The sequence below is a fragment of the Argiope bruennichi genome, chromosome X2, assembly GCF_947563725.1.
Source record: "Argiope bruennichi chromosome X2, qqArgBrue1.1, whole genome shotgun sequence".
NCBI lineage: Eukaryota > Metazoa > Arthropoda > Arachnida > Araneae > Araneidae > Argiope > Argiope bruennichi.
The window spans coordinates 7,191,690-7,263,778 of NC_079163.1; the positions used below are offsets into that span (position 1 = coordinate 7,191,690).

At 29.0% G+C, this 72,089-nt stretch overlaps 2 protein-coding genes across 2 annotated transcripts; one reads left to right on the forward strand and one right to left on the reverse strand.

The window, feature by feature from the left end:
- Positions 1–12,794: 12,794 nt before the first annotated feature.
- Positions 12,795–22,048, reverse strand: LOC129960538 (ras-related protein rab7). The gene is made up of 5 exons (XM_056074028.1): positions 21,814–22,048; positions 20,577–20,639; positions 20,363–20,489; positions 15,110–15,328; positions 12,795–14,631 (listed from the first exon to the last, which is right to left on the reverse strand). The coding sequence occupies exons 2-5, from the start codon at positions 20,627–20,629 to the stop codon at positions 14,413–14,415; spliced, it is 618 nt and encodes a 205-aa protein (XP_055930003.1). The 5' UTR covers positions 20,630–20,639; positions 21,814–22,048; the 3' UTR covers positions 12,795–14,412.
- A 4,019-nt stretch (positions 22,049–26,067) lies between these two features.
- LOC129960539 (AP-3 complex subunit sigma-2-like) lies at positions 26,068–58,945 on the forward strand. The gene is made up of 6 exons (XM_056074029.1): positions 26,068–26,336; positions 37,716–37,807; positions 42,832–42,946; positions 43,811–43,882; positions 47,308–47,415; positions 52,169–58,945. The coding sequence occupies exons 1-6, from the start codon at positions 26,268–26,270 to the stop codon at positions 52,196–52,198; spliced, it is 486 nt and encodes a 161-aa protein (XP_055930004.1). The 5' UTR covers positions 26,068–26,267; the 3' UTR covers positions 52,199–58,945.
- The last annotated feature ends 13,144 nt before the right edge of the window (positions 58,946–72,089 follow it).

The following is a 72,089-nucleotide window of genomic DNA, read 5'->3' on the forward strand; positions in this document are numbered from 1 at the left end:
AAAGAGATATCGAAAAAAGGCATTTCCTGAGAATGATACTGTGAACAGATGAGATGGTATTTACTCGAGATCTCATTTTCAATTAGCACAATTGACGTCATTACGCGCAACAAAATCCACGCATAACGCGAAACTCTTCGTTCCAGACACAATTCAACTTATATGTTTGGCATGGAGTGGTCGGAGATTTCTTAATTGGTCCATATGTTTTCCAAGATCACTTAACAAGCAATGCGTGTTTGGAATTCTCAGAAAACCATTTACCAGAATTACTTGTCATTCCTGCAGCAAATGATAAGAAATCATTCTCCAACAAGATGGGGTCCCTGCACATTCTTCAACGGCAGTTCAGACTTCCTAAATGAATATTATCCATGACGAATTTGTCTTAGGAGGCTAATTCATTGCCCATTTAGATTTCCAGTTCTGATTCCAATGGACTTCTGTGTGTGGGGTTTTCTCAAGCAAGGAATATACCGCACAGATTTAGCCAGTTTAGAAGACTTAAGAAGTCGACTCGATGAGGCGATATTAAAACTTAAGGGTGAGTTATAATTAAAATTGTTAAACCCATTCGGAAAAAGGATGAAGTATGTATTAGGTATGACGGCAAACAATTTCAGCAGCAGCAGTAGCTCTAAATTCATTGCATTATCTTAAGTTAAACATCGTTTTTTTACTTTTGCACATTTCTTTGTGAAAATTCATATTACTTTTTCCCCATTGTATTTTTTTACCCATTCTCAATAAAAGTGTTGTTTTTCTTATTTAACTTTAAGCCTTTCTTTCTTGTTCCTAACTTAAACGGCAGGATGAAGATAAACAGGAAATTAAAATCAGGAGGGACAAGGTCTCGTTTTAAGTTTTCCTTTTTAATCAACGTCGATTTCAGGGATGTGTTGCCAACAAAGGAATTTTTCTTGAAATAAAACACTTACATGATTTATGATAGGTTCATTCGAAAGCCGATGGTATCAGAAGTTTTCAGAAATTTTGACAAATTGTATCTTATACGGTGTTTTCGGGATTCAGAATTAAAAATTTTGACACTTCAATTTTAAATTACGCCAACATTTCGGTGCTTATTACTCGGCTTTAAATCCAGGTATTTTCATGGAAGTGGTGTCATTTTAAAAGATTTTAACTATTCATTCAGAAAATGTGCTTATTTTTCGTGAAGATGTGCACAAAATTTTTTAATTTGGATTTTCTCACGATTTTGAGCAAAATCATTATATCCGCCATAACTTGCATAACTTTGTTGATTTTAATTCTAATTAACGAGATCACTTCTCCAGCTGTAATAAAACATGTAATAAATGTCCAAAATCACTGCAAATCAGTTAGTTTACACCACAGAGAAACAGATTCAATGACGATTTCCAAAAATGGTGATAATAAAATCATAGTTATAAAGAGAGTATTGAAATGATGAATTTAATCCTACTTGGCAAATATTTACGCAATCACAGACAGAGACACTTGCATAATCCGGTAATACCGGTACAAGTGTAGTTGAATTATGCACATCTTCATATATTTAAAAAAATATTGCTCATGAGGTAACTATAATGATATTGCATTGACTTTAAAACAAAGCATATACGAACATACAGTGAAGAAGCATTCGATAATGATAAAAAGAATCAGCCAGAATGGCTTTATTTTGCATATAGCTCGTTAAAATGGGAAGAGAGACATTGAAGCATTTTTCATTTTTGAAAATAGACATTTCCATATTTGAAAATAGTAGTTTGAAAAAGCTTAGTAATAATGCTCGTATAGTCAACTGTTCAGAAATTACTTAGAATGAAAGGAACAGAGATACACATGCATAGACTAAAACATTCCAGCAGCTGCTATTCACTTATTTATTCTAATGAAAACAAAAATAATCATGGACTACTATAATGATTGTCATGAATGCACATTTTATTTCAGCATATAAAAAGTAGAATTTGATAGGTATAATTCCTTACCAATCGAATTCCAACTAATTTTTACCAAATGTCACCAATCGAGAAGAATAAAATTTGAAATCCATGTGACAACATCAACGAAAATCACTTATAGATACAATGATTTCTTATATGTAGAGAAGAACAGAAAATTGTTAAGGTCAGAGGTTTTATGGAAAAAAATACGATGAAAACAATTATTTGCATGCTTGAAGACAAAGTTATTTCAAATGCAGAAAACTCAGATGTGTTTGAATTTAACTTACATAAGAAGCAAGTGGTCTCTTGGTTGCAAGCGCACAGCATACAACTAAATTTTTCATGACCATATCGATATACAGATAATGGATTCGGATGTCATTATTTTGGGAATAACTTTCTTACTAAAATACGAAATGTTATGTAATTTTATATTGCCCTTCGATAAGAAAAATTACAAAAATGATTTTAATTCATGATATGTTTTCTATGTTCCCTGAAATATGTAATAATTGCCAATATATCATTCCATTACAAGGTAGATATAGTTTGAGTATTTTGGGTTTCGTATGCTTTCATTAAAAAAAAAAGTATTGAGTTTTGATTAATTTCTTTGACATAATCAACTTTTGCTAAATTTCTGACAAGTCCAGAGATTTTTCGCTAATGCATATTATACAGTGAGTTGTTGTTCATCTATATGATGCAATATCATAAATACTTTCCCTGACTTTCTACAATTTTTGTTTGTAAAGAAAAATAGAGTCATTGAGCGTATTTCCTAACTAATAAAATGCAAGTCAAGTATTTAGTACATGAAGCTTATTGATTGCAAGCATTAATCAGGAAGCACGGCCTAGAAAAGTATTTTGAACTTTTATCACCAGAGAATTGGGGACAGAAAAAAAAAAAAAATCAATGATGTTTACCTTCCTGTATGAACGACTATTCCGAATGTATTAACACTAAAGAAAGGAGAGCATTGACCGCAGATGAATTTCAAACTTTCATATTTTATTTTTCATATTCTTCTTCTTTTACTAATTATTCATAAAGAATGCACAGAACAAAAATTTGTTTGTTCTGCGTATTATTATAAACGCTATATATGTGTATACATAGAAATATGATCTGCAGTCGCGGCTGAAAAAAATATTGCAGACTCTGATGTGTTTTCTATTCTATTTTAAATTTATCTAAGCACTATTTGTCTTTCATTATACGGGAATTCGAATAAAATTTGATTGGAAGGAGTATAAATAAATGCAGATGGTTGTAAAAAGTATCTGCTGGTCATGTACAATTCTTTTTGCGAATGAAAGCATCTGCTTTATAAGAATGACTGCTATTCATTTCTCTCGATGATTTTCATTTTTATTCAGTAATTTCTTCCTGTATTTAATATATTTTTTCTCTCCTGATGTCACAAAAAACATTTGTTAAAAGAAATCAATTGGATTTTTCTTAATGTTTTGAAATTTATGTCAAACTGATTCTGGTTTAAAATCTTATTTATCTAAAGATAAATCCATTCTTGTCGATAAGCTTCAACGGTCGAATGCTGATTTTTTACAGAAATTGCATAAACTGATCTCTTCTCTGAATCGGAAAATTAAATGATAAACATGGATATCCTATGTGCAAATACTTCAAAAGAATCAAATCGAAAATAAGGGATTCAAAAATGAAGTCGAATACTGAAAAAGGTCAAAAACATCTCTCTCTTTCAAAATGAGGGAAATTAAAAAGCAATAACAGAATCCTCATTGTTGTATATATTACGACGAATTAGAGGTTTTTATTTCTTAAAACATTCTGTGATTTGTGACTTGAGGTCTAAACTTTATTCTTGAAATGATGGCTCATAAATGAATCCAAGAAACCATGTTAAATTTACAGTATGATCTCAAATCTATAGAATTCAAACGACTTTAAACATCAGTTTATTCTAATAGCAGGCATCTGGAACATATTTAATGAAAGTTGTCTGGTTAGTTACGAAACAGTTCAAAACATTACAGTAGATGAGAAATTATTCCAGGAAAAGATACTTTGTTCATTTATATACTACAGACCGCAAAAAGTGGATAATTTTGGGGTTAAGTTTAGCATAGTGGTTCCTATTCGGTTAAAATATTTGTTGAATGTTATTTCATATCTAGGAAAAATGCAAATAGATTCATTCCTGAAAAACTGTTCGAGAACATAATACGAAATTCAACAGAGTATTTCATAATATACGAAGGAATACCAAAACTTACAGTTTTTTATATCTTTAAAATTAAATAAAACTGTGAAATGTACGTTTTAGTCAAATAATTGAAAGTCTAACAAGAGAAAACTGCAATCAAGCAAAATTCCCCAGCATAATACGGTATACGAAAGAAGTAAATAGAATAAAAATGACAGATCTAATAATTAAAACTATTGATGACAAGAAAATGAAGGCGAACTACATTTATTTCTACTTTTAATTTTATGTTTGCAGTTATTTTATAGTATTTGTTATTTAATCAGAAGGCCGTATTTATAATATTTATTTTCCTCTTTGTACAGTACTTCTCTTTATCATTGTGAAAGCATATATACCGTGTCATTTTTTTTAAAGATCTCTACACCACTGAACCTACTTTGTATTTTATATGTGTGTGTGTATACATATGTTTTCTTTTTAATTTGAACACAATTTTTGCAATTCCACACAAGTATGTGTTACTTATAAATCAATATTTAACAAAAATTTCTGACTGCGTTATTTTCCAAGAAAAGACAAGTCGGAAAATATCTACAATTATTTTCTATCTCTCCGAGGAAAATCCAATTCTAAAAATGTTCTACGATTTCAAATCATTTCTATAGTTGTTGTTGTTTTTTATTTGGGGGGGGGGGGTAAATTCTTGAAAAACACAAAAAGAGGTGTGTGGTTTGGGATATCGGAAAATATGCTTTCATTATTTTTTGTTTCGTTCCGTGAATTCAAATAAAAAATACTAGTAGTCATTTTTACGGAAACCGATTTTTTGCCCTCCGCCCGTTATAGTTTATTTTTTTCGGAAAACAATGCGAATATCGAAAGGGAATTTTTACCAGATATGCCTTTTTTTCTAACTCATATTTCAGGTAAATGTCAAAAACTTTGTTCTAATAAAATCTGATAGCTATAAAATCGTGTAACAAATTTCAAACATTTGTTAGTTTGAGCTTACAAACTCATGAAAGATAGAAACTCTATCTGTCAGCCCAAGATGGATTTCGTTCAAAATTTGATAACCTACGATTTTGATACAAAGACCACATGCTAAGTTTAATATTTATCATTTAGGTGTGCTCACAGAGATGCGCTTTCCAAATATGGGGTAATGTAATAGGAGGTGAAAATCTCAAATAATTTTTTGGCGATTACAGCTCATATCTTTCGCACACGAGGAAATAAAAGTCCTCAGTGTATGTTTCTAATAAGTTTGAAATGACCAGTTGATTCATGGGCTGCATTAGAAACTTCGTGTTAAGAAATGTTGATTTTGCTTAACTTTCTGTGTTCGAAATTCTAGACATACGACTGAACATGTTTTGTGGCTAAACGCTGTTTGATTCTTCTTTGAAGGGAAATTCTGAGGAATATTGAGAGGTAAATTGAAGTAACATATTTTTATGGAATTATTCCTGTTATTTTTGAATCAGTGGCGGATTTAAGACTTAAACAATGCACATATGTGGTTTCTCTTATACTAAATAGGCCAATTTAATTAGGCATTACAACATATTTTTAACTTAATCAACATATTAAGATTTATTTTAGGTTAATTTTTTAGCAAACAATGGAAATGCATGTTTTAAATAATTATAGCTTATGGTTGTATCCAGATCGGAATTTTATAGCAGACGCTCGACATTTTAGAAATACCTTCATGACAAAATGAAACAGATTATACCTGCACAATTGTACTTTACGAAGTGTTAATATTTTAACATTCACAGAACTGTATTTTTTTTAGATTTATTTATTTGGAAATTAGGCTAGTGAAATTAGGCCATCTCACTCAGAACAACGGAATTACGTAACTACCTAGTTAGAACCTGACGCTATTTTAGTTTACAGTAGTTTTTCGCGAAATCTTTAATACCAAAATAAGTTATGATCCGAACTTGAGATTTCGATTAGCCGTAATCTTAAATATCCTTTTAAAATGAGCATTTAGACAAGAGCCAGCCCCTCCCATCTTTTCTAAGCCTCTCTAATTATCTTCCTAATTATCTATCTAAGCTCCTCCCATTATAAAAACCAAGGGTTTTTTAAAAAAATCTTTTTCTAGTATTCGTAAGACGACTTTTCTTTTATCAATAAAGCAATATAAGCTAATTAAGTCAAATTAATTGCAAAACAAAACAGTAAATTCTTATATAATGCATTTAGATCAACATATCCCTGCAAATATAGTGATATCCTTTAATTCAGTCAATTACCATATTTTCTGATAAAGAAAGTAAAATTAAATAAACGTTGTTGAACAATAATGATAGAAATTATTCGTTCGAAAGGGCATTTAGAGGACCGACTAGAAATTAATGAAGAAAATTATTTGTTCTCGCTTAGTTTTAGAAAAAGCTGATAATGATTTACATCTTTCATCAATAAGTTTAATTGCTGTACACAATATTTACTTGCATTTTTATAAATGTGGTACATATATTAAGAAAAATAAAAAAGTTTTTAAAAAATTTCAATTTTCTGTAAAACATACAAGGTTTCAACTAAATTATATGACACTTACAGAAAAGTAACAATATGCCAGCTTAGAAATAAATTTCAAAGTAAATATTTTGAATAATAGAGGAAATATGAGTGTTTGTAGTAAATTATTAAATACATATGTTCGAAACAACAAATTTTCTTTCATAATATGCTTTTTTTTTTCCTGTCCACTTTTGCAATTTTCAATACTTTACTTAAATATGAAAATCCATGATTTAGTTTCTGTGTGGGAGAGAAAGCAAAGGAACAGAAGTACAGTGCTTCAGAAACGAGACAGATTTCCAACTTTCAGAGATCCAATGCATTATTTATTAAGGGGTATTTTATTCAAATATTTGCTTGTTAATATGATTTCATCTAGCTTACAAAATATCAAATTTAAAAACTAGATAATTTATTGATATTCTTTCAAAAATACAGAATAGAAATTTTCCTATTTGTAAGTCATGTTTAAAATAATAATAATAATAGTTATACGGTATAAGAAAGAAAGATGAAAGAAGTTGTACAGGCTAATATATGTGAGAAAATAATTTTCTTCCTTTTTTCGTTTACCTAAATCAGTCGCATCATGTAATATATAATTTCTAAAATATTTAACAGCAAACTACTCTTTGCATATCATTTTGTATTTCACAGTCTAAATTAAAGAATATATCTCAATTTTTCTATTTTTTTTTTTAAATATACATTACTATGCCTAAAACTAAAGTATGCCTATCACTTTACAGATACTATGCCGAAGTGCATAGTTGTTTTCATTGCCTTCAACTTGAAGGCAATGAAAACAACTAATTACAGCTTTTACCATCTTATTGAGATTAATATATATTTTTATAATGAATAATTTAGACAATCAAATAGCAATGGGAATTAGTTTACCTGAATCATAACAGGAGATGGCAGTTTTAAATCAACTTGATGCAAGTGAATTTCCAGTGCATACACCCCATTATCCTCAATGTTTATCAAAACGTGTTATAAACGCACTTCAGTAAAAGGTTTGCCACAGGTAACTGTTTTGCAAATAATCAACACAGTTTTCATAGACTTTTTTTCCCCACTTTATAAAGAAATTCTTTCATGTAATCATTACCATTTAACTGTTTCGACCTTTTCGGAAAGTGCATATCTAAATTCTGTCGAAAAATTTAACGATGACGTTTATACTCGTCAAACACAGAGTATGTGTAATATGAAATTATGCTGTAATGAAATTACTTATTTTTTTTATTTTAGTAATCATTTATTTATTTAAACTAACATGCATTTTCTGCATATGAACGAAACGAAGCATAAAAAATTAATTTATTATTTTCATTTGCTGGTAGAGAATGGTTTTGAGGAAAGCATATTATATGCGGGTTTTCTTTTATAATTATTAATAATCTTTGATTTCGATTTGGCCTCGAAAATATTTTAAACATCTTGAAACTTATGAATATGCTTGAGTTTTTACCAAAATTATAATTAAAATTTCAAATTATCACTACTTATTACTCCTGACGAATAAACTCGTCAAAACGCAAAATGTTGTATTATTTATATGACGAGTTCCAGCGCCAATTTACAATACGCATTTTACTGTACTCTATGATTGCCATCACTTATCACAACAAAGCTCTTTTGAACTTTTACTTTGTAAGAATTCCTGCTTTATTAAGATAAAAAAACAACAACAAATAATTGTCTTTGTTCTTCAATCAGCTTCTGAATAAACGGCTGTTTAGATTGAAACAAGTGTACATATTTCTTTAATAGAGGTAAAGATGCTACACAAAAATTGAGGTTTACGAGTGCATTCCTCCTAAAGTAAAACAACTTCTGAATAATTCTATCTTTTATTCCCTTTCCATCTTCTGTCATATTTTTTTGATAACGTCTTCAGTATTTCCATCACCTGTGCTCTATCTCCAGAATTAACATTTCTATGCTTTTAAATACACAGAACATAATGTACAAAAATTGTCACTGCTACTGAGGAATGCATAGTTAAAGAGTTAGAACAAATAAGTTTAAAATTCTCATTACAGCATCATAACACAATAACCAACGATGGGAAACAACATTTATTAGAGAAACAAACATCAAATTAACTAACCGAATTGAGTGATCAGCTTGTTTATTTTTTTAGACTGTTCATCCATTAATATGGAATGCATTTTTTTTAAAATTATTTTTATAAGAAAAGACTGCATTTGATTAAATTAGTTTACCGGAAAATAGAAGTTCTATTTGAGTTAATGGCCGAAGAAAACGATTATTAATTTTAATACTGACAAAACCCCACGATTCTATGTTTTGATGGATGTTTGAATTTCATTTTAACATTGTTACTGATTATATATTAAAATAAATTAAGAATTTATTTGAAACAATAAAATTCTATGAACAATAACTGATATAATTAAAAAAGTAGCTTTTTTGAGTCTTACGGTAATGCAAAAATCATTTCTGCGGGATAATGATTTTGGAAAATATGAACATCAATTTCCATATATTTATAGCGATTACCTATCTGGTTCACTGATCATCTATCAAACCAGGTGCTCCTTCTTTGCTATCTCAGTGCAATTATATAGAAGGAATGAATTATAGGTGAATAACATACGAATCAACGTGCTAAGCATTTTATCGCACTCGATTGTATCTTCTGTTGAAGTTTATTTCTTTCCTCTTACCGAAGAAAGGATTCGGCGATTCTCGCCCGAACATTTCTTATAAAATATTGTAGCTCCATTAATTAGCTAAACGTTAAATTTAGTGCAACTGTAATGAAGTTCACTAAAACAGTCTGCAACATTCGTATGACGTTTGTTTACAGCTGGCAATTGCCATTCAACATTAAGCAATAAGAACGATTTTTGTGACATGTACATTACCGTTTCATCCGAGTCTGCTGTCACAACAACCAAATATTTCACCACAACCCAACAGAAGGGGAAAAACAGCTTGCCAATACACACACTAATGTAATTATCTTTTATAGCTTTATCCAAATTCAAAGAAAATAGTAGTTTATAAAATTTTCGAAGGGCCTAGCAAAAATGATTTTGCAATATTACATTTCATTTTGTAAGATGCATAATTTCAATTTAATGGAAAATGATTTAAAGCATTTTTTTTTAAAAAAAAAATCTTCAATTAAGACCTTGCCAACATTCACCAAAACGGCAGCCATTGCAAATAGAAAAATTCAGCAGTAACACCATATTAGGGCATTTGAAATTCTATTGCGAAGAGTGATGATACTAAATGAAATAGAAGATTTGTTGCTGATGATGGACTCTGAAAAGAATTATATGATAAAGAATATTTCGCATTCATTGCAAACACCTTCTTCAAGCACTTTTTTGTTTTTATATGGTCAGCTAACTACACCCAAACCCCTTTTACCATAAATAAAATCACTACATAGAATGCACAACTTTTTTCCATACTTTCACGAATAGATAACTTGGGGGGGGGGTGATTTAATCATGTTTCTAAGCAATCGCACTAATTTTTTTTTTTTTTTTTTTAAATTGACATCCCACAATTTCGAACTATCGGAAATGATAGTCGCCATCTTAAAATAAGGGAACAAAGGAGTGTTAAAAACATCTCGGATATAAAATGGCTATCTTCATAAAGAGCTAACAATCTTTTACACTCACTCAAAACTGCGAGTAGTTGCTTCCCTTTCTTCCATATTGGATGAAACAAAAGGCGAAAAAGAAAATACAGCCTTCAGGCAATCCTTCCAATGCTAAAATTTGATCCCAAAACACTTCCTTTTTCCTCAATGTATCATTCGAATTCTAAACAGTTTTCTGAAGAACTACCAAACGCTCTATGAATTCGAAACTCTTTCAAATAAGTTTTAGAAGAAACCTTTCTGAATGAAATGTAAAAAATAAAAACCATATTTTTAATTTGAGAAAATAAATTTTTTAAAATTTCCAGATCAATATTGAGCTGCAAAAATTCTAGATTACCAATTTATGTCATTTTCACTATAAAAAGATTGAACAATAATAAAATAAAAAAACCAATTGAAAAATATTCCAAAAATAAATGATTAGAAACCTATTTCGACTAAGAAATTTTAACTCGAGGTCCTCGAGTACGATCCATTATTTTAAATCAATATTTTTGTATTCATGCAGTTTCTCAAAGTACAAAGGCGGCAATACATTAAATTCGATGCATAGTACCACGGGCAGCTCATGAATAGGTCCATATAACTGCAGTATCCCTTTTATCAATGTATAAATTTAATCTTGCAAGTAATATTCAAATGTATCCACAACAATCTAACTTTACTTGAAACTCCCAATCGGAGATATACATTTTAACAGAACCATTTTTTTTTTTTTCTCGAGCTCTGCATAATGTACACTAGTATAAGAGCTCCCACATACCCAATTACAGCCTTAAACTCATTAGTGATACTCTATTTTCAATAGATCCTTTCCAAGTTTCACAGTTCTTAGAAAAGGGGTTTGAAAACTTCCACTTGTAATACCTTTTTGACTGAAAAATTCTCTTTATAAAACAGAACAAATTAAGGAATTGAAGAAAAAAATTAAATTTTGAAGTCTTTCTTCATAAATTTATCTGCTCAATTTTTTTTAACAAATATTGAAAAATATGAAAATGGCTTTGAAAATTTAAATACCCAAAATATTATTCTTTTCTATTTGGAAACATGATTCACATTTTGCTTAAACGATAATTCATAGCAAATTTTTAACTATATTTTTATATTATACTAGCAACTATTCACACAAATACACTAAAAGATTTGTTTTAATTTTTATCCAACAGAGAGAAGTGTCTTTTCACTTAGAACAATTTTAGTCAAAAGAAAAACTACATTTTTGCATTAAGTGTCAGTATGTTTGAAGACACTAAAAAGCCTCAAATGAAATAAGGACTGTTACATAGAATACTTTTTAAGGAATATTTACATTTAAAAGAGTCACAGAACATGTATAGATGAGATATAATAGTTTTCTTTCTTTTAATCTTAACAATTCCTATTACTACATCAAAGGCCAAAGCTTGCTTTCTTAGATTTAAAAGAACAAAATATTTCAAGATGCAATGTTAATCAGGATAAGATACAATAATTTAAAATGGATGTACATTTTTTTTTTTTTAAGATTATCACATGAGCAAACAAATTTACAGTCTTTATACATGAAACTGGATTTTAATTTGATAATTTTTAATACTAAGAGAATTTAACTGTGTGAATTTAATTATAATTATACTTTTCTTTGAAAACAGTGTTTTTAAGATTTAAATTCTAGATTGGAAACCCTTATTTTATTGAATAGTCATAATTCTATGAATCTGTATAAATGTGGACAAGGAAGAGAAGAAAAATACAATTTTGAAATTAAAATTTTCAATAAAATCAATTAAAAATACTTGCATATTATTAACCCATAATAAGTAATAATAAAATTATTAAATAATCCAAAAATTAAAAAATGCTGGTGCAAATACATATCGCTAAACATAACAAGGTTTAAAAGCTACAGCAACCCCCACCCCCATTGTTATAATATACTAGCTAACAATGGAGAGTATGATTAAGACATTATATAAATAGATCTAATCTTACTTGAGGGAGAGGGGAGTAACATTATTGCTACAGATATGAAAAGCACAAAAACAGTTATGCATTTAAACTTTGTTTTTGTAGAATTTATATTTAATAAGTAAAATAACATTTTAAAATAAAAAGGAATCCAAAGAGAATTATTTCTTTCTTGAAAAAAAAATAAATGAAATGAATGAGGACTTGGAAACTATTACGGTAATGATGACTTAATGATAAATATATGATTCAATGTTTTCCAAATTATGACATTACAATTTTAATCCATATTTCAGTTCTGACGAATAACCAATCCATGAAAATTGAAGAAAGTTTCAAGGGCTAGAATATTTACATACCAACATAAAATCAAACAAATCAATTTGCAGAGAGCTTTCATATCATTTAACAGAATTTTTACTCATAAAATACAAGATACAATAGTGCATTAAACTATCCATTTTGAATGTAACACAAGAGAATAATAAAAACAATTAAACTAGAAAACTGCACAATATATTTCTGTAATTTTAATATTTTTTTTACCATTTTTTTAATTATGTTAATACAAGATCAAACAAACTTGAAAAGAGTTGGGTATTAAGAATACTTTATAAGGCACGGTTCTGGCTGTGCTCACAAGCTACAACTGACAATAGCTGATAAATTGTCAACTTTGAAACTGTCCCGAAGTTGCTTGGGATAGTGCGACTTTACTTTAAATACAAGAGTTCCCATCCTTTAAATGATATTTGGATTTGTTGTACTGACACAGATAAATTATATTACAATACTTTTAGCATAAATATATGTTTAGAAACTAGTTCATATACAATAATAATCAAACACTATCACAGAGAAGTCATTAACAATTAGAAGATAGTAATAAATCAGTAACATATGAAGCACAATAAGTATCTATAATCAATGATTGATACATCCAGATTATTTTAAACACTAGAGACCAATGCAATGATTAACAATGAATAAAAAATGGATTAATACATGCTTTAAAGTGTTCTGGTTAGAGGAAATATTTTAAATGAAAAAATGGTTTGATAGAAATCAAGAAGTATCTTCTAAAATATTCATAACTGTAGATAGCACAACATTAATATTTGTTAGTTTCACTTTCTAAACAAAACAGTCAAGATTTACAATGGAAATTTGTGTTAAATTTTATATTGCTTATATGAATTCATTTGGTCAAATTTCAACCTGTGGTCTACAAAATTTTTTTTATCTTTTATCAAAATTAAAAGAATATCAACAATGTAATGTTAAATATTTGAATTCTGCATCTAAATATTTTATAAACATATTAAAAATAAAAAGGTAAATAAATAAATCACAAAAATCAAACTAAATTTACAAAACCCATAGAAGAATGAAGTGAGTATCTGTATCTTAAATAAGATTTTTACCTCTTAAACAAGATAAGAAAATCAATAGAAGTAACATTTAAGTTCTTGAGAAATAAATGAGTTAAAATACATCATGACAACATATATTTCCAAAGCTTTATTTTATAAAATATACATTCGAGTATTTGAAAATATGGTTTCAAGATTTTATATGATCACACTTAGAAGCAGAAAAATCACTAGAATTCATTTATATATTAACTAGTAAAAAATAAAACGTGAGCACTAAATGTAATAACAGAAGTGCTATACCACTGCTATTTGAAAACAATCACACTTAAACATTAGCATCCTTCTAAAAATGAGACATAACTTAATTCATTGGAACATCCTACTTATACTTTACATTTATACTTTTTATATGTATATAGAGCATATATAATTGCTTACAATAAACCCTTCTATACATAATTTACATTGCAGCTTGTGTTTATCCAAGCTGCCAGTAGTGGGTGATAACTTTTTTCTTTTGCACTAAAATACATTTATACTTTTTAAAACAGATGTTTACGCAATAGTACTGAATAGTGCATTTTGAATTTGAAGAACATGTATTACACATCTGAAGGTTTCTTTTTTTTTTTCAGTTTTTTTTTTCCTCTGCCAAGAACAAGTTAAAATCATTATATCTATACTAAATTTTAATTTTGAAGACTCAAACTTATCAAATTCCCACTTTACCCTTTTAATTCAATGAGACACTTAGCATTAGCAGGCACAGCTATCTGATCCAGGTTTCTGTTCATTTGTGAGCTTGATTTGATCAGGGAAATCATTATATAGTTCAACTTCTGTTTCTTGTGCTAAAGCATTCTTTGCAACACATTGGAAAGCTTGCTCTACATTTATTGCTTCCTTTGCTGATGTTTCAAAGTATGGAATGTTATTCTTGCTTTGGCACCAGCCTTGAGCTCGCTTTGTTGGGATCTATGAGATAAAAGTGAAATGAATAAAATAGATCATGTGCCAATACTTGGTAGAAAAAAGTTTAAAAAATAATAAGCATATGCATATTCTTTCTCGCAAGTTAAAATTTTTCATAGTTAATCAGTATTTGTTTGTTTAATTATATAGAATTGTTTACTAATTCATTTTTTAAAACATGTTTATTACTTCAAAAAATCTCTTAATTAAGATTAATCTTTTACTGAAGACAAATTTTAAAAATTCATTTTCCACAATTTCCATAAAAAAGAATTACAGTTAACCCATAATATTTTATTTAAGAAATATGAATGCATTCCATACAAGTATTCTTCATATGTGAAGGAAAATGACTTTAAATTCAAAATATGCATTTTTAATACAGTAATTTATATTATATGGTAGCATTGTTTAAGTGCTCAATTTATTCTAACTGAACCCACCCCTCAGTATACAAAAATTGTTATGGGAAAATACTTACAGCTCGATTTTCCAGATCAATCTTGTTACCAATTACAACAAAGGGAAAACTCTCAGGATCTCGAGGACAAGCCTGAATTAAGAATTCATCACGCCATCCATCCAATGATTTAAAAGTGTTGGGAGAGGTAACATCATACACAAGGACAGCACAATCAGCTCCACGGTAAAAAGACACACCAAGAGACTGGAATCTTTCTTGACCTGCTGTATCCCAAATCTAAAAGGCAACAAAATACTATAAATATTGAATAAAATGTTTTCATATGCAACTAAAATCAACTTAAATTTTAAATAGTTATTGGAGGGAATAAAGTTCTTAAATGTAAACTGGAAATTAAAAAACAAACCATTTGTAACAAGTTTCTGAGAAGAATGTTGCGATACCAACTAACTAGTGAACTTAAGCTTTCTTAAAAACATCTTGTAATAGGCAAATATTCTAAAACTGCCTTAAAATACAAGTTTATAGAGAAAAACAAATTCTTGAATATTTCAATGTTATTTTCTTCTTGTATGTTCAATTATATGCTGAAACTATCATCAATGTTCAGTACAAAAAAAAAATAAAAATAAAAATAATACACTTTCTTATCAACTGGCATTTAATTAATAATCCTAACTAACCAATGCATAAAAACAAGTTGCACATAGTCAAACAAATATTCTAGTTACATTTAACTAACACTAAAGTTATAACTTCAAGACTATAAGGAATGAAAGCAGAAAAAAAAAAAAAGCTTTATGTTTAGATTACTAGATTTCAATTTTAAATCTCCTGAAAAGTACCGAATTGTGTTTTTGCAAATAACTCTTAAAAGTTGCGATTCAAGAATATTAATTTCAAAATAAAAGTTAAGCCTTCGCCTTTTATAGAACACATTACTCTAGAACACGATTAAAATTTTAATAAAATTGTGGAAGTATATGTAATTTTATAACTCATTCTGAAATTAAAATTTTTTTTATAAGAGAGATATTCCCACAATTTTAAATATCACATCTCAAAAATATAAATAAAATTTCTCACACAAGCAATTTTATTTATATTTTCTCTCCAGATCAGCAATATAATTCTGACATGCTATAAATTTTATTTATCAATTTTTTTAATGAAAGAAAAGTATTTTAATGAAAGAAAGTATTTAAAAAAATGAAGGACCATAAAATTACATATTACAGACAAACATGCATATAATAAATTAAAATCAAATATTTATGCCATTATTGTTCCAATGCATTGTTACTTTTGCTTACAACACCTATATACTTAAGTGAAGAGGAATGAAGATATTGGTGATGTTCACCTTGCAATTAATAAGCTTAGCATGCATTCAAAATGAGTTTCAAGACCACAATGCAAGCACTTTTATCATTAGCCACTATGACATAATTTTATAAAAATTACAATTGACCACTCGCTTTATAAACATTCACATTTTAGGTGAAACAAAATTACAATAATATTCCTAACACAGGAATTCCTAAATTTTTAGATCCCAATACTGCAATTAGAATTTTAAACTTCTAAATATTTTGATAAAATTATCAAATTCTCAGGTACTTCAAACTCCTCTTATTCTACAGAGTTGCAAGCTACATCATTTGAAAAGTTAAATTCTACTAAAGCAGAGTTGCATTGTTATTGACGTTGCTGGAAATTCCAAAGAATAGAAAAACATCTTTCAACTTACTATAATAGGAATGGAATTGTTTGGTATTTCTTGGATATAAATAACTCACACACTTGGCAAATACATAATTGAGGGGAAAATTATTCCAAATTCCATAAATGAATGTATACATGATGTTCTTAATATTCATGTTTCAAATATTTTGTAGGTTTTCTGATTAGTAATCTTTTTAACTTTTTGTCCTCACCAAATCCCATACTAACTTTGCTGATATCAGCATAAGAATTATTACTAGGAAAATCATACTTGGTAATTTTATTTATAGTTGGCAGACATTTTTCACTGCAATGAAAGTTTTCAAACAGTTTATGATTTTTTATTTTTATCCTGCACCAAAAATACAAGTGGACAGTCATTCTGGTACAATATTAAAAATGGCTGGATAATTTTAAAAATTGACAAGAAAAATCTCAGTTTGAAAAGTAAGATAAGATCTACTTCACAATCGATTTCTGATTTAGATTTTGGTGCAGAAAACTTGTGTTTTACAACATACAACACCAAATTGTCCAACTTTTCAAATGATCATTAAACAGCTTCATTTTCCAAGTCAGAAGGTTCTCAACAAAATTTTTGTAAAGTTTCTCAATCATTGACAATTTTAGAAAAAGTTTTCTTCCCGCTGCTAAATCTTTGAATAAATAATACACGAGGTCAAAATCCCATGCAATTACTATCTCACCATGATTTGTTGACAAGCAGGCTACAAATAATCACATAAAATAACAACGGTGAAAATTCTTTGCCTTTTATTATTCTACAATTCTCCCAACTTAATGTTGGAATATCCATTGAGACAAAAGATTAAAGTAAGGTTTCCACTTTTTTTTTTTTTTTTTTTTTTTTTTGTAGAATTATGATATTTTTGGGGTCGTGGAATGGCTCGGGAATGTTGAAGCAAATATCTAGCTACAACCTCTTTCTCTTTTTTAAATTCCGAAAGTCATAGAAGAGCTTTTCTACAATATTACTGTCTGAGAACACTTCTGATAATTTATTATCATGAATCTGATTTTTAGGCTTGGCCAGTTTAATAGCCAGGTATGTAAAAATAACTTCAAAAAACTGAATAATTTTAATTAATTTCAAACTGAAAATAATCCATGATTAACAACAATGATAACCATTACAGTATCTTTTATAAATTTCAAAAAAAAAAAAAATTATTAAATATTTAGAAACTTTAAACCAGAAAGCCTCTAAAAAGACTTTACCTAATAACCAGAAAGCCTCCATAGACTAATGAATTTTATTTATAGAGAAAGCTTATTAGTATAAGTGCAAATAAGGATTCCTACAATTTCTCAAAACAAGTTTTTGAAATAGCAGTATTAAAGTTAAATAAAAATTAACTATTATCTCCAATTGTTGGATTTGTTAAAAGATTCCTTGGTAGTTTCTGTGATAATCCTGCTTACTTCCTTTCTCCATTCAAAGAAGACTAATAATCAACAGCATTCTTGAATCAACATCTCCCCCCCCCACCCACACATACTGGTGGATTCTCAAGGAAATATCAGATTTTCCCTCTCAACCCACCCTTAATAATGCATACTTCAGAAGACCAATGAAAGGTCTAGTACTTTGAGCTCCCAAGTCACAGTAACAAAAAATTCAAGTTATTTTCTAGGACGATGGGAACTCTGTATAAGCAATTTTTATATTTAGAATTAATACATTTTGTTTTCATCATTCAGAAATGATTATACAAAAATATCAGCATATTTATATATATGATAACCAAAGGTTTTAATCAAATTCCTTGAAGCTGAAGACAGTATTTATTGAATGTCAAACGTTAATGATAAAAGCTACTTTTACAAAAATAATTTCTTCCTTTTACAGAAACTCAAATTGAAATTTAACAGCCAAGACTAAGTTGCATCTCATGCAATGAGTGTTAAACCTCAAATGGAATTGCTCAACTTCTTGCATCTCAACCATCTGCTTCAGATGCAAGCTTCTAACATAAATCAACACAGATTTTAGAAATCGACCAATTTATCAAGAATAAATAGTTATATTTTTACAGCTGGCATGAGATCGAGTAACCTGAATTTTTATCTTTTAAATTTCTGTCCATCTTTTGTTATGATAGCTAGCTGATAACATTTCTATGCAAGTTTTATTTTTATTTATGTTTTTGTTAATAAGTATAATATTTTAGTAGCAAAGGTGCACATTACCAATATGAAGTAATAGTTTACACAAAGAAGTATGCAACAATATCAGATGATTATCAAATCTAGAATACTTGAAATATTTTCAAATTTTCCAGTCAACATTTAGCCTAAATCCACCAGTATACTATACCAGAAAAGAAAATAACAAAAAAGCTGTATGATATTCACCTTTCATAATCTTTTAAAAGATTCAGTCCTACAATATCAGAAATTTATCAGGAGTTTAAATATTTAATGATGCAATTTTATGGAAATATTTCATTAATCTAAAATACACACAAAACCCATATAACCATGCAATTCAGAAGTTAAGCAAACAAATTTCTAATAAACATACTTGAACTAAGAATTTTTAAGATTATATATATAATTTATTAACCTATGATTTCTAGAATTATTTAATAGCCCAATATAAAAATACATTATGAATATTTAAGATGTCTAAATAATGTATTAATTACATATAAAGAACAGAAATTACAACCATTATAAATTGCTACCATTACGACAACAATGCATGCCAAATCTCAGTATGTTAAATATTTTCCTTTTAAAAGCAAAATGATAGAACATTGCCATCACAAGTTAATAAAGTAACATTAATGAATCCCAAGAACTCAAAAACATAAAAATTAAATATTTAAAGTAAAAAATTATAATTAACCTTTCAAACATGATTTAGCTACATCAGAATTTAGAATAACTCATGAATAAGCTTGATTTGCTGTAAACAGCACTAACACTTCATAGAGTTAAGATGTCGTAGACTTACTTTAAAAGGTTGAAAAATCAATTTTTTTTTTTTTTTTTTTTTTTTTAGGGTTTGCCAAGATTCACATATTACTATTATCTTTTACAACCATGTCAATTAACATTTATTTTATTCTAAGATTTGCACCAGTTTAAAATCGTGACTCTTCCCCCCAATACTGAAAAAAATTTACATTATATTTAATTTTTAAAAATTTCAATTTCAAAAAAAACTTTGTAACTTCAAAACAAAATAAACTTCAATAAACAAAAGTTTATTGGTGATGTTTTGTAACTAAAATAAGCAGAAATGATAGGCAGATAAAAGTATGCATCACATTTAACAGCAATGAAAAGGAAAATTCACTCCCAATGCAACTTTCTACTCAAAATCATAACATATCAAAAACATTTCAATTTTGTTATTAAATTCAAGAATTTCATATTCCCGAAAGAAATTATAACAATTATACAGTTCACTAATATTTTTCAGAAAATCTTTTGAATTTTATCCAAATTCTTCCAAACAATACCTTCATTTACTTATTATATCACAAAATGATATTTGCAATGTAAGTATTTTTTTCATATGACAAATTTAAATTTAAAAAATGATTTAAAACATACCTGCATAGTTACTAATCTATCATCTACCATAATTTCCTTAGTGAGAAAATCTGCTCCAATTGTAGCTTTATATTGATTACTGAACTTCTTATTAACATACTGGTTCATAAGAGAGGTTTTTCCAACTCTGAAATAAATTAATTTATAAGAGAAATTCAGTAAGCAAATAATGATATTCGATTTTATATAAGTATTAATTAAAAAAGGCACTTACCCACTATCTCCAAGAATGATAACTTTGAGAAGAACCTTTTTCCTTGAAGCCATAACTGACACACTATAAGGAAAGAATTATAATTTTAACAGAACATTCTAAGTTAATAAAGAATTACACTTACAGGTTTAATCATATTCTTCTAGATTCATAAAACATTCCAATTAGAAAATCTAAACAAATTTAACATTAAAAAGATTAAATTACTAAGAAAATATTTCAGTTTTAGAGAAGTATTTTACAACAGAAATAAGCAGTATTCAAATTAATCAAAATACCTTAAGAACACATTACATAATAATGAAGTCTTACTATTTATAAACATGCTTTTAATACCTTCATGACAAAATTTCAAATCACATGCAAATATATTTATTGCATTCATTAGGCTTATCTACATTTATCAAAGAAACTACCTAAATATCATTTGGCTGACAAACATACCTAAACTCTCCAAAAAAATTAAAATGTATCTTTTTCTTAAAAGGAATTTAAAACGCTTGTAAAATCAGAAAAGCTAATTTTTATAAGTATTTATTAAATGGAAAGCCATTATCTCTAATTAAAGATAAAATCTCATAAATGGTCTTCCTAACAGGATTTATAAAAACGAGATTATATAATGTGCTTATTTTATATTCAGTTATCAAATATATGCGCGCTTCGCTTTTTATAAGGAACGGTTAATTGTATTATGACATGCCACAAAAGTAAATAACGAAAGTGATGGGCGTTTATCGAAAATACAGAGTTGACCAGAAACTGAGAAATTAATGGCAGGTCGCAAATTTTATTTTTGCTAAGCAATGCATATTCTACATATACATATATATTTCCATGTTGAACTAGATTCGTTTGTAATTAATGACTGCTAATTTGCAGATTTAATCGTATAAGTTGAAATAGTAACAAAATTGAGATTTTACTTACAGTATGAATGTTCAAACAGATGATACAGGAATATAATACTGTAAATGAAAGTTCTTAGAAAAAATAATGCACTAGAAGCACTGAAATTTAATTAAATTAAGAATGATACGGATGAATTGCGTTACCTCAATTAAAACATATATGGACCAGGTGTCGTAAACGCCTACAAAACTAAATTAGGCATCTAAATTCAATGATTAGTTAAATAAAAATTCTATAGTTCAGCCTTTGCATCTAAAATATATCTGAGCTGTAATGAATCCAAAATTAGCTTTTAAAGAAAAGAAAATTTTCTTTGTCCACTTACCTGAAATAACAGGACTGTAACTACAATTAGGACAAGACAAAAAAACCAACGTAACAAAGTTTCAACTTTAAATAGCGTTAAATGGGTGTCAATTCAAACAGCTGATGCTGAAGTTTAAGCAATAATGAAGTCATATATTTACGTTATCACACAATTATATGACTCACAATCGAGAGAAAATGGCGTTCGACGACTCAGACTTGACCAAAGCACTGAGTTCCTCCGACAGTAAAGGAATAGCTTGAACGAAGAAATAGTTGAATGGCTCGAAGTTGTCAGATAAATCGCCAAATGTTGTAAACCTTGAGGCAGCATTCCAAAACCAAACTTTTGTCATTTGAAGTGCAGCGGAAGACATTCACAGCTGATACGCAGTATTTTGTTTGAAGCGCATTGTAATTGTTTACTAATTTTTATTAGTTTTGTTCTGTATTGATCATTTGATTTCTGAACACACTATATATATTATAAATTTATATATATAGTGCGGGGCAAAATTTTCGTAGATTTCAATTGCAGATATATGTAAAAAATAATTATGTTACATTGCTTGCACATTTGAGGGGAGGGGAGAGTTGTTCTTTTTTTTTTTTTTTTTTTTTTTGCATTTGTTATAGGTGATTAATTGTTAGTAATTAATAATTAAAAATGACAATATAAATGTATAATTAAAAATGACGATAATTATATATATATAACCATTAAGATGGTATAACTAATTTTGAACAATAAACTTCCCTTTTTGATTTGAATAGCATTGCGATATACAAGTCATGCATAGTGATTTATTTTTCTTTGATTACTTTTTTAAGAATTAGAATAACTAATAATGTATTTTGACATTATAAGCTAGAAAAATGCAAGGTAGTTAATTGTGAAAAAAATTTCCATATAATTTAGTCAACGGCCAATCATCTTTTTGATTAATTTTTAATATAAATTAAATACTATTTACGATAATTTACCAAAATTAAATTCTACTGAAATCATTTATGAGTCACAAGCTTCTTATTTCTCTGCAATTAAATGCAAGTATCAGACAGTGTTTCAAGTAAAATAAAAAATTATAATGATGAAATAAAAAAACAACAACAAGTATTTTGCCTTGGCGAAATTTTTGTATTTTTAATAATAAGTTGTTAAATGATTATTATTTCTTTTTAAAAGACAATTTATACTTTTTTCTCTCTCGAATGATACATTTTTCTTTTTTCTAATACGTAAAGCGGAAAAATATATTATTTCATTTTGCAAAACTGTTTTATCTATTTAATTGCAATAGCCTGTTGTAATACTTTTTGAAAAAATGTTTTAGTTAGGTGACCTATGTACTTTCAGAACTGAAGAAAAAAAATGCCATAAGTTTAATTTAAAAAATCATTAAAGTAAAAAAGTAAGAATATTATAAAAAAGGTTGGAATTGAACTGTTTTTCTTAGAACAAGAATAATGCTTTTCCGAATTAGAATATTTACTTTCCTTATAGAATATTAAATTTATTGTCATTAAATTATCTGTTCAAATAGGCCTTTTATTCTTAGATATCTAGAATAATAATAGAATTTAATTTTCTTTATAATGAAATTTTACGTAACTGTTTAGAATACAGATATAAATTTAAAATAAGCCGGCTAATTTGATATAGTATTGAGCGTACGAAGTAGCAGCTCCAATCTAATAATTCTCGAATTCGCAAATAAAGCTAAGTTGTTTAAATCAGAAGGAATATAATAATAAAAAAATAAAGACTGAAGACTAGAAAATTACAAACATAGAAAACGCCTTTAACAATGTTTAAAAAGAGGGGGGCTGGCTGTCAAAATCAAAACTCGTAAAAGCATAGGGCGCAAAAATCAATTGAAAAAAGCTATGAAGTCTTAACGGATATCGTAATAAGTAAAAAACATTAAAGGCTTATTGCATAAAAATTAAAATCTATTATAAATGTGATTAAAATTTCAGTTTATTTAAAACTATTCTATCTGCTTTTCAAGTTTTTTTCGATTTTTGTTTTGATCTCCATAGCTTTAATAAAAAATTATTTTTCATTTCTAAAATATTGATAAAAGTAATTTTTTAAAAGTTTTTAAAAAAATATTTATTGCTTTTTGTCGTCGTTAGAAAATGCTTTCTGTGTGCCTCTGTTTAGCTTAAAAAAAATTGCAATATATATAATTTCAATTGATGACAAATTTATTACATCATTTTCATTTAAATTGATTTCACAAAAATTATTTTGTTTTTTACATATTTTTATTCTTCATATTTTTTATATTATAAAAATTAATTTGTTTTCCAGTTGAAATTTTAGCTACTTGTACGAATTGCAAATTCCAGAAAGTAGAGTTTGCTTTTCAAGTAAAAGCTTTCAATTAATATAAGAAACAAAACAGATTTTAAGCATTTTACTTTTATGCTAAAAAAAAATAACTTTTCATTTTCACCTTGAATAGTTAAAATTAAAAATCTAAGCAAAAGCTCCCAAAATGTTATTTTATTTAGTACCCATTACTGTATTATTTTGTTTTAAAAGTGTATTTGTACCCGTACCACAAGGCTAAAATTTAATAAAACATTTTTTTTGTGTGTGTGTATGCTTTTACATAATATTTTGATTATGGAAATTTGCATGATTCTGAATTTTTTAATTTTATTATATTTTAATAGTATATTATAAATTTTTTATTTACACTAACTTTCATAAAATAAAAATAAATCGTTTTAATTTTTTAATAAATTACCAGCTTTCTAATGAGCAGTTGTTTCGTTCTATAAATGTAAAATCGAATAATTTTTCATAAAACTGGTATTATAAAAGGATTTTTAATAATTTCTCAACATTTATTTAAATCAAATATTATTAAACTGCCAATGATATAATATTTATTTTTATATTCCTTTACTGTTTCATTTTACAATCGTATAACATGTTAAACAAAAATAGCCAAAAATGTCATAACATTTCTACATTTTTTAATAAAATAAATATATAATTAAATTTTTTAATATGATTATGTAAATATTAATATTAGTTGTTTAATAAACAAAAATTTTCTGCTTTTAAAGAATGAAGAAGTTGTAGAAGACACATCCAAAAAATAAATGAGAAATGGCAGCCGTAGTAAAGACTATGATTCATCCGTTTTAATGGTAATGATTTTGACAACCAGCTTCGCCAAACCTTTCAGAAATTTGTCGCCAAGGGACCTTCCCGTGTTAAGCCATTCCGGTATGGGAACATACTGAAACTATTTACTAAATCACGGGTTACGCATTACATCATCGATCAACATTGCAACGTACAACTTCTTTCAATCGAATGCCAATCTGAATGCACTCGAGCATAATACAATTTTTCTTTCATTAATTTAAATTTAAATTCAAAGAATTTGAAAGAGATTTTACAACAATTTATTCGCTAATTAATTCACTTCATTGCAGAATGGCTCTTTTCAAGAAAAACAAATGAAAATAAAAGATTAATTTGAAATCTATATTCTTGGACCTTATTTCTAATTAAAATAAAATATTTTAAAATGTTTCGTTTTTAGTTATTTCATGACAGTATTGAAATCTTGTAAGTAGAAAAGCTGTCTGCCTTCTTAAGAGTGTTTTCAGACTCTTAGCTATCAAGTTCTGAAGTGATTACTGTCGAAAATATCATGGAAAAAAAAAAAAAAACCTAATGAAGCCTGTTATGGATTAATATTATCGGTAATCTAGATAACCACCATTGCTTTCTTAGAATTTCTTTTGCCTTTGAGAAATGCCGATATCGATTATCTAGTTAGAAGCATATACCCAACTTGCTTTTAAAATCGCAAACATATGTAATAAGATGTATAAGACAAGAAGATGTTTGAATTTGTTGTAAATAAATAGCTTATTTGTCATAAATCAAATATTACTATTAGCTTGCAGCAATGTTTGAACACAATTTTAATGAAAAGCAAATTAAATGACTTTGAATTTATGAAATATAGTGGTATCTTTCATAGCAGAGACATAACATTTTAGCTGGAATTTTAAAGCAAAATGAGATCAAATGATTATTGAAATAAAATAGCCGACGAAAACGAAGAAGTTTTCATTATTTAAAAAAAAGAAATGCAGATACTTCACATGAAATAATTAAAATTTAAAGGCAATCCACATAATTTTAGTCATAACCATCATGAAAGAGAGGTGGTTAAAAGTTTACATCATGGAAATCTATAGGCATGCGCAATGCTTCAATTTTACTAGGTAACTTGTCTTTTCAATGCCTGTGTTGTGTTTATAATCCAGGGACCACCTGTGTTTTTATCCTCCGCCTCCCTCATCTCATTATTTTCGATTTTAAATTCCCGCTTGGAGCAGAAAATTCGACGTAAGCAAGAAGTTAGAAATTGATAAGAATTATCAACTTTTAGTTTCATTTTATTTCTCATTGACCCTGCTTTCTATATTCTTACTATGATCGAAGCTGTTTTGATATTTAATCTTCATGGGACTCCAAGACTGTCAAAATTTTATCGACATTACGTAAGTTGAAAAAATTATTTACTCAAAATCGAAACAAAAGTTGGAAATATTTTCAGAATATTGATTTTTGGGTTTCAAACTAATATGAACAAGCCAGCATGTATTGCTTAAAAAGAATTTTTTAAATGTGATTATCCCATTTGCATGTGTGAAGGAAATACGCATCATAATTGATTTTAAAGGTTACAAAGTTCTGAATAATCGTTTTGATTTTATTTAAGTGGATGATGCGCATCTTTTGTTTCTAGTTTAAAGTTTTTAATGTTTTCCACAGATAATCACATTTTGGCTGGAAAAATTCTTAGAGACCTTTAATAAAAAAAGAAAGAAATTAAAGTGAATACTTGAAACATTTATTAATGAAGTTGTAAAGTTTTAATTAAAGCAATTATGTGATAAGTTTTATTTTAAACGAAATTTTCTTAATTATGTTTGTTAGCTGATATTGAAAAAATTGACAAAAGACCTTACTGTCAGAATTTTTGTGACCCTGTCATTGTTTCTATTATGACTCTATCAATTGTTTTTCAGTTGAAGTTTTAGCTACTTGTATGAGTTGCAAATTCCCCAATTTTTCAATTAAAAACTTTCAATTGTTATAAAAAACAAAATAGATTTTAAGCATGTGGCTATTATACTAATAAAAATGACATTTATTTTCACAGTGTGTAGTTAAAATTAAAATCCTTAGCAAAAGCTCCAGAAATGTTATTTTATTTAGTACATATTAATGTATTATTTTGTTTTAAGGTGTATTTTTATCCATACCACAAGTCTAAAATTTAATAAAACAATTTTTTTGGGTGCTTTTACATAATTTTTTTTGAAATTGGAAATGTGCATGATTCTGAATTTTTTATATTTTATAACATTTATATATCCTACATATATATGTATAAATCTGTTTGGGATTGCTGATGCTACTTTTAAATTTATAAAAATTGTCCCTTCTTCTTTTTGGTTTTGAAAATAAGCATCAGCGTTAATATATTTGTGTATTTTAAATTATCATTAAAATTAAGTTCCAAATTATGATGATATCTGTTTACATGATATCATAGTAAATCTTGTCATTGTTTTATTCAATCATATATACAAGTGAAATATCTTCATTGACTTTCTAATGTAATTAACGTTGGATACTCCAGTTCTTAAGTTTATGAATTTATCATGCTAAATTCATTAAAAATGTTATAAATAGATGTCATAATTTGAAATTGGGAAAGAAGCACCTTAAATTCTTTTTGTCTGTTAATTTTTTCTGTGGTTTTTTTTTTTTATATCTGATTGATTTTGTTATGTCGTAGTGACTACTTTTTGGTTCATTCTAAAAAATATTTTTGTTAATCCTACAGTATTTCCTATTTACAACAAAAACTTATATTATTGCGGTTATTGTGGGACTAGACCCATCTTCTGCCTTTGATGAGAAGCATATAGATTTAACTCTGAAGATAATATAATAACTTAAACTGTCACTAAAAGCTAGTCCATATGTTTGAAGATCCATTTAAATTTTAATGCCATATATAAACCAAGAGTAATTATTAGGGGTGGCATATATATGGACCTGCTAATTTCAGAAAAAAATGTAAGTACATTTTCATTAGCCAGGTGCAAGTGATAAATTGTTAAATATCGCAAAATGCAGCACTTTTTATTTCTATTCTTTAAATTTAAAAAAGTAATTTTGAATAAAATGAGGCTTTTTATTGGGAAAATAAGTTTGTTTATTTTATTGGTTTGTTGTATCAGACAGAGAATTTATAAAGAAAGGGCGAGCAATCATGCTGTTAGAATTTTCTGACATATGTGATCACCTACTGCTGTAAAATTTGCTGTATAAGAATTTCTCTTCTTGTTTATTTTTCAACTAAAAATATGTTTGGAAATAACAGAATTTTTGCTTAAGTTTTATTGTGATTTATATAAGGGTTTTGAGTAAATTTTTAAAAAACACACCCACAGATACTTCTTGTGGATTGGTTTATATTTGGAATTATATGGTGACTAAAACAATGCTGAATAATGAATATCTAAGAATTAGCTGTTTAATAGTTAATGGGAAAATAGCAGTAGTTAATTTCTTACAGGTAATTGAATATAAGAGTTATATTCTAAGCTTTTTGAATGATCATTGAAAATTTTTTTAAACTTAAATGGCAAGATTAAATTTAGTAAGACAGGTAAAAAAAAAAAAAAAAAAAAACACACACACACACACACAAGCAAACATGAATATGATATGTTGATACTGAATTGTGGGAAAAAAAAAATGTTTTTGACAATATCTAATTTATAATTTAAATTATATTAGTAATTTTGCTCTCATGGTCATTTATTTGTATTTCATGATATCATTATAAAACTGCAGAATCTATTGTATGACTTTGTCATGTTTTAAATAAAAGTACTTGTCTTCTTTATGTTAATTATAGCTTCTAAAAAACTTAATTGATGCAACAAAGGACGAGATAAATTAATTCTTAATAAACTAGGATTCTTCTAGAGAAAAAGACAAAAAGAAACAAATAAAAAGATGCATCTGTTATACTTGTATCTTCATTCAGTAATAAATAACATCTGTCTTATTTTTGCAATTCATACTTAGTATTTTTTTAGACTTTAGTTATAAAATGGTTCTCTTTATGATTCATGAAATATTTGTAAAACATAATAGTTTATACCCAAAATAACTTTGCCTCCCCACCCCACCCCCCCAAAAAAAATCAAGTAAATTTTTTTTATTGTACAGTGAATAGTTATATCCTCGAATTTACTTATATATGAAAATTACTATTACAAAATTTGAGTTATGAATTTGAAACATTTGAATTCGTAAATTCTTGAAACTAAAAAGATTCATTAAAGAAATTTGAATTGAATTACTATTTTAATATTTATTATTTAAAAAAATACAATAATTATTATTATTGTATTTTTATTACCTTGCAGAATTATCAATCTTCTTAATCATAGTAATGGTCAAGTAACATAACACACCAATTCTGAAACTCCAAACCTGGCCTTCAATATCTAATCACTAGCATGAAACAACAATTTTTTTAAATATATGCAAATCCATTAGAAATTTGTATATTTTGAGCTGCTTTTTGGCAAGTTTATAATTGTTGAATCAAAAAGTAATTGCAGCATTCTTTCAACTATTTAGTCAAACAACTAGTGAGATGCATGTATGCTTACTATACGTTGATCCTGTTGATTTTCAACATCAAATTAACAGGTGGATTGTGTGTATGCAAACGACCTAAATGTGCTTTTGAATGGAAATTCTGCCGGTAGATTTGCCTTCTTTGAATGAATGTAGGAAAATGTCCTGAAACATTTAAAGATTTTTTTTTCACTCCTGATAGTATATACATTATATTTGGTATTACATCTGTAGTTGTCCTGGTGATTCTTCTCTTTTGCTACTTATATTTTTTCATTCCATTTTTTCTACTTTACTTACATTGCAAATACACCTATTCATCTTAGTCATACTTATTTGTTTACTCTTTTATCATGTTTATATTTTTATATACTTTCACTTGTTTTCAATTTTAAATTGAAGATATGAATTAAATTCTGTATCAGGTTTATATTTTTTTAGATTATAAACCTGAACAGAAAAAAAGTTTTATTCTGTTGCTCTCTTTGGTTTCTGCATCCTCCTGTGAATGAGAATTTTCATTGTGAAGTTGTTAGGCAGTATCCATACATTAGGGTAAACTGGCCAGATTGCCAGCTTGCCTGATGTTAAGTGACCCTTTTATACTTAAGATACCATGGGCTCCAGAATGCCCATGCTTACCCATAAGTTCCACAGATCAAACTATTAGAAATTACTATTGTGACAGAGTGAATCTTGGTGAATGGGGTCAAAATAAAATTTGAATATAAAAATGTGCTGTAGTCAAATCCAAATTTATATTAAATGGAGATGTCTTATATAAAGTTTTGAACCTGAAGTCTTGGAAATCGCAGTTTTGTTTGCATACATTTTGAAAACTAAGGTAATAAACTGACTGATAATTTTAATGAGACTGCCCGTGTGGGTGGGCAACTATTGAAAATTCCAACATTTTATTCTTTATATCTAAAAGATTTCTAAATATCTTATTCATCAGAAATTTAATGAATTTTGGTTGCATTCTTCACCATATGAGGGATTATATTCCCAAAGATTATGATAACTACTTAATAATTAATAAAATTTTATCTATTCATATAAATAATAAAGGGAATCTTCATATTTTTTTAGACTTGATTTAATTAATAATCCTATTTTCATTTGAAATACTTTCTCTGTAATGCCATCAACTTTCCTTTTGTTTTTTGACTCAGAATTTTCAATTTTCTCTTTCTATGGATTTTAACAAGACTGAGATCAATTAAGAGTACCAAAATAAAAACTTTGTCAGCAAAGAAAATTAAACCTATTTTTGAAATATAACAAATGTATGAATATACTTAAAAAAAAACACATTATGGTATATTCTCATTTTTCATTTTGATTTTTCTTTTCACACTATGTTAATTTGCATTTATTATGCGATTTAGTATTTATTTGTTTTTGGTTTCTGTGTTATATTATGATATGGCATTGGAAATGCTGATTAAAAAAATTCCTTTATGTACTGCATTGCATCTAATACACTTCTGTGTTTTTGAAACAGTATATATAATCATCCACTATCATTTGTAATGCAGCCAAAATTAAATATATCCCTGCCCTTTTGGTTTGCATCATTATTGGATATGAATTCTTAACTTTTGCCTTAGCATTTAGCAACTGAAACATTTTTAAAAAAATTAACTGTTAGGGTTTGAATAAAGTTAAGCATGAATAAAAAATTAATTTTGGTATCGTAAACTTATTTTATTTACATTTTTTTCTGCTAGATTGTGGCAAAGGTAATGAACTGAATTCTGCAGTTTTTATTATTTTATAATTTAGTGATTTCTTTTGATTTAAGTGTTCTTGAACATTACAGATATGGAAGATCTCTTTGCAAGGAAACAAGACTTCTAATGTTATCATATATTTACATCTAAAGTATACTACAAATAATATTTAGAAAATATATATATTAAGCATTCTACTAATGTGCATGAGATTTTCAATAGCAACATTCGTTAGTGAATTTGTAATAATCAGATCTGAGATATTGTTAACTAGATAAGAGCCCATCTAGACAAGCATTTAATCTAGTTTCTAATATTTAACAGAAATATTCTTAAAAAATATTAAAGAAATCCGTAGAGAATTTGATTAAAAATTCTCAAAATAACAGTATGCTTTACAACCACCAAGATCTTACTACAGCTTATACTTGTTTTTACTTCTAACAATATCATGTATAGTACATGTATACAGTAAGTATTAATGTACAATGTGACAGATTTTCTGATTAGAAATACATTAGATTAATCCTTTGCACTCCGTGAAGTAACAAAATACATTATTATATACTAGCCACTTTTGGTGACCTGTTGGTTTGGCAGGATTAATGCTCGCTGAAGTTTCCAATTAAATATTTTATGTAATTAGTTCTTTTTATAGCTCTTTCAGCAAAATATTTTTATTTTAATAATTATATAACTTTTACTGCTATCGAAGCTTTAAGCCGTTCTATTCATTGTACTATGGATTTCTCTTATTTTCTTTCAGCTCCAATAAAATGTGAACTTTAATTTAAAATGGAAGTGATTAAGTTTCAATTAATACGAAACGAAGCGTGTTTCTTATTTCTAGAGTAGGGAAAACAAAACTATTTGGCATTGAAGTCTTAGGTGCACTATAAAATAATTTTTATAATTTATGTAATAACTCAAAAAATTAGTCAATAAACATTTCTCTGATTCATCATAAAATTCAGTTTGTTTTACTTTCCAAAAGATGTTTAAAAAATGACATGAGTAATAATATTTTATTTTATTTGGTATATAAGTATACATAAAAAAATTATGAAGTCTACATTTTATAGTCCTTTGCTACTAAGGAATCATATTCTGCGAAATATTCTTGACACTCCAACTTTGATCCTACAATGGATCATATGGCAGATTTACCACCATGTCCGTAAAAGCATGGGCCATGACAATGGGGCTTTATGGACAGCAAATACTCCCACGTATTGGGCGTGCTTGGAGACCCATTGAGCCCCGTTCCCTTACAGATATGGTCGTAAATCTGTCATCAGACCCTTCGTAGGACCCTCTTGCCCGTCGCCTGTTACTACGTCTGTGGATGTCGAAAACTGTCGGTAAAATTAACAGGCATCAAAGAGCCGGAGAACCTGGGGGTCAGACTGACCTGGGCATTCATCCCGTTTTCTCCAGACTACAGGCCATGCGAATAATGCCTTAAGCCCCGTTCCAACGACCCGTGATTCTTCAGACGGGGCACGCTTTCCCCCCTTGACCCTCTCGGGGTTTTCTGGGGTGCTTTGATGTTTCTCCAGTTTACCGACTATTTGTGAAGGGGGGAAAACGTGCCCCGTCTGAAGAATCACGGGTCGTTGGAACGGGGCTTTAGATGGGTGGTGCACTGTGGTCTGCATTGTATCATTCCGGCCGATAATTAGTCTGCTAGGGATCACTTGAAGAGGTTGCTTCCTTAAACTTGGTGTTAAGAGTGGTCGGTGGCCCCGGAAGTGACTCCAAGCGTATAAATTCCGGCTAGAACCAAGTAAGCGCCTAGACTGGTATTTTCCAGAGCTGGTGGCTGCCTTACCTTGCTGGGCTCTGTGGTGGGTGGTGCCGTCGGGTTCAAATCTTTGATCATAAACAATATAGAAGGCAGAAAAGATACGATGATGTTGTTTTCTAAGAAAGCTAGAAAAAATATTTTATAAATATATGTACAAACTTATTCATTTATTTAATGCTTAATGAGATCTGAAAAATGCACATGTTAAAAATTAACTACTTAAACATTATATACCCCATGTACTTATTTATATGCGTATAATTAGATTTAAAAACCGACACATTTTTATGCAAAAACAATTAGTTCTTGAATTTGAACTTCTGTATCTTCATTTTAAGGAACATGTTATCGTAAAGTACTTTTTTTCTTCTATCGGAGCTATTGCAATCTACTATTCTCCCCACTACCCCCCCCCCCCTCCAATGTCTTTTCTCAGTTGCAAAAGTTGGTTTTTCTTAATGTGTTCTAGATTAATATTCTGTGAATAACTATTTTAATAATCGATTTGTTAAATCGCCTTTATTCAGAGTCTATTCAAAATTTAGATGTTCTTGAAATTTATATATTTTTTCTCGTAAAGAATAACCAAAAGAAAAATTAGAGAAGAAAAATAATACATTTCCCTATTGCATAGTTATAATACTGAATGTAAAAGCTTTAAAATCTTATCACCTTTGTCATATGTAATATAAATGCTTCAGTTTTCCTAATAATTCCAACAACAGGTAACCGAAATCGGGGCTGAACATTTTTCATAATTAATGGTGATATCTTAGCCGAAAGATAAACCGTCAGCAAAAATGTGACGTCTTCTTCACTTGCCATCTCATCAACTGTTTTGTCAAAAGTAATGGAAGTTTTAAGCCGAATAAACGATATTTGAATCATGTTTGAATTTGCCTCTGAACACGAGATAACTCAAATGTTTTGATCTAGAAAGATGAAATTTGATATGTTGCCTTGACAACAAATTTTGAATGAAATCCATTTATAGCAGGTTTGTCTGACTACAAATGAGCATAATAATTTCAAAACAAAAGAGCTAGGTGAGCAAAGTTTGGTACACAGATTTAACATCTATAGGGTAGCTTTGTATGAAATTTTGAACTAATAAAGGGCTAACCATTTGAACTAATAAGGTCTATACTTTCGCATGCATTTAAGCATGATAAATTAAAGAAGACTAAAATTTAATAAACAGATTTAGCATTTAAAGTATAACTTAGCATCGGATATGGAACAAAATCCAACCAGGGATTAGCTTTATTTCTGTCTGTAACTTCGCATGAATGTAAACTCGTTTATTTCAAAACGCAACGACCCAGATAAATGAAATTTGGTGCTCAATTTTAGCATTTAATGTATAGATCTTTAACAAATTTAGAACCAGATTTGTCAAAGAGTTGATCGTCTGTCGATTTATACTCTCGGCATGTAAATGTAATTTCTCAAAAACATAACGATTTAAATAAATAAAATTTGTTACTAATCTAGTTATTAAAATTGTAAGTCTGTGCAAAATTTTGGTTTCAATTGATCGAAAAAAAAAGTTTGCGATTGCATATCAGTTTTCTTTACTTTTCTACAAAGCGCATACTCTCCTACTCTCACTTCAAAACTGTAAAGAAAAAAAAAAAAGTTTGAGCACATTTGACATTTATAACCTTGGACGAGGTATCTAATTGTATAGGGGAGGTGGGATAACACCTTTTATTAGAATATGCGAAGTTCCGGGGAGACGACTCCCTCTGATTATATTTTTTCCTAAAAATTGGTAGATCCAAAGCTAATTAGGATGAAAATACCTTTGTTTTATATTAACAAAATATTAACTATGTAAATTGTCTTAAACGTTCAAGTGAACTTTTCTTATTCTTTCATATTAATAAGTAAAATTTTATAAATTTATAGCATGACAAAAACTACAGTTATTACAATAAATGAGCTTTTGTTTTATATGTGGTGTAAACTTAATTTAAAACAGAGTAAAAATATGTGAAATAATAACACTTGATAGTATACCAAACGCATGTAAATAATTGGGTTTCTTTTAAGGTAAAACGTATATAATATTTTTATGTAAAAAATATTGACATACAAAATAATAACAATTGAATGTTGTAGAGATTATATTTTCATCTTTTAGTTTCAATTAAAGCATTTTTGAAAATTTTATCCGTTACAAAAATTGAATGGTAGTATTGTTCGTGTGAGTGAGCTCCTAATGTTTGTTGGCAATCAGTATTTTCGTAACCAATCCGCTACTATCCATACACATGTTGACTATTCTATGATTTACATGTGTGGGGTTATTGATTCTTGTAGTGAGAGACAATACCGATATACTGATGACCTTGTATTCACGATGACAAGTCAGTTCAGAAACAAAAAGTATTGCAAAATTTGTCATATTTTTTGGGTAACATTTACTGTCTATGCATGAGTGATCAATGCTGGTTTAAAAATTTCTTCAAAATATAGGCATTAAAATACAACAATTCAGCAACAATAGCTAAATAAATGAAAATTACATGAAATAAAGACAAAAAGAAGTGCATGAAAAGATGATGGGATTTTCTGCATCTGAATATTAGAGTAAAATGATTGAAAAAGTAAAGCTTATGAAAACAGCGTGGTAAATAGGGAAGGAGGGGGAGGATTGGCAATAAATTGAAGCAAAAAATTGAAAAATACCAATTTTTTTCTGATAGTTACTGATGGATTGCAAAATTCTGCAGTCTCATAAAGATCATAGAAATGCTGTTTTCCCACTATTTATCCGTTATCTCTTCTTAAATGCTGAGCAGTTTTGTACTTCAGAAATAAACATACTAAAAGCAATTCTTCTTTCTTTTGAGACTTCGTTGAATGACAATAATTTTCATATCTTGTTTCTAGTTATAGGTCATGATTAACTAATTTTTACCATTAAAACTACCTTTAAAAACTCGGTAAAAAAAATATTCGAAAGTTTTTTTTTTTTTTTTTTTTGAAATGATGACTTAGCATTCTGCTACTTCAGCATATAAGTTCATGCTGCCTTTCACAGGGGAAAAGAGAAATTTCAGCTGGTTGAGAAGGATTCCAATTAAAAATGATGGCTTCTTCCCTAACATGTTTTATTTTATGATGGCTTCTGATAAACTGATAATTGCTTTGCTGTTTCAGCGTATTAGTGCTTTCTCACTTCGATTGCTGTTGGTATTAAATTAATGGATTATTCCATAAACATTTAGATAAGAGTGGAAGTATGCCAGGAAATAATAACCTTGAGCTTATAGATATTATTAATACTTAATAGTGTCTACATTCTTTAGCTGGATATGATGGTAGGCTTTGCTGTTATGCCCATTTATTGATTGTATTTTCTCATGTTCTCAAACACTGAATTAGCCAGTGAGTGTATTTATTGATTGTATGTTTTACTGGTAAAAACTGTTTTCTTCAGCTGCTTAAAAAATGTATTTATTGCAAAAGTATTTGCTGCATGTTTTTTATTATAAAGTATTTGGACACATTATTTTTTCATTATTAGGCATTTAAATATTGTACTAGAAGATTGAATGTACTCATGTAATCTGTAAAGAAAAGTTTTTGTGATCCTGGTGGTTGGATTTCACATTGTTTATGGTTTGTATTTTATATGTTTGTAAAATTAACGTCAGTCTTCTACTAGTAGAGATAAGGTGGCTTGTTAATGATTTTCTTTAATTATTTAAAGAAATAACACTTTTTTCGATTGATATCTTGGAAAACTATCATGTTCTTTTGCTGATTTCAGGGGTTTGTAATAGATTTCAGCATGAAGTTGCTTACATTCATAATCTTTTTCTAAGAATATTTCTTTTGAGAATTTTCACCCATTTAATGTTATACCATTCCTAGATATATACTGATAGTCTGCTTTTAGAAAATTGCATTGAATAATGTAAGATGAAATCAAAATGTGTTTATTTTATCAAAACAATAATATATAGGTTTTATATACTATTTTGGACAAACATTGCAGTATATTTCTTCTTGCAACCTGTAGGGCACTTTCCTTAAGATGGCATGGAATAATAGAAAGGAGGGAAAAAATTAATTAAAAAGTTTATTATTGAAGGCAAAATAAAATAAATTTTTAGTTAGCATGAATTACTTAGCATGAAGTAAAATATCACAAATAAATATGTATAAATATGACAAAAGGTTTTTGTGATTGTTTAAAAATGCTAGAGTGAGATACTATACTATCATGAGATGGGGTGAAGGAATCATTGACCAGGAAACTTCTGTTGAAATTCTGTTTTTCGAATTGTTAAAAAGCTAAGAATTAATGGTCTAAAGTATATTGATAAAATTTCGTTTTTTTAAGCAGCAGGATTTGTTTTTTTTACTGCTGGTGTCATCAGTATATGTTTTTAACATTCATTACTTCTGTCAAAGCATTTTATGGCTTTTATTAATTACTGGCTATATTCTATCTTCTATCATTTGAAACTGTAATTTTTTTTTCTCGAAATAAGTAACCATAGCTAGTATAAAAAAGAATGGATACAAAACTGAATATTATTTGTTTTATTAGATATTCGGTTTTCTGATATACTCATTTTATTTTTTGAAGTTGAATTCAAAGAATCGAAGAACGATAAATTGATGACTTCTTTTTTTTCCTATTCTAGCCTGAACAAAAGCAGCAACAAATTATAAAACAGGTCTATCAGATTGTTTCTAGAAGAGGTGACTCAGTATGCAATTTTATTGAAGGTGGAGAGTAAGTATTTCGATTTTTCTAGAAATTACTGAAGTGTCAGAAACACTGGTACTCCCATCTAATATCATTTTGGTCCTCACAAGAATTGTGCGGTTAACAAGAACTACCGCAGCATAACGTTAATGAACTTCAATTGATTTATGAAAATATCCTGGAGTTAATTCACACTGTGATTATTGCAGTAATTGTCCACAGTTCCTTAGCAATGCAAGGTAATGGAGATCTCATTTATGTAGCATGTTGCAAGGTATTCCATATATGCTCAATAATATTTATGTCTAGAAATTTATCTTGCAACCAGAGAGTACTGAAGTCAGACGAATGTTCTGGAGCCACTCGATAGAAACTCTTCACATGTGTAGAGTTTCATTATCCTGTTGAAATGATCCAAACACATGGTATAGGATGGATGTAAGTGATTAGAAATGATGTTTATGTACCGGTCTTTTAACAGAGTTATCTGTAGCCGTATTAGGGATCTCATGTCATGCCATCTATGCATGCAAAGTACCATGACAGAGGCTGCATCTATTTGAAAACTCCGTGATTAAATGGAGGGAGAGGTCATTGAATTTTTTCCGTACCCTTGCATGTCCACAAATACAATGTGGCTGAAAATGTGGCTCATCAGACCAGACAGTATGTTTTTAGTTTTCAGCAATCTAATGGCTGTGCTAGTGAGGTGCATAATTTTTTGTACTATGAAATCATCTGTGGTAATCAAGTAGGCCGCCTTTGGCTGAGAAAGCCAACACAAGGAGTGGCTGTTATACAATTTCCATGCTGACAATTATTGATGCACAAGCATTGAAATTTACAGCAGTTTTAAGCAGTATTGTACATCTATGGCATGAAATAATTATTATTGGCTGTCTACTACGTCATTCCTTCAGAGTCTTTTTCTCTCTACATTTCTGTCGGACAATCGATATATTTTCGTAGACTTTATATTCACGGTTCTCCCTCATAATGGGCGTGCTTTAAAACCCAAATTTTATCTGTACGTTGGGAATATTGGTATCCTTCTCACAAGCACCATTGATTAAACAATGTTCATAGTCTCTTAAATTGTTATAATAGCTGTAGAGAATAATCTAACAGCTTCCTTACCACCTGTTTTTTTTTTTTTTTTTAGACATTGCTAACTACAATAAGTTGCGTTAATTGGCTATATCCTCTCTTATATGCGTACATTCATCTGTACCAGATTTTCTGACAATTTATATTCACATAAAAATGCATCTTAAACATGACACATTTCCGAGGAAACGCGTATTTTAGCGTTTTCGGAATCGAATTTTTTCCCCGTTGAGATTGATTAATTTTTTTTTATGTTATTAGTTTAAAACATTTTTTATATTTCCAACACCATTTACGAGTATATTAATTTATTCATTTTATTTTTCAGCTTTTTTGTTGTTGTTCCAAGCCTGTATTACATCGTAAATATATATATTCATTATAGCATAATATGAATACTCTGTACTTCTTTAAGTATTTTGTTTATACATGGTTCTCCAAAAAAGTGTGATAGTCATTTATTTCTCTAAATATTGCATCTAGAGCTCATTGCTAAGTTATTAAGCAAGATAGGCAATTGTATAAAACCTCTTAGGCTTGTATTGAGGTAGATAATAAAAAAAAAATTAATTACACCTTTATTATGTAAATGTGTTAATAAGTAAAATGTTTTCTTACATTCGTCTATGTATACAAGCAGTTATGGGGTTTTATTTAAAAAATTCGTAGAGATATGCTCTTTTTAAATTGAGAGGGGCTGCCACAAAGTTCGGGCGAAGCAGTTATTTTAGAAATGCAAATTAATACAGAAAAATTGTTATATACAAATGTTCATCTAGTATTACATCATCCACCATCATGACTTAAAAGAAATTTACCAATCAAGAATTGCTGAGAAATTGTTATTGTTCATTTTCATTGATGAATAAGCACAATTTCAACTTTATAAAGAAGAGAAGAGAAGAGAAACTCGTGAAATTGAACATTTAAGATATTTCGGATAAGTAGTGTAATATCTAGAGACATTTCGGATAAGTATTGTAATATCAAATAAGAAAATGTACTCTTTATTCATAATTGTGTTTATAACGTCAATCCTTCTTCCACTATAATGTATTTCAGTAATGAGGAGAAATTTGAAATATTAATGATTTATACTGTACGTAATGATAATGCTGGCCTTGTTGTTGAAGAATGCCTATGTCATTTTTCGAATTTCAATCTCTGTCTAGAAATTGTATTTACAGAACAGTTCAGCATTTGCTAATTATAGAATCCTTACTTCCTTGAGAAGAAGCAGGCACTGTGAAAATAATATTTCTGGTCTGTTCTGCGTCTCTTCAACTGAAACTTAAACATTTGTACCAACTGACAATAAGATTTAAAATATTAATGCTCATCAGTAGTTAACACAGCAAAATCTCAGGTTACAGCTTTCAGTAAACATTTCAATATTTCCTATGACACATTTGTTCAGGAAAAAGTCAAATCACAAGCTCTGTTTTCCCACTGTCAGCCTTAACTACTAATGCCCACCTTAATGATTCTAATCATGCATAAACTTGTGATTTCGCAGTGATAGTGGCCCTGAAGAAACCATTGAAAGCGTAACACATGTACTCTGTGCACATGAAACACCATATGGATTATGCTTGAGATATCTTATTTCTAATTTTCCGTTTCTAATCCTTCCCCTTCTCACCTATTGGTGAAAATATTTTTATAGTGTTGAAACTGGATTATTTTTACTTTGTAACATCCTCTGAGTTGATTCATCCCTAATTATAGTCTATATTACTGGTAGAAGATATCTCAGAAAGGAAATGTTCAAGGGACACATTTTACCACTAGTAATTCATGTTTTGAAGAAGCGAACGTGAAATTTATTAACGTTTTTTCTTCTTCATTACTTGAAAGAAATAATTCAATTAATAATTTTTGTCTTTGTATTGCTAATATTTGCTTAAGTAACACATGTTTTTGCGTTGTTTGTAATTGTTTCAACTAATTTCATTTTTTATATGAATTATATTTAATATTTACCATAATTAAAGTGATATTTATAATTATTTTTCTGTTTAAAAATAAACATCTTTAAATAAAAAGACAATAATTTTTAATAATTATAACATAAAAAATTAAAAATTTTAATTATAATTCAAATGTTAAGTGAATGAAAGTTATTTTTTTCATTAAAAGGAATAATATATTAAATGAAATTATTTGTACATTGTTAAATTAATTTGAAATGAATTAGGAAAAAAGTAGCCCAGAATAGAAATCTGACCTCAAGAACTCTGGATTCTTAACAACAATGCCAAATTATTAGTATAAAAGAAATGCTAAATGTTTTAGGGCGTTTTCTTAGAAATGGCTAGATATTGCAATTAATGAATGGACATTCTAGAAGTATACTACCATTGTACTTATTCTCATATTGAACTTAATTTACCAAACCTTGCAATTTTCTTGCTAAATACTATGCAAGTATTAAGTTGACTTGCTTTCGTCCTTTTTTTCCAAAACTTTTAAAATACGATTTTATTTTTTTGACAAATGATTATGTACACAGCAAGTTAACAGTAGACTTACACTACTGATGCTTTCTGCACATTTTATTATATTAGTATTGTGAACATTGGTTCCTAATTCTAAATCTTCTGAGCTGTCTTTCTTTCTCCCACGATTTTATTTTCTATTTCTTTTTGATTCATGAAACCTCTCTGAATGCTGATTTCGATGGTTAGTTTTAATTTGAAGCATTGAAATTTCTACGTTTTCATTTTTATAAAATACACTATAAAAATGTATATCCTACTTTGCATACCCAGTATTAATATAATATTAAATTCACTGAACAACTTTCAATATTTTATATTTAAATATTCTCCCACTTCAAAGTTTTATTTATGACAGGTACTTGCGTGTAATGTATGTATTTATTATTGTTCAGAATGTTAAAAACTAATTTCTGAAAGTATAATATACTTTCAGAAATTAATTACAAATAACGAATGAAAGATATTCACTTATGTTCCATAAAGAAAATATCTAGGTTTTTTTTTTTTTTTTTTTTGCAATGTTTTATTGCACGATTTCAATATGCGCACTGTTAGTCGCGCGCAACACATCGAGTCTATACGAGATTTCGAGCCACTTTCTATGAAGCATTACAAGATCAACATTCTGAATAGTCGCTGCAATTCTACTTTTCACTTTATCAGTGTCACGAATTGGAAATTGATAAACAATGTTTCTCATGTATCCCCATAAGAAGTGCAAAGATGTTAAATCTGGAAAGGAGTCTGTTTAGATGGCGGACTTCCTCTTCCCATCCACCATCCAGGGAATCTTCGCCTAAAACTTTTCGTACTTCGGAACTCCAATGTGATGGTGCCCCATCCTGCTGGAAAATGAAATTGGGTTGTAAGTCCTTTACTTGAGGAAATGCAAAAATTGCTAACATATCGGGGTATTGTCAGAGTGGACATTTACTTCGGGAAAAAGTTAAGGCACAATAATTCGATAGGGCAGTAAACCACTGCACACGTTTGTTTTAGGGTTTCTCTTACTGCCTCCAGTAGAGCATGAGGATTTTGTAATCTCCTTATTCGAGTATTTTGTCGATTATCAATACTTGATATGTGAAACGTTGCCTCATCTGAAAACATTACACATTGCAGAAAATTTTCATCAGCCTAAATTTTTTGTAACATTTCTTCTGCAAATGTTTGACATCGAGGTTTTACTTTTCTTTAAAAAGGAACTTTTCTTTATGGAACATAAAAAAAAAAAAAACCGTAAGTGAAGGTCATTGCTTATTTATAATTCAATTTTGAAAGTGTTACCATACTTTTCGGATACCCTGTATGTTCTAAATTACTTTTTGTTATTTGTGTTACACCAGCTGTCACTTTTTAAAACAGTTTATGTACTTGATTGTCTCGAATACACAGAAAATATTATATTTGAAATAACACTAATTTGTTTTTCAACACTTTCAGCAATATATTGGGAGATAAAAGCTTGAAAATTATTTATCGACACTATGCTACTTTATACATTGTGTTCTGTGTTGACTCTTCAGAGAGTGAACTTGCCATATTAGATCTGATTCAGGTAAGATACTATTTTCATTGGGACTTTTTTCTCAAGTTAAATGTTCATTATATTTAATCTGCTAGGCATTTTAAATTTTATTAAATGCATTATGATAAGTAAAATGTTGAATGAATGATATATGAATATAGTTATTTGTGAGAAATATCTCCTTTAAAAATTAGCCCTTAAGAAATGTTTTTGCAATATTGGTAATTCTTTATACTTTTCATAAAACTTTTTACATACCAAATTATTATTTTTATTCCAACACAAGTGATTTAAGTTATATATTATTCATAACGACTTTACTCTAACTCATATCTACTATTTCTCATTGTATTTTTAGTGTTGCGCTTCTATTTATATTTCTTGTGCTGTACTTCTAATTGAATTTTTTCGTTAATGTTGTAAATTCAACCAAAAATAAACAAATAAAATAGGCGTATTGTTCTACTTGCTATATTTTTGTGTATAATTTTTGAAAATGCTTATTGTAAAGCGTATCTTATATGTATATACCTGTTTAGTTTTCATTAACTTTCATAGCTTCAGATTCTTTTAAAATACTGAAAGTTATAAGATGTTAATAATTACCTGTTATTTGCTTATATCCCGAGAAACTCAGTCTTGGGAGAAACAAGTTATATATTTGCATTAAAAAAAAAATTTTTTTTAAAGCTGAATTTTGTTGTTTTAACAACAAACATGGGATTATTATATTTTTATTTAGAAATGTCAGTTTTGCTGTAAATCATTTTCAAGTACTTTAAATTTTAATGTTATTTTTTCCGCTTTAAATAAATTTTAATTGTTGAATTCTTAATGTTTTTATAGTTCCATAAATACTTATTGATTCTTATAAAACTTGTTTTCGTTTTCCAGGTTTTTGTTGAAATTTTAGATAAATGCTTTAGGAATGTTTGTGAATTGGATCTTATTTTCCATGTTGATAAAGTAAGTTTCAAAACAATTTATAAATTCCAAAATGCTCATTCATTCATATATAGGAAATAATTTCAGTTTATATGCTTATACCTTATAACTTTAATTTCAAAGTTTATCTAATTATTTCCTAATCACTCAAACTGTAGTTTAATTTTAACTTGGGCTTATTTTTCCATAGAACCAAAGAGCTTTGTCTGCAGATTCATTTCTAAAACTATATAAGTTGAAAATGCTTTCTCACAATCTCTTTTTTTCTGATATATACCTTTCTAATCGATTTGTGTGTGTGTGTGTGTGTGTGTGTGTGTGTGTGTGTGTGTGTGTGTGTGCTGTGTTTGTTACGGCTTTGAGAAAGAAATCTTGATTAACGTAAAAGTTGAAATATTTCTTTAAAATCACGAAGAATAAAAAGTGTTAAAGAGATTTATTCAGGTTTCTTCTGAGAATATTTCAGACACTCGTGCTCGCCAGCCCGTCCGCATCTACGCACACTAGATCGCTTATAAAATTTTTGCTTCTGATATAAACAAAAGATATGATTATGGAAATGAGAAATAATAGATTGTGAGAAATGATAAGAGAGCGAGTCAATAAGAATTGAAGCTTGCTTTGTCGATATGTTATTCCATTTCAACTAAAAATTTTTAATCATCAAAATTAAATAAAATTAAATATTTTTTGAACTGAATTTCCTTTTTAACTCTTTATTCATAAAATATTTATAAAGACTTCAAAAAACTACATATAAACTAAATCTCTTTATAGAAAGACATGGATATATTTCTAATTGAAAATAAATGCTCCCAAAGATTATAAAAAAAAAACTAAATTTCATGAGTTTTTTTTTACGGCATTTTTTAATTAATCGCTAATATGCTATTGTTTTCTCCTGAAAATACTTTTAAATCTTAATGCCATAAATAAAATGGCATTGCCCACATTATCTTTAATTTGCTATTCAGTACTTTTTATTATTGCTCTTATTAGTAACGTTTAGCAGAGAGGACTGCATCCAAATTGCTTTAATATCTGTGAGAATTTTACTTTCTAAAATTGTGTGGTGTATACTCAAAATCACACTTAATTGAGTTTTTTTTTTGTTTTTTTTTTGTCATAATGTTTATGTGTTTGGACACTTTCACACTCGAAAATTATATACTCTGTTTCAGACCTTTTATTTCTCCAAAAATAGATTATTAAAAATAGAAGCGTATAATGGTTACTCACAAAGAATATTCTGCCGCTTTTAAGGTAAAATTAGTTCCACAGAACCGTGTGTTGATGGAGAACATACAAAAGCAAGATTTGCCAGCCATGGCCTAAATATTTCATTGGCGATATTTATCGCAAAGTATTTTCTTTTTTAATTTTAAGTGATTTGATACTTTTGTGTACATGTAATAAAAATGTTGCAAAAGATTCTGCCATAAGTCTCTTCTTTCAAATATCTTAATTATGGTTATGTATTGTTTATAGAGATCCTTTTTTATTTTGGTTGACTGTATTTTATCTCTTTCTTTCCAATTACAATATCTTTACTAGAAGAAACTGGAGGAATGAAATTAGATTCTTGATCTTATCTTCTTTAAACTTAAAGAAATGGTACCTTCATGACGTGTAATAAAAAGACATTGTAATTAAAAAGTTTATAAAAGCCCTTGATATTTATTATAAGGTGAAACTTGATTTTAAATATATTTAAAGTTTGAATGATTTCAGGCATAATTTTATTCTTAGTTTACCAGCAAATAAAATTATTCTAATGCGAAATGCTTTTGATATTTGGTTATATTCTTTGTATTTGGAACTAATAATTGGTTCTACAGTTTTAAACTTGGTCAATGAAATATGGAATTCTTTCTATAGATAGTATTGATAAAGGGTCAGATATTATAAAATTTGAGCTGTTTATTGTTATACGACTGTTTCAATTTCTAATTCTATTGATGCGATTTAATTTTTCTTATAATGCAGTGAAACGAGCTTTTTTTTATTGTAAAATTTATGTTTTCTTATTTCGTACTGAAAGGTTGTATAATTTTTAAAGAGAAATATGCATCGTTTTAGAAAAAATTCTTGTACGGGAAGAAAAATGCATATACTTAGAAGGATACACAGTTAAATGCAATATTCAAATTTCATTTGTTTTACAAAATTTTGCTTTGGATCTGGTATTAGATTTCAGGAGTGGCAATTAAGATGATATTGAGTTGTTCAGTCAATATTTCTCTTTTTGATAGCTGGCGCTGATTATTTCACGGACGCTGAATTACCGTCATCAACCTTTGAAATTAGATGCTTTCGGAAAAGTGGCGCTTTCACTAGTGTCAGTGTCTGTTCATCATCAACATCGGTTTAATTGTGTTTATTTGGTGTGAGTGTTAACATGGAGAACCAAGCAGTGCATTTTCAGCATTTAATACTTTTTTTATTATCTCAAAGGTACGAATACTTATCAATCCATGAAAGTTTACAAGATCAATGCTTAAGTGAATGAATAATGCATTAAATGCTTGAGAAACTGAGATAGGTGAGATTCAAGTGTAAGATTGACAATGCCTCAGCAGAATGTCTCCTGTTGATATTTACCGAATTAAATAACTGATTACAAATAATAAGCTTTCTTTAAACTTTTCTGGTATTTCACGAATTAAAGTGTCAAATTTGACTATTTCTGAGCAGTTGTTGCGTTTTGAAATTCTCCTTGAAATTCGGGTATCCACAAATTAAAAGAAAATTTTATACCTACTACATTTCCACTCGCAATTTGTTGTTCAAATAATACAAATATAGTTCATTTTTGAAGCAGAAAACCTAATCATTTGCAATAATGCATAGTGAAAACGAACATAGGATTATTCGATCAACATTGAGCCATCAACAATCCCAAAAGACAATATCCATTCTCAGAAAGGCATTCCTCTGTTGTTCATGAGACCGGAAGGATATTATATGTTACGAGCTGCTGCTACTGTCCTATCAAACATTTAAGACATCAAAAACATAATATACTATTTGTGTGGATTTTTTTCTCTCTTTGTGCCATCTTGTACTTTTAATTTTATCACCTTGACCTACAAATTTACTTTATACTCTAATTAGAAGACACATTCTATTTGGGATATTAATTGTTATTTCAATCCCTATAATAACATAAAGGACACTTATGATATTGAAGTGTTTCCAAGTGATTTTTATGCTTTAAATTATTTAATAATTTTCGTAATTGCAAATTTAAGTATTTAAAATTTAGTAAAGACGCGTCATTGTAAGTGAAGGAGGCAAATTCTACTTTAAATTTTATTTTCAAATACTTATTCTACTTTATCATTTTGAGTATAAAGCTGTAATTAATTTTTCTGTGAATTTTTCTTTTTATTTTTCTTATCTCCTTTTTTTAATTTTCAAAAATTTATTTCTTTTTCTATGTGCAGGTGCATTATGTATTAAACGAAATAATCATTGGTGGATTAGTCATAGAAAATTCAATACCTAACATATTACTAGCATTAGAGGAACAAAAAAAATTAGAAAAGAATGAGGTAAGTTGAATAATATTAATTTTTTTCCTAACGTTTACGTGATTGAAATTTCATTACTTTCTAAAAAATTTAAGAGATAGTTAATGTTTAAAATTACAATCTCTTTTCAACTACTACTATAATTTATTTTATGATCATTTCTTATTATTAACTCTAATGCTATTAATATACGACAGAATATATACTTTTCTTCCACAGCTATGAAAATGGTTACTTATGTAGAAACCCATCCTGTGCTTTTATTCGTAAATGAAAATTATTTATATTAATACATAAAGGTAACTTGGCTGTTATGCAAATTAACGCATTTAGATTTTAATACAATTTAACTCAAAGGTAAAAAAAAGATTGGTGCATATTACAATCACTTGGACTTAATTTATGTTAATGTTAGATTTTAGAATTCCGCTTATTAAAGGTTAAAGGATTAAATTCTTAAATTTTCTAAAAAATGATTTTTTCCTTTATTTTCAGTCCTTACACATAGTCAATCTACTAATTTAATGAATTATCATTTCTAGTTTTACTTATATAAGAAATTGTAAAATTAAGTAGTATTAATTCTTTTATTCAGTATGCTTCAATGAGCATTTACTTTTCAAAAAATAATAAATGCTTTGTAAATTAATTTGACAATTTTCTTTGTCATGGTTATAGGCATATTTTACTTTTCTAACTTATATTTAAAATTAAATGACACATTTTGTGTAATTTTTTACATTTAATAATTGTCTCTGTGGATTCACAGAATAATTTTTTTTAGAAATGCATCAACAATAATTTAATTCAGAAAATCTAATTTGGTTCTGTTCCATGTTTCATATTATATGAATAGTAGAAATGATTATGTAATTTTTAATTTTATAAAATGAGATGTATAATATTTGAATGGGAGTCGAATTTTGTCATTTCATTCATTTTAGCATTTTTGGCCAAATTAAGTAATTGATTTTCTGTTCATTTGTCAACTAAATAATATGAGTTTGTTTTTTTTAACTAAAAGTTTGTTCATCTAAGTAAAATAAATTAAATAAGGTTTTTTTATCCTTACCTTGGATATTTTTAAAGCTCTTTTTTTTAAAAAAAATTTTTTTTGTCAGTTGCGTTCGTTATCTGCGAGTAATTTGAAACTTCAGCAGTTGTTATGAGGGGGAGAGCATCCCATCATAATTAAAATAAAAATCATGAAGGTTAATAGAGTGTGGCCATTTAAATCCTTTACACCACCCCTTAACTTCAAAATGGCTGGAGTTGTAATAGTAAAAGTGGTATCTATTTATATTAATATGGTTACTTGCCACCTTTGGCTTTCTGATCTTCGGCTATCATCTATATATCGAAAAACAATTGGCAAGATCAAAGAACCATCCTGATGGAACCCTACCAATTTCGCCAGTTTATATTACATATGAAATTAATATGAATTCAATGATCACTTGGAGGTGAAATAAATTTATCAAATCAATTATGCCTTTCCGTATCCACCTTTCCCGATAGATATTTCAAAACGCTGTTTTTCTGTATATTCTTTCTTGCTGGAAATCCTGACAGAGTTCATCTGTAACAATCACAAAATAAAACATCTAATATACCGATTTAATAAATTTTTACATATTTATGGCCATGAGATTTCATATGAAGCCAAAATTGACGAATCTGGTTCAGTGGGCTTAGCTGGCGAGTTCACTCTCAAGATTTCTCCATAGCGAGCGATTTACGCAATTTTTCTTTTTCGGTTTGTCTCAAAAATAGAAGTAAAAGGAGGACAGGCGCCCCTTGATGGCATATCTAAGAGTCACGAGCTTTCATACGAAATCATAATTATCGAAATTGGAGCAATAGTTGTAGCTGGGCTACTGGTTCAATGGTTATCCTTATTATTTTAAATATATAGATGTGCTATGCGATAAGAACACTTAGAGCGCCACCTGGTGGCGAATTCTGGATATTTCCTTAATTTTTAATGTAGTACTAAGTAAGGGGGAAAAGGTAAGTTATAAAGCGTCACTGATTTACTACTTAAGATATCGTGTACACATTAATGCCAAGAACAAAAAACTCTAAATGCATATTTATTTGTTCGAGGTTTTCGAGACTGTGACATCCATATAGAATTTATGCACCTTGCGAAAACACACGAGATACTTGAAGACCCACAGAGTAGTAAACTGCCTTTACAAAGGAAAGCAAGTTGGGGTGGAGCTACTTTCAGGAGAGTCAAATCTTCGTCACTTCATAGCAATAACAATATCAATTAAGCTCCAACACCCTACCTAATAACTTCTCACTTTAACCGAACATTATTTGCAGAACCAAATAATCTGCAACATTTGGTTACAACTAACCAAATATCAAAATCAAAGTCTCCGCCCGACCAAAATCCATCTCTACTGGAATCAAAAGCATCACCCAGCATTTCTTACATGAACGATCCTCTTAACGATTGACAATTTTACTATGATCAACAAAATCTGAAAATTTATTATAAGTCATAATTTTAATGATTCTGATATTACAATAAATTAAATTGCAAAAATAAATATAAAAAATATCTAAGATAATATGATTCTATACAAATAAAAGTATCGGCCTCTACAGACCTCATTACTAATTCCTTGGCAACGAGTCTGAGTTCGTGATGTGTCTTTTTACTTTTCATTAGATACAAAAGTCCTAAATTTCAAAGGCGAAAGAGAAAAAATTTCCCTTATTTCTTTATAGTGATGACAGCTAAACATACAATGCGCAAGTCTTCCAGCTAAGCTACAGCCGCAAATGGGTTCCTTTCCAAAAAATCTGAGTTGATGAATAGGAAAACCTCCATGTGATGTCAACAGTTAATTCAAATAAAAATCTCCTAAACAACATTTTAACATCACAATTAGATTAAAAAAAAACCCCGAATAAATACGTGGGTTTTTTTGAGAAGATTGTCATCATTCTTGTCATTAGCACATCATATCTACTCTTAATTTATTTATCCGGGATTTTGGATGTTGAGTATTCATATCTCTGTTTTCTTTATACATAACTTGCATGGTCAGAAAATCTGCATGTTTATTCCTTTGATTCCAAAACTGTAAGTACTGAACTCGAATTCGTAAAAATATGTTTCATCAGTATTATATCTCATTTTACTTACTGCTTCAAAGGTAGCCATTATCTCTGCCACAAAAACTGTTCCATCATTTACAATTTCTTTTGAAACTTTCCACAAAATTTTATAACTATAATCATAACAGATCATTCCTAATCTAATTCGGTTTTCAATGCAAAATGAGTCTCTGAATATCTCCTTACTCGTACCTTCCGAAAGATCAACGATTGACCTGGGAAACGAGTAAATTTCCTAAGATGGTTTATTTATCAGTGCTAAGATCCATTATTTCATTTCATTTAATTATTCTCGGTGGTTTTTTTATTTTATTTTGTAAATTCGTTACTTTTTCTTGTATGTGAGAAAGATGTCATCTCCGTACTAACCTTTCATCAAATATCAAACCACGATACTTTAAAGTTCTAACATGCTTAATATTGACACCATTTATTTTCCAGTTACTTTTTTTACTGGAAATAAAATGAGTTTGGATTTAGGATTAATCTTTATTTTATATTCTTCTGTCCAGTTTCCTATAATTTGAATTGATTCCCTTAAATTTTCAGCAAATTTGTAAGAAGCACTTTGGATGATAATAATAAGATGTCATCAGCAAATACTGTAATTGAACAATTTGGCAATGATTGTATCTTTTTAAGTAATTTATCTGCTATGACTTGCCACAAGATCGTATCTAAGATTGATCCTTGATGCACGCCCTTAGAATAATAAAAGTTAATATTGTTTTTTCTTCTTCTATTTTGAATACATATATTTATAAATGGTAACCAGATAGGTGACATAAGATATAGTTTATAACTTTTCATAGTTTTGCAATGCATTTATTCTTTAGACATCAGTAAATACTAAAGGGATCGAGAGTAGGGCAAAAGAATACTGTTTTTAGAAAAATTAAATAAAAGAAGCAAAACAGTATCTGTATAGAAATGTAGAGTCGCATAACATAGGCGAAAGATTACATGTTAAAAAAAAGCGATTTGTTACTAACTTCCCATATTAATTTATAATTGAGTAATAGATGTGGAAATTTCAGACTGCACCTATGATGAATGAAATAAATGGTGCTATAAATATAAAACATATCTTCTTGCTCCATGTAGCATATTTTTGTTCAAATAGAAAATGCAAAAAGAATAAGATTTAAAAAGTATTCTAATACATTTTTTAAAATTTTGAATACTTAGGCTTTATGTTTAGATATTTATTGTATTATAATTTAATTTTATCACGTTTATTCTATTAAAACAAATCATATTAATCTCAAAAGTATAATAATTTTCTGAAAACAGGGTGAACATAAGTTCCGAAGTTATTATTGAATGTCCGGGTTCATTGACCTGGACATTACATTTATATAGTAAACACGAACAGAATAACAGGATTAAAATTCCTTTAATTCAGTTGATATTTTTTAGTTTAAATAAATAAATAAAAAAATGATAAAAGCAATTTTGTATTATATAATTTGTACAAAAATAATTTTTATATTAAAAACACTAAGTATAAAATAATTTGAATCATGAGCAAAATCGAGATATCAGCTTGTACTTTAATAAAAACATAAGGTAAATTAATTAATTTTTGTTTGCAAATTGAATAAATATCATTGTAAATATGATTTCTTTCCTCCTATAGATTCCTGTATTCTACCATGAGTCTCATTGAGAGGTTGCTGTGCCGTATTTTCTACCTTGATATCTCATTATTTTCGTATCTTGTATACATTTTATAATCTATTAATTTAATCAAATATATTTTTATATGCTTTCAGATAACTGTTTTTTAAAAATGAAATTGCAAAATAATTTTCTGTTTATATGCAAATATGAGTTGAATATACAAAATTCAATTTTTGGAACTTTTAAAATAACTATTATGAATATGTCGAAGAAAGATTACTGCTGTCGGCTGAACTTCGTCGCTCCTGATCTGGTGGCTGTTACTTTTTATTGTCTCATTGGTAGTGATTTATTCATGAGTCAAAAAATATTTGACAGAATTCCGAAATTCGTTGTATGTTTCATATGATTAGTCACATTTTAAAATAAGGAATTAAAGTTCTTATGCTTATGAAATGGCATTCAAAAATATAATTTAAAATTCAAATGATGAAATGAACTTAAAATTAGTTATCAAAGATAATTCAATTGTAGCTTTAAAATGTTTTTCTTTCAGTCTACATTTTAAAAATTAGTTATGATTTTTATTATACAAAACACCTTGCAATTTCTCAGTAACTAGTTTTTTTTTTAATTTGGTAGTTATATCATTCTTACTTTAAACTTATTCACTCTCATTTATTTTAGTAGCATTGTAAGTAGTTTTTTTACTGTCTAGCAAATTTAAGTTTCACACTGATAAAAATAGTTTATGAATTAATCAGTTATAATTGGCTGTTACCAAAAACTTCATTTTAAATAATGAAATCATTTATAATTATGTTCATACTTTTCAAAAATTAATATGCTCTTTTGTGTAATTTCATTCACATTTCCAATTCTAATTTTTTAAAACAGAACAAATTAGAATTGGAAGCATGAATGAAATTATAATTAAACTCCACATTAAAACACTATTTTCAAATAATTACTCAATTCTCATTATGCATTTCAAACATTATACTGGTCATTTTTTTTTTTTTTTTTTTTTGAGTATAGACAGAATACATTTATGCAGCTGATGTATGATCTGATATAGCATAGGAGAAGCCATTGCTTTGTTTTGTCTGGAATTAGAATTGGGAATGTATTAATCTCTTGGTGGCATCATTTTTGATAACTCGATTTGAATTTGTAACCAGTCATACTCGTTTATTGAGATATTTTATAAAATCGATTACCAACAAAATTGTGCAATGTTGTATGCATCAAATTGCTTTGCAAATGCTTTCTTACATAATTTTATGGGTACATGTCAAAATTGCAATAAATTATTGTGATGGATTCGCTGTTGACTTGGCGAAACAAAATGATATCTTCGTTTCACTTTGTTTCGTAACATTTAGTGAATGAATTTATTCTCATATTTGGTAACTTTTTGTGATGCATTCAACAAAACCGTCCCCTAATTGAGTATGTGCTTGAACATTAATTTGTATTTTAAAATTGTGTATAAAATTTTGTATTTCCTTGTTGTTTGTTTAATGATATATATTATAAAAATGTAAAATTGCTTATCTGTTTATCATAATTCCATATTTTATGCATACTGTAAACTATACGCCATTAAAAAATTATGCAAATCAAGGAAAAAAAACATATATTGCATTCTGTTCTCAAAAATCTGTTTTGCTATTGATAAATAGAAATTAATTTTAGTAAAATGGACTTTGGAAAAAGTTGAAAATTGTTGATTAGAGTTTTTGCAAAAACTGTTTTATATTTGAAATTTTAATGAGGATACATATGATTTTTTTAATATTCAAGAACAATGAAAATTGATAAAAACTCTTATATTATCCGATAAGCCTTCAGTTTACGATGCTGGCGCCCAATTGTTCAGTAAATATTACAAATATGAGCTTTGCAAAATATAATTAAGGAGAAGGAAGATTCTATTTTGTTGCTGCTTTTTGTTTTGTTGTAAATTGAATCGGCGAGAGGGATTGTACAAGTCTGAAGTCTGCCTTTTTGAGTTTTTTTTTAATGAATTGGTTTGGTAAATATAGTTAAAGCATTAATTGTTCAAGTTTGATAAATGTAGTTTGTCATAAGAGAAATCTATTGAAACCTTCTAACTTTCTTTCAGTGATTATAGGAATGTTTTAAATTTCAATGAGTATTGAAGAAAAATAACTCTCAAAACTTAGAATTTGATTATATGAATTGAATAAAATTGAGTTTCAAACTAGCGTTGTAATTTTCTCCAATTCAAATAAATTAACTTATCACAAGAAAAAATGAAGTTATAGCTTAAGTGTGTGAACTTTCAGCTGCCTCAGTCTTTTTTCTAGATTGTTGATTGATTTCAGTCTAAATAACATATACAGTTTGGAAATGCCGATCAAAGTAGTACAAGAATGCATCCCGAAAACATTGCAATACAAATAGTGAAAAAAGAATTTCTACAGGCATTGAGTTCAGAAAATGGATCTGAGATTTCTTTTGGATAATTTCTCTTAAGAAATTTCTATGATGAAAATATATCCTGCCTGGAAACTGGCTAAAATATCCTTATAAGTGTGTGTAACAAATTTTTATAAATATATATATAAATCAGTTACCTGTTGCAAGAACAATTAGCATGATTTAAAATATTATATTATGAAATGTGAGTGAATGAGGTGTAAAGAAGTGACTAATAAAGAACGGCCGATTTATATGTAGGTCTTTTCCATAGTGTTTATAACTTAGTTAATAAATCTGGCGATTGTACATAGCCTTTTTTATGTGTTTTATTGGAGATGAAAAAATAATATCAAACTAATCTTGTGAAATCCTAGTAAATTTGTATTGATGCCGCATTTATATTCATTAGGCAATTGTGCAATACTTTGTTATGCCTTTTATTTCCAAGATAAATTACATCTTTTGAAATATGTATACTTTGTTTTTTTTCATCTTAAAGAAAATTTGTAAGAAATCAATTTAACTCTTTGGGGCTAGATGGTTAAAAACTTCCAATTTTTGCTTAGCTTTTTATGCATATTGGGGTATATTTTAACCAGCATCGAAAAGTTGAAGTTGCTCATAGTCAAACAGCCTAATATGTTGTTTAATGTTTTTTATTCTGTAGGCAAGGATATGCATCAATGGTAAATGTGTAAATAAGTGTAGAAAATTATATAAATAAAACGCCTCGCTAAGTTATTTGTGCTGCTGGGATTAAGACATTGTGTGATGCAGTGAATTTTTATCGTTAATAATAGTATGTGTTGTTTTATTACAAGTGAGTAAATTGTTTTATAATAAAAAAAACGTGTTATTTGATGTTTTATACTCATTTTGAAGTTACGAAATGATGATGGAATTATATATATTCCACCCTGTAAAATAGACTTATTGAAATGTTATGTTTTTTTCTGATTTTGAGTAATATTTTATGTTAAATAATCGAAATGAATATTGTTTTCCTCATTTTTTTATAATAAGAAAATTCTGTGGGACTAGGAATTTTATTTTATTTAAAAATCGTGTGCCTCAAAGAAGTAAAGATAATGCATTTGTTAAGTGCATAGAAATTTTATTATTGTTGTCATATAATAGTTTGCAAATGTTTAATATACGTTAAGACACATTAAGACAATATTAAGACTCTCGAATAAAATTTTGTGCTTAGAAGTTAACATTTTATGAGTGTTGACACTGATTTTTTATTAAAAAATATTATTTTTTGTCTGTTTTTTGAAATCATTTACAAAAATTAATTCTAACTTATTTCCACTTTTATGTTTTCAAACATTTTTAAAAAATTTTGATTGCATTTGATTTGTTTTTGTGCTATGAAAGAATTTGCCATTTTATTTCCTGAAAGAACCCTAAAAGATTTATATATTATCTGAATTGTATATCTTATGCAAATTTTCTAATATAATGACATGATTTTTTTTTCTTTTTACCTCATTTCTATTACCAAATCTCTGTAACAATCATTAAAAGCATACTAATGTTTTAAATAAATTTTCATAGATTTTAGTTACAAATAAAGTATGCAACAAATTTCTTCAGGAATTTAGTATGGAGAAATATATATATATTGCTGTTTTCTAAAAATAAACTGTATCATCTAAAGATGCTTATTTCGTGTTAAGTCTTATTTTGAAATGCCATCTGTGGAAACAAAAGTAGAATAATTTTCATGATTATTTCTCCACATAAAATTGCTTTTATACAAAATATTTTAATGCATAACTAAACAAGGCCTGCTAATTTAAAAAATAAATCAAAATGCCGTAACTATATATTTTTAGTCATGTATATAAAAATTTATGCATTCCATTTATTTGCTTTGTTTTTGCTCATTGATAGTGGTTGCAATTCTTTTAAATCTAGCATTATTTTCACGACTGAAAATACAGTATATTAATGTCAGTTAGGTGTTCATTAGATGTATGTTCAGTTTTTCTAACTATTAGATAAAACTAACTGTAAAATCAATGAATAGATAAATATATCCATTAAAGTATCATATATATCCTCAATCGATACAACTTCATGTAACTGAGTTATAATTATATTTTTGCATTAAAGATGTAAATTCCTATATGCAATGGAATGTCTCAATACTTTTTATTTCTTCTCGTGAAGTTCATACTTTCATCATCTAACTATCTTAGTTTAATAATGAAATTGATGAGTATATCCTTTGCAAACTTTTTAAATTCCTGCTATTAAAGGAGAAAAAAAAATCCAAATTTTATAATGTTTCAGCATATTTTAACTTTTCTCCTCTTATTAATGTCTATGCCTTTATTTGTCAGTTACTATTTTATATTTTAAGTGAAATTTAAATGTAGATGTTAAAATTAAGGCATTTATTGCATGTGTGTTATTAGATTGTGTAAATTTCTTGCTACTAGTCATTAATGTGTCAAGTGTGCATCAGTGTGATTGATTTTCAGTATTTTTTTCATTTTGAAGGTATTAAATCATTTTGACGTATGTGCCGTATTCTTATCAATGGTGTCTGAACAATTTTATCTTTTCAGAGTGGATGTTTACCCTGAATTTACCGGTCATTTTGCTTCTTTTAAATGCAGGGTGATTTTATTTAAATGGTTGATTTTATAATTTTTATTCATTAAAAATAAAACCACATTTAATTTTTATGTTATGACATTCTATTTTTGACGCGTGCTTTGCATTGCAGAGTAACATAAATGAAAGTATTTTAAGAATTTCCTTTATTAAACCTACAAGGATGAATGATTAGCTAATTCCTATTTTGTTTGTTATCTTTTTTGAAATGTCTATCGAGAAATTGTATGATAATATTTCCAAGTACTCTAGAGTTTAAAGTTCTTACTCAGAAAATTTACGAGTTGAAATTAGGTTTAAACTATTTAAAAAGTTTTATGTAATATGGAAGCACTTTAAAAATATTCTGTCAAATTTTGATTGGAATTATATTAATTGCTGTAGGAATTATTACTATAGCATGCAATTTTCAAATAATCAAGTACGTAAATTGCCTTACTGATGATGGAAATTTTCACACGAACTTTTTCGAAATTGTGCTTAAATTCTTTTAATATTTTTTCTGTTCGACTTTTATAAATGTCCTCAATCATTTCGCATGCGTTTGAAGTCAGATATCTTTAAAGATTTAAAAGCCATGCATAAGAAGCTCCGAGGACCGAGGAGATCACAGGATATAGCCTATGGAAGAAATTACCCAATTAGAGGAAAATAGCCCGAGCAATTTTATAATAAATTTTTGTCATATGAGCTGTGGTTCACTATTGCTGAAACCATATCTATCACATAACTCATCGTAAAATTTCTGATTTGAAAAAAAAGTTTCAAATATCTTATTCTTATAAGCTGAATTAACGGTATCTTTTGGAAGAATGGGACAAAAGTCTCTCACTTTCCATATTAGTGTAGTTACCTCTATTGCAATTTGCAGAAGATTTCTATTTCCAATAGCCACAATTTCGTTTGACCAAATCTGATCTTTATGTTATTAAACCTGAACTAATTTGAAGCTACGGTTCTTTTTAATGAATTAATTTTAAAAAAAATGGGCTTTATCTCTCTTCACATTTTTCACTTCTTTGAAGAAATGCATCACAAGTAGATACTTGTTTCGCTATAGACCAAACTGGCATGATAGATGGTTGCCTTAATACCCCTTTCCGTTCTCCTGTTGACTGAGTAATAAATGTTCCAAAAACATGTATTTCTCATGAATCACTCTGTAAATAGATTAGCTGTCTTATTGACAATAATTTATCATTGTATCAATTTAGTCGATACGTGACAAAAATAAATATTCAAAATTTATTTTTGTGGAAGCTTTTATTTTAATTACCTGTAATAAAATATGAAGATTTTCGACAGTTTTTACTAATATGGAAAGAAGAGAGATTTTTTTAAAAATGTAAGATACTAATTCTAGGCACTTGTATCCCATCTTTAACTATTATTATTTTTTAATGTATTTAGTTATTCATATCGTATTTGTATCAAATTTATTGTGCGAGAGACAGATATTTTTGATATGTCAAACAATATTGATTGTAACTTTTAGAATTAATTTTATTTTTGCTTAAAAACAATAAATAATATCGTTCCATTTTATCAAAAAAAAAAAACATTCCAGTCTTGAATTTAATACTTACAATTAAGGTATATTTTGTAAAAGGTAGGCAAATGTTTGTTTTAAATAATATAGATTCCATTTACATGACTTGTATTCACATTTGACTGTGATTATCATGTATTGTTCGTTACAATAAAGAACTTTTTTCCATTTTTGCTTTATCTGTTTCTTGCTGTACATTTCTAAGTCATGGGAAACGCGATCACAAAACCATGCATGTTACAGATGCAGTCAGTTACCAAATTTTCGATAATTACATCTCTATCTATTTCTCTCTCTCTCTCTTTCTCTCTCTCTCTCTCTCTCTCTATATATATATATATATATGTAACATTATTTTATGTGAAGAAGAATGCAGTTTGAAGACAATGAAGATACTTTTAATTTTGTGACGTCGTTTTACTTCATTTTGAAGAAGCAAGCATATGTACAAGCGATGAGCACACAGAACGACACAGAAAGGAACGAGGAAAAAGCTCTTGGACATTTTATCCCTGGTCTTATATAACCTATGATTTTGATAGGGAAAATATTTCTTCACAGTGCTAATGTATTATGAGTTTTCAATAGGGATTTTCGTTACATGCGTGGACAAGGCAGGGGAAACACAGGGAGATTTTAAAAAAGAATTTGCCTGATCAGCGGTATTTTATCTCTTCACGCGCAGTGTGGGAAAGTTAGATTTTAGCTGATTCAACAATTTAACAAAGCTTTTCTTGAATTAATTAAGTAGAGACAGTGGAATTGGATCACGAAATAAGAGAATATTTTAGAATGAAGTTACTATGGGCTAAATTAAGATAAAATCTTGAATATATATATATATATATATAACCAATCTAAAGTAAGAAATAGTTTGAAAACGAAACAAAACAGTTTCGAAATCGCAACTAAAATTTATTACCTATTCAAACTAAAACCAAAAAAGAACTTCATAGTATTTAGAGAGCGCAATTGCAGCTACTTCTAAAACACAGATGAATTGATACAAAAGTATTAGAATCAAGTTAATAGGAAAAACAAAAAAATCAAATAAAAATTGAACCAAAAAAATTATAAAAAATATAAAAAAGAATCCGGCCTGAAGACTTTTTCAAGGGTCACCCTCAGGCAGGGATTCAAAGAAAGGGATTTTTTCTGTGAGGAAATGCAGACATTTGTCTAATAATGATTCCTCGTGACCCGAAAATCCCCTGAAATTATGCCCAAGAGATATACCATTTTAACAGAAAGGAAAATACAAAAGAAATTAGAAGAAAATAACCACTACAAAGTAAAAATACAATAACAAAAATAACAATAAAAACAAAAAATAGCACTAAAGGAAAAGACGAAAAGGCCTGAACATACCATCAACAGTCAAGGAAATTTTAAGCTATCGATTGTGATTCCCGCTTTCTAAAAAACTAACGGTAAATTATGTAAACAAATGTAGGCTCCCAGCGCCATCTATTGAATGATCTAATATGCAAGGAAAGTTCTATTTTTGTTTAAGCCAAAAGATTAAGGTATGGTTTGGGATTAATCCTTTGGCTTAAATAAAAATAGAACTTTGGATAGATGGCGCTGGGAGCCTACATTTGTTTACATAATTTACCGTTAGTTTTTTAAAAAGCGGGAATCACAATCGATAGCTTAAAATTTCCTTGACTGTTGATGGTATGTACTGGCCTTTTCGTTTTTTCCTTTAGTGCTATTTTTTGTTTTTATTGTTATTTTTGTTATTGTATTTTTACTTTGTAGTGGTTATTTTCTTCTAATTTGTTGTTTTGTATTTTCCTTTCTGTTAAAATGATATATCTCTTGGGCATAATTTCAGGGGATTTTCGGGTCACGAGGAATCATTATTAGACAAATGTCTGCATTTCCTCACAGAAAAAATCCCTTTCTTTGAATCCCTGCCTGAGGGTGACCCTTGAAAAAGTCTTCAGGTTGGATTCTTTTTTATATTTTTTATAATGTTTTTGGTTTAATTTTTATTTGATTTTTTGATTTTCCTATTAACTTGATTCTTATACTTTATATATATATATATATATATATATATATATATATATATATATATATATATATATATATATATATATATATATATATATATATATATATATAATATAATATAAATTGAATAGCTGTTTGTTTGCTTGAATCTGATACATTTCCAACTTTTTGACGGATTCAAATGAAATTTTACATGCATGTTCACTAGCATTTAGAAGGATTAACTGTACTATTAAAGAGTTTCTTTTCCCTTCTAAAAGGGCCCTGGTGGTAATGTCTCGGCTTCGGAACCGGGGGGTTTCAGGTTCGAGACCCGATTCCACCGAAGAACCGTCGTGTAAGGGGGTCAGTTGCACGTTAAATCCGTCATGACCAAACGTCCTCCCGCTGGTGTGGTGTGGAGAGGGGGGTGCCAGATCAGGTGTCGTCCTCGTCATCTGACCGCAGTTCAAAATGACGAGTTGCGTCCCAAAATAGCCCTAGTGTTGCTTCAAACGGGACGTTAATATAACCAAACCAAACCAATCTCCCTTCTAAAGGAGGTGAAATGGTTAAAGAGTTAATGCTTTCCCTCCGTAACTTCCGAGTATATCACCGCACAAAATTTGTTACAACATCTTAAAATTAAAAAAAAAAAAATAGTTTTATAATGACACTAATTTCTTTACTGTACCATTTTCTTTTAATTTTTAATCAGTTTTTTAAGTAAATTTTTTAATTAAAAAATGGTGAAAAGTAGTAAAAAATTTTTTGGATGCACATAATATGTAAGCCTTGTGTAAGGTATTTACGATTTTTTTAGTTATTTATAAAAATACGAAACATTTTTTATAAGCAACATTTCTTGTAATATGTCTTTCAGTGCTTACTAGGTAAATTTTTAATTTTTCTTGTGTAATTCCTGGAAACAGTTTCTTTTAATCACAAAACAAAGAACGAAAATGCATTTTGACTACCTAACCTTAAGAAACCGTTTGGGCAATATTGGCATCTGCCTTTAAGCCTAGGTTTGAGCCAGTGAATTTAATTTTGAATCGCGCATCTTGGACTGGAATTGCTCAGCTTTTTTTCTTCTGGGTTTGTGATGAAGAAGAGGTAGGTTGAGAATAAAATTCTGAAGAGAGATGAGTTTTATTGTTTTAATGCCACATTTCATCCAATTGAGCTCGCAAACTTCTTTTTCTTCCCAATAGTATTAGTAATAATGGGATATTGCCAACATGCTCCTGACTGTCTACGGGATAACTTTGATACAGAATCGGATTCTTGCATCAGCAATAAATCTTTAGTTCCAGTTTCAAGCACAAAATCTAGATTACGATCACCATCATTATTATTAGCAAATATTCCTGGCTCAGATTCATCAGAATCTGTAATATCTGTCATGGATGCATTACTCAGTGGAAGGAACAAATCTCTTTTCTTTCATATGAGGCGAAATTTTTTCGGTTCCATGACTCAGATGTACCTGTAATTCGAAATATGTAATCTACTGCAATCTATAAATTTCTAATGTACTACTGCAGTCGATTTTGTACATAGGCAACTCACTTTTGAAAGCGTATTATTTGTTATTAGAATAACTGCAGTGTTTCATATAACTGGTGAAAACTTCTCCAAATCATCCTGAATTAGGAAATACGGAGATAACTTGAGGGTATCGCGGTACGTATAAATCGCAAGCAATAGCAAAACACACATTACAGAGCACGTCAAAACATTATCGAAGATCTGCACAAATATTGTCAAATGTTTATAACTTGATAATGAACGGCAGCAACGATCCCAAATAATAATCATTTGTACATCTCCCATATGAGTAAATAAAAACGCATTTTTATTCTGAATGGCCGTCCCAAATAAAGGGTTAAACATTTTTTTCAATTCCATTTTTTCTATCGAAATATTAAATCTGCTTAACTGTTTTAACACATATATCACACGTACGCTTTTGCCAATGTTGAAACTACTTTCTTCAGACATTTTTACCTTTTCTTTTGTTTCATAGTTGAGTGTAAATTGGATTTGTTATGCAGTGCCTTTTAATAAGTGTTTTAAACTTAAAATTGCTGAAATTTCTTAAAAATTTTTTACCTAATTTTGTCTTATATTTTTATACTTTTAGAATTTCAATGCTCCGAATTAGAACATCATTTTTTTAAAACTTTGTTTTTAACTTGAGTTTGATGAATAGAATTTTATTTTGCCTCATAAGTTTGATTATAAGTTCAAAATGAAACCACTATATTTGAATAATTCGAATTACAGAAAATTCGAATATGAAAGCTCCGAAATGCGTGTAATGCAGTGTGAATGTGGATCATAAAATCTGCACTAAGCCAAAAATATTTCAGCTAAATAAATAAACACAAATATTTTCAAAATATATATATTTGTTTATATTCACGTTGGCATTCCCAGTACTCACATTGCATCTTACTCTGTGAAAATTATTTATTTGAATGTTATTTAAATTTTATAATTACTGTAATTCTGTCTTAGTAACTGCTGATATTAAAGCGCCCTACAAATAGACGTCTTATTGAATTCATTCAAATACATCTTTATAGCCGAAACTTCAATGTTCTATCAAGCCATTGATGACTTCTCAGCTCCAGAAAAAAATTTACCGTTGCCGACAGGCAGTTTTTATTTATTTATTTTGGCCTTCAAGATTTGAAACGGTTTATTATTCAAATCACCTAGAATTATTCATTAAATAGCTAAAAAAAAAAAAAAAAAATCTTAATTAGAGCAAAACTAAACCAAAAGATCATATTGGTTTGTACTCTAGGATAATCAAATATTTCTTGGAATAAGAAGACAGATTCCCTTTTAAAAACGGTTTCGAAATCGAAATTATATTTTGAATAGACTGTCGTTGAAGATATTATTACATGTTACCAAAAAGAAAAAAATCTTTTCAAAGCTTATACCAAACTTATCAAGTACCAAGAAACTGGGGGTGGGGGGTGGGGTGTCTTCCTCACACCATGATTTGAAAATAAAATAAAGGACATTTATAATAACAAATCTAACTACCCAGATGTTCATTATTCCAGCCCTATTGAATCAATTTAGAAATTATGACAACTCTTATTGTTTCTAATGGTACTTGCCATGGACAAGCTCGCTGATGAAGTCAGCAATTTTAAGCCAAGGGAGCGTCTCTTGTTTTAGTAGCGCCAACTAGGGCCAAGAGTACATCTTGGCTACTCACGCATCACATTCGCTGGTACAACCCCTTTTTATAAAGGGCACATTCATACATCTCATAGAAAGAAGAGATGAAAAAGACCATGCCCGAACCGTGACTAGAACCCAGGACACCTAGATCACGAGGAAAACGCGCTAACCCTATGCCAGGACGCCGGCACTCTTATTGTAATTTCTGTTATCATTTATTTTTTTAAAAACGCCTATATGAACTTAAAAAAAATATGTTAAAAAAATTATGAGGTCCATCCCAAAATAGCCCTAATGTTGCTTTAATCTAACCTAAACCAAAACCTAATGAATTTGTCTAGGAATTAAATCCTGGAAATATGATTCATTCTGAATTTAATAGATGCCCTCATACTATGAATACTTTTTTTGAGATTTTTTTTCAAATACAGTGAAAACTTCTTTAATCCTTTTTAATTACTACACCTGGATCAATTCGGACCAATTTAAAAAAAAATTATCATTTTTTCCGTTTTCCAAGAATTTAATCATTTTCCCTTTCGTTTCTTGGGAAACATAGTTCTGAAAAAACTTAAGGGCAAAAATGTGATATATACCACAAATGTCCACGAAACATGTTCATTGTACACATTGAAATAACTGATGCACGCATATTCTTTTCGGATTATCCAGAACTGTAAATCATTTCTTGGGGCAAAACAAGGAGGTGCTGCTCGAAACCAGATGACATGATATTTTATAGCAAACGAATAAATATCGAGAATTCCATATTCTTCTTGTTTGAACTATTTAAATTAATTTTTAAATGAATATATTTTGAACGAATAAATTGTCATTCCCATCCATCGGGTACGATGCAATTTTCCTGTATATTTCTTTCTTGAGAATTACTCCAAGAACATAGACGGCGAGCTATAAAAGTTCTTTAGAATCATTTCGAGACTGGAACTCCTCAAGTTTTTTTTTTTTTTTTTTGGCAAACACAATGATATTTGAGGTTACTGTTGATCACTTACTTTTTAATGAATTGAAATACCAAATATTATAGTACGGAAACAGCTTTAATTGACCGAGCTTTAAAAATTCTTAAATCTCTTGAATCCCAGTATGACATTCACTTTTGAAACCCCAATTGATTTAAAAGTAACTGCTTAAAGCATGATTTTGTGGACATAATAGAGGCAAGCCATCCGAACATTTATTTGTTCATCTTTTGATTAGCAAGAATACATGCTCCTTTTCGTAACCCTGTGTTAATATATGCCATATCAAATTTTATTTGATGAGTAGTCTCCAGGATTCTATTGTTTTGTGAATGGCAGTAGCTGCTCATGATGGAACTTTAGTATTGAAAGTAATTGGTCAATGCTTTTTCCTGAAACATTGATTGCTAGATGATCAACAATTTTACTAACTATGATGTCTTCTAAAAATTCCCTCCCCCCCCCAATGAACAGACTGGCTGTTCACTGGGAGGGGGGGGGGTTAAAAGCAGAGTCAAGAACACTTTTTAAAATTGTCAGTTCTATTTTCTCTGCTTTTCATTCTGAGATGCCGAATTGTTCGCATTGCATTTCAATTATATCTTACACTTTTAAGTGTGAGATGCGTGTAAGTGAACAATAGCTTCTATCTTTGCTGTATTGAGATTTGCAGTGACATTATTGTCCATAATTTTCTTCCTACCTCTTAGGTCGTTGATAACAAGATGAAATTTGCAGGTTCTTTATTTAAACAGCAACTACCACTTTTAGATAAGCTACATTTCACTTTATATTCAGACGAAGGAATAGGCATCTGTTCAAATAATGATCTTTTATTTTCTTCTTCGTGTTGTTTTATTTTTTCAAGACGAACACTTTTATTAAAAAAATAAACTTTGATTCCTTTTTCAAAATTTTTAAATCTGTATTTCCCATTTTACTAGGTCCCATTTTGTCTTTCAAAGAGTAAAAATTCTTTATCTTCTTGTATTTTGATTTGTTGAGAAATATCAAACAGGTCTTGTACAGCCATTCTCCTATCTTCTTTTTTTTTAAGCCTCTAAAAGTCTGAATTTATTTTCTATGTTCTTTAAAAGTTTCCGCCATTCTTTAAAACGTCCATCAAATTTATCTATAATGTGTTGTTTTTAATCTAATGGGAATCATAGCATTTTTCTAACTAAGAAGAACATTACTAACAGTGCAGTGATCGGAATCCCGAATATTTCAATGAAATTCATTTCTTAAAATAGAAAAAAAAAAAAAAAATGCTGAGAGCATTTTGTTTCGATGGCAACTTGCTCGGCACAATGATGTACATTTGACCGACAAGCCGAATATCTGCATATTTTCTAATTTAAATAGACTTGTAACTATTTGATGCCATTAGTAAAAAATGTTATATACTAAAATATTAATGTAAATTTTATAATGCTATTTCAAACCTTTTCACTAAAATGATACTTAAGTTTCTACTATAACTTAAGACCTACTACGCAAAAAACACTAAAAAAAGTATGCTGCACTCAGTATAATAACTAATAATGAAATGAGCTCTTTGAGTCAGTTTCAAGCGATTAGTGTGATAGTAACGTGCGTGAGTGTGTCTGGGCATGAACATGCTTGTTTATATATGTAACTGCCTGATAGATGATTTCTTGGTATACAGGGGAGTGAAATGAGAATAAGAGAAATTTATTCTATATTTAGCCTTTTTTATTGATTATTATTTACATATTTAACCTGTTTGATATTAGGATAAATTAGTTTTTGGAAAATTTATTCTGCTTTGAAAAACTTTAAAGTTTGGTATCCATCTCTAAAATATGCTTCTTAAGTCTGAAAGTTTTATGGAAATATTTTTTAGATCATAGAACAAAATGGAAGGGTGCGTCATTGAAATTTCATAAATTAATTTTTTCAAGGACTGCGCTAGTATATACTCTAAACAATACCGGAAATCAAATCGAAAATAATTTTCCCTTTCTCTATACAGGAAATGGGAACTTCGTTAACTGTTATAAATACTAAAGTCTTTTGATTTCTGAACGATGGCCAAATGAGTTTTTTTTCATTACTTTTTTCTTATATACACATATTTCTAGGAGTGATACTTCCGTATATTAAAAAGAAAGTTAGAGGAATCTTTCAACTACGCAAATAGACAAAATCATTAGCTTAACACAATCGGGGGGGGGTGAAGATATTAAAGCTCATCCATCTCTCCGCAATTACCGATGAATCGAGTATGAATTTGAGTTGATTAGATTCGAGGAGAATGGCCGAATAAGCTCATTCCTGCTATGACAAGATGAAAGATATTCTTTCTGTTCTTGTGAAGTATTGGCGAGTTTGCGGTTATTTTCATATATTACTGATATTTATACGTGCAGATACTTTTGAATATATAGCATTTTGAAAATGAATGAATCTTTAATAGTGCTCTTGTATGATCTTTGATTTCTTTTACAAATTGTCAATGAGTGCGAAACGACTCTTATAAGAGGATATAATTATTATATGACTTATATTTTAGATTTAAAGTTTTTGTTTTAAACTCTCTTAACTTTCACACATTGACAATTAATAGCATATGGCTAATAAAAATAATGAAAAAAAAACAACATATTTTAAAATTTTGCCATACATTTTAGCTAATGCTGACGAAAATTGTATTTAAAGTAAATTATTTTGTTCAATAATTTACGAGAATCAGCAATATAATGGTACAATGCATAAGTAATAATTAGAAGGCATTATCTATTTGATGAACAAAGATATTCAGACCTCAACCTCAAGTGAATGAGCTTAGTTGGAGTGTTTCGAAAAAGAATGCTTAAGAGTGCAACTTGTTTTCATGACAGGCGTCTATCGCGCCTTCTTCTGCCGATGAGTTAGCCTGCAAATTGCATTCATTATTGCCGCCTATTCAGTTGAAATGAGTTGTTATATCCGGTCATTGTCATTGATTTCTGAATTATGCGCAGCACATCGCCTGATTTTAGTGTCTAAAATTAGGAAGTAGTATTGCCAAAAGAATTATACTCTGTAAGATACAAAAGTAAGTTTGTATAAAAATATATTAGTTTATTCAAGTAAAATATATTAAACCAAGTTGATGTTGATAATAAGGAATGTGTTGTCTTTAGAGATTTCGGAATATAAAACGTGAGATCAGTAGTAGATATATGTAATGATATTTTTAAATCTAATTTAAACTTAATTAATTCCCTAATTTTTATCTTAATTTAACCCATATTAACTTAATTCTAAAATGTTCTCTTATTTCCTGATCCATTTCCCCCTTTTTTATTTAATTAATGCTACACGAGCTCTGTAGAGCTGCTTTAATCAGCACTTTCACATGCTGCAAGTAAAGAGATAAAAATATGCCAAGCTGATCAAATTCTTTTAAAAGATACCTATAATCCCCTTACCTAAATCGACACGTGTAAAGAAATTCCTATCAGAATCACACAGTATAAAACCACTGAGAAAAATATTTCTCTCTTTTTCGTTCTTCTGCTCTTGTATTGCTGGTGAATGGACGTCAGTTTCGTCATCGCTTCTTGTACATAAATTATGCCTCCCGGGAGGGAATAAAGCGAAGTTTAAAAATTCAAGAGTGTCTTCTCTCTTCGGCCACGAAACTGCTTAAAAATTATGTGTTTACATTATATATACACATGTAAACATAATTTTGCAGATGCCTGGCCGAAAAGAAGAAACTTTTGAAATTTACTTGAATTTATTTTTCATGGGAGGCATACTATGTACAGGGAAGAAGCGATAAAACGACACATCAATCTACATCGCAAAACAAAAGCGAAAGAGACAGAGAATTTTTCCCTTCAGTGATTTCACTCTGAGATTTTGATAGAGATTCCTTTAACACGTGTTGATTTAGGAAAGGGATTCTTAGGTATTTTTGAAAGGTAGTTGTAGGTGTTAAGAATTTTTATCCTTTCGCTCATGGTGTGGGAACTAACGGAATCAGCAAATTTTAGAGCGCCTGTTAAAAATAATGAAATAAAAAAAGTGAGATTTGGATTAGGGAATACAAGAACATTTTTAGAATAAAGTAAACACGGGCTAATTTAAGATTTTAAGATAAAAATTAGTAAGTTAATTAAGAGTTAAATTAAATTAAGAAAAATCCTTATATATATATATATATATATATATACGTCCACAACAGCGCGAAACAAAAGCAGAAGTAAGAAAAGGGAAGAAACAAATGATCACTAGTCTTGTATAACATGGGATTTCGGGCCACGTGTCGATTGAATACTCGTGTTCACCTTGGCTAGGTCAACTGATGGCGCAGTAATTTTTACACAGCTTCAGTTGAATTAAAAGTGAAATGAGATCAGGAAATAAGAGAATGAAATTAATATGGGCTAAATTAAGATAAAGCTTTGGAAATTAATTTGGATTAAATTAGATATTAAAATATCATTACATATATACATAATTTTTTAAGAAGAGGCAGAAGAGAGAGAAGACACTTTCGAATTTTAAACTTCGCTTTTATTCCATTCCGGGAGGCATAATTTATGTAATAACAGAAGCGACGAGGCACTTCAACACAGAACGACAGAAGAGCGAAAAGAGAAAAGTGCTTAAAAGAGCAAGAAAATATTTTTCCCGAGTTATTTATACTATGAGATACCTATAGGGATTTCTTTACAGTGTCGATTTAGGATAGGGAAATCTAGGTATCTTTTAAAAAGAATTCGCTTGGCTAAACAGTTTTTTATCCCTTCACTCGGAGTGTGGGAACATGTCTATTTTAGCAATTTTAGAACTCGTGTTGAATTCATTAAATAAAAAAAGCGAAATTGGATCTGGAAATAAGAGAACATTTTAGAAAGAATTTAATTTGGGCTAAATTAAGATAAAACTTTGGGAATTAATTTGGGTTTAATATATATATATATATATGACAGGGATAATTGGTTTCTCTCTTTTTCTTCCTCTCTTCTTGCCTAATCTGTTGCTGTGATCGAATGTGCCTTGTCCGCGCCTTCTTGTAAATAAATTGTGCCTTCACGGGATGGAGGGACGGATTAAAGCGAATTTAAAAATGCAAAGTTTCTTCTCGCTCGTTGAATGTCAAAATTTTCCTTCCAATTTTCCTTCTGCTTCAAAAATTTATGATGATTACACACACACACACACACACACACACACACACACACACACACACACACACACACACACACACACACACACACACACACACACACACACACACACACACACACACACACACACACACACACACACACACACACACACACACATATATACCGGGTGCGGCATAAATTCGCGCAAACTTCAAAAAATCATAATAAAAAAAGTAATGCTCGTAAAAAAATTGCGGTTTGCGGGAATATGTTCAGAGAGCCTTTGGATTTTGTTATTTCCATTAAAAAAATGTATTTAAAAATGACCGATAGATGGCGCTCACACGTCATACCGAGATTGTTTATGCAAATCAGTATAGCTTTAAAACACAAGACTGGAAATGGATCTGTCATTCGACGCCAGTAGCATGCTATCGCTACCGGATCGAGCATTAGTGGTGAAACTGTTCTATAAGAACGGTGATTCCGCCACTAAAGCATTGCGACAGTTACGGACGGTGAAAGGAATTAAGGCGAAGAAAATCCCAATTTCATTGAATGGGATATTGAATTTAGTTCGCCGTTTTGAGGAAACGGGAAGATTAGAGGATCATCCACGAAGTGGCAAACCATCCGTCAGCGCTGACCCCGTCCCTGTTGTCCAAAGGGTCATGAGAAATGTGGCAGCCGAGACTTCAACGGGGAGTTCCAGTGCACGTGAAGGAGGTAAAATAACAAGAATTCCGGAAAGGTCGATCCAACGCATTCTGCACGAAATCTTGAAGCTGCATCCGTACAAGATAGAGGCATTTCACCAGTTCTTGCCAACAGATTGCAAGAAAAGACGAGCCTTTGCAACATGGATTCTCGCACAAATGGAACGTGACCCACAATGGTTACTGAATATCATGTGGACAGATGAAGCCCACTTTCCATTGCATGGTGACGTCAATACGCAAAACAGTCGTATCTGGGCAGCATCAAACCCTCGTGCGTACACGACCAAACCACTACATTCTCCACATTTGACTGTTTGGTGCGGTTTCACTGCGTCCTTCATTCTAGGCCTTTTCTTTTTTGAAGAGCGTTGTCCTGTATCCGGTTGGAAAACCTGTTCCGTCACTGCAAAACGCTATCTTAGGCTTTTGCGAGACCACGCTATGCCTGCTTTGCAGCAAAAACATGCGTTATCACCTTAACGCAATATGGTGCCCCGCCTCACGTTGCTAGTTCCGTTAAGACGTTCCTCCTAGACACATTCACTGAGGACAGAGTGATAAGCAGATGATGTAAGAATGAGTGGCCCTCACGATCGCCAGATCTTTCTCCAGCGAACTTTTAGTTGTGGGGATACTTGAAGTCTCGTGTCTACTGGGGCTCTCCTGCCACTTTGACGGAACTGAAAGATGTCATTCAATTGGCCGTTAGTGGCATCGATGCCGACATGTTACACGCAGCTGTAATGGCGTAGTTACGCGCCTCACTTGCTTAATACCTTATGGTGGCGGTCTTGTTGAGCATCTTTTGCTTTAAAATAAAATGTACTGTAATGTTACAATGCTCTGTTTTCCTGATTTGCATAAACCGTCTCGGTATGACCATGTGAGCGCCATCTATCGGTCATTTTTAAATACATTTTTTAATGGAAATAACAAAATCCAAAGGCTCTCTGAACTTAATCCCGCAAGCCGCAACTTTTTTCGAGCATTATTTTTTTATTATGATTTTTTGAAGTTTGCACGAATTTATACCCAACCGGGTATATATATATATATATATATATAACGACAAATAATAAGACTGAGGGAAAAAGGTAGTTGAATGCTATTTCTATATTGTGAACATAATGTTTTAGAAAAGATAAGAATGCAATTTCTTATAGAAGGTGAAAAAATAATAAAATATTGCATTATTCGAGACTTCCAAGAGTACAAAAGTTAATATTATAAACGTCAGTTCTTTATAATGGCAAAAGGGAGAAATAAAGATTATTAT

What these genes read in the sequence shown, in the direction of transcription:
- LOC129960538 (XM_056074028.1), bottom strand. Translation starts at nt 20,629, where the DNA reads ATGGCTTCAAGGAAAAAGGTTCTTCTCAAAGTTATCATTCTTGGAGAT. An exon ending in ATCATTCTTGGAGATAGTGG is followed by an intron (nt 20,490 to 20,576) that starts GTAAGTGCCTTT and finishes AATTTATTTCAG; the next exon opens with AGTTGGAAAAACCTCTCTTA. An exon ending in ATAGATTAGTAACTATGCAG is followed by an intron (nt 15,329 to 20,362) that starts GTATGTTTTAAA and finishes GTTGCCTTTTAG; the next exon opens with ATTTGGGATACAGCAGGTCA.
- LOC129960539 (XM_056074029.1), top strand. Translation starts at nt 26,268, where the DNA reads ATGATCGAAGCTGTTTTGATATTTAATCTTCATGGGACTCCAAGACTG. An exon ending in CCATATTAGATCTGATTCAG is followed by an intron (nt 42,947 to 43,810) that starts GTAAGATACTAT and finishes TTCGTTTTCCAG; the next exon opens with GTTTTTGTTGAAATTTTAGA. An exon ending in TTATTTTCCATGTTGATAAA is followed by an intron (nt 43,883 to 47,307) that starts GTAAGTTTCAAA and finishes TTCTATGTGCAG; the next exon opens with GTGCATTATGTATTAAACGA.